Source organism: Pteropus medius, unplaced genomic scaffold, assembly GCF_902729225.1.
Source record: "Pteropus medius unplaced genomic scaffold, Ma_sr-lr_union100, whole genome shotgun sequence".
Classification (NCBI taxonomy): domain Eukaryota; kingdom Metazoa; phylum Chordata; class Mammalia; order Chiroptera; family Pteropodidae; genus Pteropus; species Pteropus medius.
In genome coordinates, this window is record NW_024352785.1 from 15,245,635 (window position 1) to 15,306,582 (window position 60,948).

At 36.4% G+C, this 60,948-nt stretch overlaps 3 pseudogenes; 1 reads left to right on the plus strand and 2 right to left on the minus strand.

The window, feature by feature from the left end:
- Positions 1-24,046: 24,046 nt before the first annotated feature.
- LOC120590866 (40S ribosomal protein S19-like) lies at positions 24,047-24,498 on the minus strand (annotated as a pseudogene).
- A 7,558-nt stretch (positions 24,499-32,056) lies between these two features.
- LOC120591029 (uncharacterized) lies at positions 32,057-32,175 on the plus strand (annotated as a pseudogene).
- Positions 32,176-52,151: 19,976 nt separating this feature from the next.
- On the minus strand, positions 52,152-52,270 carry LOC120591085 (uncharacterized; annotated as a pseudogene).
- Positions 52,271-60,948: the final 8,678 nt, after the last annotated feature.

Genomic DNA, 60,948 nt, shown 5'->3' on the forward strand with positions numbered 1-60,948 from the left:
TCTTATTCCTTTTTGTTCCAGTATCCAAACATTATGCAGAGAAATATGATCATGTATTATCTGAAGTGCAAAATAGAGAATACCTTTTTGTACGTGTATAAGAGAACCAAAGCATTTTCTGTACCACATGTCTTTTTAAATATGTTCCTTCCCAAAGGCGAGCATGGGGAAAATTACCTTTACTAAGAGAATGAAGTTCTATTCATTCAAGTAGCCGATAGTACACTTGACACAGGACCAAACAGTCTCAAGGTTAAGAGCCCACATACTTGCCTGTCTCTACCTTACTATATGATAGCCTAGAAGATAGAGACAGTGTTGAGAGAGGTACAGAAGGGCTCTAGTAGAAGGTCAACATCCCATCTCCAGAAACCAGGAACTCTTAATCACATAACAGACCAAAGCAGAGAAAGCAAGCCTCATGCTATTCCTCTCTGATGGAGCATGATTTTTGCCTCATCAGAAACACACAATGACAACTGCCTTTGAAAGCCTCTGAGCAATCAGTTCCCACCCGGTGAGTTCTAGCTGCTTCCCCTCTCTCAATTCTCACTTCCGTGTCCTTACATGAGTTATAAGAATAGCTTAGAAAACACAGTAAGATACTTTAAAAAAAAAAAAGGAGGCAAGTTAACTTTAAAATTTTAAATTCTTTTCAAATGGAGATTTTTTTCCTCAAAGAAACTGGAGACCTTTAGAACTTCAGTTAACAGAAATCCTCTCAGAAGGTGAAGTTTGTTTTTTCATGTTACCACAAGGTAGTTAATAAGCACTGACAAAAGTCCAGTGAGGAAAGGAAGATGCACGACAGTAAGAGGAAAGATTTGCATTTTTATTGCCATTCCTAAAGATTAAAAGCAAAAAAACTGACCCCTTCCCCCACCAAAAAAATTATTGTATAGGGCTGTCTGGCTATATAAGGTTATAATGCCTAAAACTGTGAAAAAAAAAAAAAAAAAAAGGAGAAAGAGAGTAGTTTCTTTTCTGTGATAGATTTCTCCTGCCACACCACCACTCTTTGGTCCACACCCACTGAATGCTTCCTGCATTTTAAGCACAGGGGCAAATGCTAAACTCTGGATTGATCTCATGTTATCGTCATCTGAAGTCAAAAAATAAGAAAGGTTGAACAGGAAAAACAAAGAGGGAAGAAGGAAAAGAGGAAGGAAAGTGGAAGGAAAGAAAAAAGGAAGAGAGCAGAACTGGAGGTAAGACATTCAGAGTATATAGAGCGCTTTCTACAACAAATAATAGAAAACCACAAGAGACGAGCCCTCCCGGGTGGATATATAAAGGTAGCAGAAACTTTCTATCTTCCCATTCTGCATCCTTGTCATATAGACCTTCATCTCCATGGGAGTGAGGTGGTCAATGTTCTTCTAGAAATCGCATCCATGTTCAAGGCAAAAGTAAGGTAAATAGACCTGAAGCCTTCTCTTTGAGAAGCTTTCTCCTTTTATTTGTGAAAAGAAGCCAGTCTCAGAATACTCCTCTACATCTCATTGGCAGAACTGTACCTAGTGACCACCGCTGGATGAAATGGGTCAGGGGAATTCCAGCTTTCCACTTCTGAGTTAGAGGAAAACAAGCAGAAAGGTGATGAGGAATAGGTGTGGACTCAGCCAACCCAACTTGGCAAAATGAGCTACAATAAATGGATTTGAAATGAAAGTAATTGAATTAAATTAGAAAACTTCCCAAATGTCCTGAGCTCTTTTAGAGCAATATCTGTGGTCGTAATGAAAACCTGAAGATTTGTTGTCAGGTCAAACAACACACTCATTTATTCTTTGAGAAGGGTAGGTACTATGGCTCTCTGAGAAACCTGTCTGAAAAAGAGGAATATTTATAATTATTAAATTCAATTGATTAAGCTATATTTCAATTTTTGTTTTACTCTGTGGCTTAGAAGTTAAGAACATGGAGTTTGGGGCCAAACAGGCCTAGGTTCAAATTCTGACTCTGTCACTTACAAACCATATAACCTTAGATAAGCAATTAGCCTCTGAGCCTTGATTACCCTTTCTATAAAATATTAGTTCAGAGTAGTAATTAAAGCATATAATTATGTAAAATGTCATGGAAGAATCTACCAACTGTAGATTCCTTTCTTTTATGATGGTAGAGACTGAGAAATAGCTGTGAAGACAGAGACTCTATTTCCCAGTCCCCTTTGCAGCTAGGTATGGTCATGTGACTAAGCCCCAACCAATGGATTGTAAGCAAAATGACATTTCCTAGACCATAAACCTTGTACACACAATCCTCTACACTGAAATTCTACTTCTCACTTGCTGGAACGGCATCAGAGGGATCTTGGAAGGCCACGCAGACTACAGTGAGCCTGAGTCCCTGAAAGGCCGAAGCAACTAGCCCAGACTCTTACCTGAGAAACATATAAAGTTCGACATTCTTTAAGCCACTAATTTGTTGTTTGGTCTCTTTACAGTAATTTAACCTACCTTAATGTTGGTCCTGGCACACAATAAACTCTCAATAAATCTCAGCTACTCTTTAAATAGGAAGAAGGAAATGTCATTATGTACTTCTTTTGCAATGAAATCATGATATTGATACAAATTAGCTACTGAATTCCTTTGTTTCCCAGTTCTATAATTAATGAAGTTATCATTTTACAAAGACTATGGCCTATTGGTTAAATTAATGTTTTCAAAGAGGGTTGAGAACCTAAGATTGAAGTCTATGTCTATTAATTTAGTGAAAAATAGTAATAAGCACAATTACCATGTTACTCTTACATAAGAATTCTTAAGCAAAGACTGTTGTTACTGAGGAAACAATAAGAATACACTAATCTAAAAGGAATAAAACCCCCAGGGGTGTTCTAATCAGATAGTTTCAAATAAAACTCTAGTAATTCGATCAGAGCCATACTGACTTTAAGAAAACAGTAATTTAAGTAATCGCGACTGAGTTCCATTTAAGTAAAAATATTTAACATGCTCAAGGGTCAGATATTTTAAATCATAAAAATAAATTACCCGCTACACAATGATATGAGAATTCGAGGTTTTATATATATTGTTAGTTTTTTAAATTCCTCAAGCCTTTCCTTTCAGTAGAAGAATTTATGTAAAGCATACCTCCTTCATTTTGCTCTCACAACAAAGTAAGAAAGAGCTTTATAGAAAATGAGTCATTTACATATGTATACATAATCTTTTTTTCCCTCTTGATTTATAAATCGAAATTTAGTCTCCTGCTCCAGTTTTGGGGAGCATTTTAAAGCAATCCTAAAAGAACTAACTCATTTAAAACAGAGTATCATGGATTCTTTTGGTCTGTAGACATATTTGATTTAAAAAACAAAAAGACAGTATATATGCCTTAAATAATCAATATAGGAGTCTAAGAAAATAAAAGAAGTACCTAACAAACAACTTATTGTCTCAAGTCCAGGACATACTTTTCTTTTAAAAAATTTAATCACTAATTTCTTACTTTAAAGAAGTATAATAGTTTTCTAAAAACGATCACCAATGTATTTTTTTCCCTTCAATCCCTAGAAATCTCTGTTTTCTGCCTTTAACATTTAGGATGAATACCTAAATTCATAAGTACGTTCTTTTAGTGTGACAAATTACCTCAAGCTCTGACTTTTTCATTTTACGTACACTTTTGAGAAATTTATAAACATATATTTAAATTTGGGGTACATTTCATTACTGTGAAAATTAAATAAACTACGATATAATCAAATACTTTTTTAGCATCTACTAAATATGCAGCACAGTGGAAAGCTCCCCCAGATCCCTCAAAACAAAAAGAACCACAAAGTAGAGCAATGGGCAAGAACTTTGAAAGCTCTTGCTCAACCACCTCTCTTCTGAGGAAGGAGAAAAAGCTGGAAGCAATTTGTCTTATATCTAGGATGACAAACTCAAGTCACAAAAGCCCAGCTCCTCTCAATCCCAGCTCAATGCTCTTTGTGCCCAAACTATATCATTTATTTAGTCAATGAAAATACTTAACAGATATCAACTATTTGCTATTCTAAATGCTAAGCACTCAGGACATGAACAAAACAAGGTGAGAAATTTTTTAATTACTTTAGTAGCTGTCCTCAAAATATTTCTCAGAGAGAGAAATGGTCTTTGTTTAGAAATATGGCTTGACAGAGGCTTAGGGGTAAATAGTAACACTTTAGGAGACTTAGAATTGGCTGTGTCAAAGCTTCAGAAAAAGCAAATCTCTTTAAGATTCTGTTCAGACTTAACGGTTGTGAGAAGGCATACAATTCATTGCAATATTCTTTGTAAATGAAATGGAAACGACCTAAATACCCATTAAAATTAGAATAGAAAATGAATTTGTAATAGCTATTCCTTGAAGTAGTAAGGAGCAGCTTAAAATAATGAAGTTGATTGATTACATGTAGTAATATGGAAAACTCAAGATAGTACCAAGTGAAGAAGCAAGCTATGGAATAACACAGCTACTTTATACCACTTATGTTTAACATACTCCAAAATACTCTATATTCTCCAAAGGAAATACACACACACACACACACACACACACACACACACACATACACATATACACACATATATACATACATATATATATGTGTGGGTGTACATGCAAATAGCACTTGTCTGGAAGGATATGCACTGAGCAGATAGCAGTGCTCACGTTATCTGGGAAGGCGAGCTAGATTCTAGATGCTAGTCAAAAAGGACTTTATCCATATTGTTAAAGTTTTAATTTTTACAAAGAAAATGTACCTACTTATTGCTTGTATAATTAAACTTTAAATATTTTTAAATAATTTGAAAATTAAAACAACTAAAAGAACATATTTACAAATCTAAATATTCTAAGTTTAAATATTTAAATAAATTGAACTTTAAATACATTAACACCTTTAAAGTAAAATATAAAGGACACTGACATACTAATTAGATTTTTAGATCTATAATAAATAAGCAAGAATTTTTAATAATGTCTATTAAACGGGATATGTTTAATATTCTTAAATTATCTTAAAATACTGTTTCATAAAATTACTTTCATATTTTGACTTATTAATATCTTCTGAAAGAATATTTACAACCTAAAATGTCTTTTATCATAAAAAGTATCAGCTACTGTAGACTAAATTTTTTGTAGTAGCATGAAATAATACTAGGGCATTGAATACTAGTCTATTTTTAGCTTTAAGAAAGAGCAATGAACAGAAGAAGATGACATAATATGCAACTCAGTGTGGATCAAGAAATTTTACTTTATAGAAATCCTTGTGTCTTGGCATGACTATATTAAAACATGATTTTAATGGGAATTTTTGAAGCTATTTGATTTCCTCTTGATAATCAAGACTACAACTGCAAGTCCCTTCTTCCTACATAACAAATATTTGACTCCAAAATCCTGAAAGTTTCTGCTCACTTCAACACCACTTCTCAAACTATGAGTTTTACCTACATATTATATATATGAGATTATCTTGATTCCAGTGTTAAGAATGTTGGATTTAAAATTCTGAGACAGTCATTTTCATAGATTACCTGTCACAATGAGAAACATGGGAGACTAGATCAAGCCCGTTGAGATTCAAACTTGTTTTTCCAGGATAAGCAAATCTGAACTTAACAATTATCCACATGAGTAAGTGGGAGCAGCCAAAAGTCATTTCTATTTTAATGCAGAAGGTATTAGATAATTTCTGAAGAAAATTTGCCTCCTTAACTGTGTTTGTTTACACTGATTCTAAAATGAGTGTGGTTTGCATTCCTGGACATGTATGGATTGATTTTCAGAGAAGGTGCTCAGAAATGAGACAGGAATACACATGGTTTTAATAATGACCATGGATACCCTACAAAGTACGTAATCCACATAAGGATAATAAAAGACCTTTTAGTTCACTTAATTATCTGGTTAGATAAATATAAACTCTAGCTGGCTTCCCTTGACCACTTAGCACACTTCTGGGGGGCCTCCTTCCAGGTCAGTGGATATAGGCTCCAGGAATACATATGCATTGTTATTCTAGGTAAAACATTTTTTACAATCAGTGAATCATTAAACTCAGTGAAGGTCACTCACACTGTTAACATTTTATGGCAGAATGTTCTTACACAAGGCCCCACAGTAGATAGGCAAGAATTCAGTCTATGTGAGTTTAGGTCAATTACAAGTCCTCAGAACCAAAGCTTCTCTGTCCACTCTGCTTTCATTAGGGTCTTTTCTTTCATCCAGGCCTAAAGTATTTTCCACAAGGAGCCAGGTCAGATGCTAGTTCTCCTAGGATATGACCTGTTGGTTTCTCAAGGAAAAATCCTTCCAAAGTTTTTTAAGGCCAAGAGAGAGAGAGAGAGAGACAGAGACACAGAGAGACAGCCACCCATGGCAGGGCGGGGGTGAAGGAGCAGAGAGAAAGGGAGGGAGGGAGGACAAAACTAAAGGCACCGAGAAACTACCTTCTCCTTTAGACATTAATTCAAATTCAGATTATTCACAAAGGCTCAAAGTCAAATAAAATTATATACAGTTAGAGCAGGAAGAGAACCTGGCAATCATCTGGTTCAGAACACTAATTTACAGATGGGAAATGGAGTCCCAGAGAGAATGGGTGATTTGTCTAAATGCACATTATGAGTTGATGGCCAAGTTTAGACTAGAACCCTGGCCACCTGGAGCCAAGGCCTTGACACTTTGGTGGAAGCCCTGACAAAAATAAATAAATAAAATTAAGAAGTTAAATCTCCTTTAGAAAATATTGTATATTTCAATATAAACCCTGAGACAATTAGCTTGAGGATTATGTCTGATTTGGATTTTTCTATAGTTCAACTGTTTTCTATTGTGTCAAAAGACAATTTGGCATTGAAAATAATTAAAACTTTTTTTCTTAATTATGAACATCTATTTATCTGCATGACCTAGTCTCTTATTTTTACAGGATATTTAAACTGAGCGTGCGAATCTTTGCAAAAGTATTATTTCTCGACCTATTTTTCTGGGCTCTGTTAGAGATCCCGCTGTGAGAACTATTTGAGCTAGAATATGATAATAAGAAATGGAACTCTTTCCATTAGTAATGTGGTTTCCATTAGAGAGTAGTCTACATTTATAGTTGAAAACCTTATTAGTCGAGTAACTATTGTATGATCAGAAATACTTCACATTTACAAAAAGAAAAACACATTATAGTGTAAGGTCAGTTTGACAAAAGTGTGATATTTGCAGAGAGCCAAGGATTATCCATATAAAAGGCCAAGCTAAATAAGACACAATTAGATCTCATTTGGCCTCCTACCTCACAGGATTCATAAACTCACTTTTCACTGATCTTGAGGGACTGAATTTCTCCTTAATTGTATCTTGTTTCCCTTGGCTCATCTGCATTACTCAGACTCTGACAGGCGCTTTCAGCAAATATCACACATCTTTGTGTCTTACTGACCTTTTTTTCAAACTGCCTTTTCCTTATTAAATGTTTCTGAACAGATATCAGATTTTATTTTGTTTAGAAAGATAAAATAAAGGGCGAGAATTTATTCATCTACATGGCTGTAGGAAGAAAATAGATATCGCCAACAGAATTTTTAGAAAAACATACTCCCAACCAGTTCTGAAGATGCAGACTTTTCTACCAAGATGTTCTAAACCTGTGGTCTCCTGCTCTACAGTGTGATCTCAAAAGATGAAAAAAAAAATTCAGAAAAAGATACCTAATGAGCCAAGACTGCACAATGTAAAAATTCAGACTAACGGTGTAAATTTCAAAGGCACTTAAGTGTAAACTGACTTGAAGTGATATAACTTATTGCTACACTTTGAGAGGACCCGAAGATGCCAGGACTCACCTCCAGCATTTCTCACCCACCTAGCCATTAGCTAACATCAGTCCCCACCTCTGGGTGCCCATCATCATCTATTTTTCCTTCCCTCAAGTTGCCAAGACTCACACGAGAAAGGCACAACGTGTGCCAGTGGGGCCTGCCTGCTACAGGTTCATTCTTCTCTACCACTGGGAAGGAGAAACACACAGGCTTTGGTGACAGGCACTCATCTCTACCCTCTCTGCGGTCTTCCTGTTCTCACAGCCTCAACTGTCATCTCTCCGCACTGGAAAATCCTCCAAATTTCATGACACCTGAATTTCCATATAAGTTATGCCACTTAGCTGAGGAACCATGAGCAAATTACTTAAATTCTCTGCTTCTCATTTTCCTCCTCAGTTAAGTCAGAGTGATCATCTTTACCATGCAAAGCTACTGTGAAGAAAGGTATATAATATACTCAGGATAATGTCTGGTACGTAATTGGGCCATCATAATAATAATGCTTTAATGTGACCCAGCAATTTTTTCCTCTCTTTCAGTTTGACTTCTTATTGCATTCCTCACAGAGGCTACTCCGGACAGCTTCCACAGCCCTAAGGTTCCCAGTCTTCCTTCTCACTCTCAGCCAACTTGATCTATATGCAATGAGAAAAAGTCATCCTGCCAGTGGTTCATAGCCTCCTCCCTCTACAGCCGTCCTACACCTATTCAAGCTCAGAATTCCTGACAGCTTCACCCAGACCTTGGGGCTGCCTCACAGGGAAAGGCATCTCAGCCCCTAACCCGGGTTTACCTCTTCTCTTTGGTCTTGTCTCCTGCCTGCTGCTTCTATCACCTCTTATTCCCTTTCTATCTTGTGTGTTAGTGTTAAATAAATGTTTATTAAAGATAGGTTGTCTTCCCTGGGTCCTGTTCGCCTCTGATTTTTCACCAGGCCCTCACCCACCACGGCAGCATCTAGGGACTTAGGATCCAGCCTGCCTCTCCCCACTACTAGCTGTGTGTTGTCCTCGGACAAATGCCTGAACCAGTCTGAACCTCAGTCTGTATCTGCAAGTAAGGGAGGAAATAGAGTTGTTTTAAGGATTCAATGAGTTAATTCATCTAAAGCATTTAAAACAGTGCTTGGTACATAGTAAATGTTAAACCTCCTCACTCGCCGCCTTCTTTTTCCTTCATCTCCAGACTATCAAAGGCTTGAAATTTATTTCTTAAATGTAATAATGGCCTCGTAATCTCTGAATGAAGTGCTATTGCTCATTTTCCACCTCATTCTTTTTAAACTTTGTGCAGCTTTGCAAGGATGACACCCTTCCTGCTGGAATATCCTTTGTCTTGGGATAAGGGAGAAATTGACATGTTTTTCCTGACTCTTTTCTACCCAAGCTATGACCTGACACTGCTCCAAGAGGCAGGATGGAACAGCCAGAAAGGAACTAGGGACAGACACTATAATATCTGGAACTTCAGTCAAAAGTTTTGGCAGGAAGGCATGTGATTCCCCACCCGTTGCCTGAATTGAGATCTCGGAGTTGGGGAGAGGCGGAGATCTAGAGAGAGAGACAAGATGGTTAGGTGCAGCACCCTTTGAAAGAAGACATGGAACATGTGTCCCACCTACAGCCGTCAAGGCTGAATCTACAGCCAGTGGTAAAGTGGAAATGAAGCCACAGGAGGCAGACGCAGCCCCCCAGCAAAGTTTCCCTTGGGCCCCAGAGTGATGCAATAAAGCAACAGGAATGCTCACCATTCCTGTTCCCCCAGAGAGATGAGTAAGTTCTGAGAGAAGATCATAAGATCCAAAGGGGTGTCATGGTCATGTTGAAAGGACTCAACTGTGGAGGCCAGCATGGATCGTGGGACTGGAAACCCAGTGAGATCACAAACATTTCAGAGGACACTAGTGAGGATGGAAGCCAGCAACTAAAATCACGACGGGAGATAATATAGCCACCCCTGATCCCCAGATTGTCAGCTCCCTGGGAACAGAGACTGTCCTATAGTTCTTTGTTTACCTCAATTCTATACACACATTGACAGATAAATTTCTATTGAATCGAGTCAATGGATTACCTCATTTCCTTTTGTGCCAAGTGAAATGGCTCAAAAGTTATTTCCCCATCTTTTTCATTCACCCTCACCTTAAACGATGTATTAAAAACCAATAATAATTCTGGATAGACAAAAAGGCTGTAAGAGAACAAAATTAAGCATCAGTACATAACAGCTAGAAAGTCGGTCTGAATGTTCATTAAGTATTTTAAATAGCTAGAACCACTAGAGGGAGCGTGTACAGGTATTGAATAAAGGATAAAAATTGCATGATGTTTAATTGGCAACTGTGAATCCTATGACCAGGCACAATTCTCTCTCTGTGAAAAAAAAAAAAATACACACACTTAACAAAAAGAGGCTGTGTAGAATATTTACATATTTAGTTGCCTCTCATGACACAAAAGCAAAGTTCAAACACTAGTTTATGCAGATGCTGTAAATTTTTAAAAGTATAAAATGTTGGAATTTGCAGTTCTATTTAGCGTTGGATCTCAACTTAATGAGTTAACAGCCCAAAACTGATGTTATATTTTAGAACAATCCAATCAAAAATCAGATATTAAATACATCTCTCTTCTCACTTTAAAATTATAGAATGAACTTTAGTGATCCATCATTTTATAGTGATCATCATTTTGAACAAAAAGAGACCTAGAGTGCTTCATCAATTATCCAAGGTCACATATCAAGCTAGCAGATAAACTCAAGCTAAAAACTTCGGATCTAAACAGATAGAAAAACATTTTAATAATTTGGAAGGAGAGTCTCTCTGCAGATTCTCTATTTAAGATCCCAAGTAACAAAGTTTTCTTGGAGCTTAGTGCATCCAAAAAAATGCAAAATAAAATAATTCCATTTCTTGCCACGTAAGCTAAAAGATTTGGAATTTTTAAATGATAACATACAGTTTTGGCAAAGATACAGGGAAATTATTTTGGTAGAAGCACAAACTGGTACAGTATTTTTGGAATATATTTTAGCAAGAAATATTTAAAAAATTTAAATATACAAAGTCACACATTTATATTCACTCATGTTCATTGCTACATTATAATAATGAAGTAATAGAAAATGTCTAATTGTCCAACAATCAGAGAATATTTTATGTAGTATGCATCCAAATGATGGCTTTCTTATACATCCATGAAAAGTCATTATTCTACAAGCTGTTTAATAATATAGGGTAATATTTTTAGTAAAAATATATTACTTGTATAGAAATACAAGTATGTGTGTAGAATGTAAGAAAGAGTTATATTTAGCAACGAAATTTTGAGTAATTTTCTCTAATAGTGTTCTGGGTGACTGCGAGCAAGCTACTTAAAAATCTTTGATTCTCAGGGAAGGTAACAGGAGTGGCTGCCACCTGACTACTTCCTACTAATCTCACTGAAATCTTGAACAATCTTCCCCATCTATGTCTAGAGAACATGGCTAGCACCTTCAGCACTAACGACTGGTGGTCACTGTACGGCAAAGCTGGGGGGTGGGGTTAACACTGGTTCATTTTTCGAATAAATAGATGGATAAAGAATGAATTAACAAATGGATATTATAGCTCTTTAAATTTTCCTTTACCAAAGAACCATCCTTAGAGCAAATGATTCATAACTGACAACATATAAGCCGATCCAGACCACACATTTTAGTATGTGCAATATTTTATTTAAAAAATTTTATTTAGAAATAATTTCAAGTCACAAGATGTTGCAAAAAGCAGTATAGTGAATTTACACGTACCCATAACCCAGTTTCCCTAAATAACATCTTACATAGTCCCCACAATATTTTACATCGGAACATGCCTATATTTAAAAACCAGGAAGTTAGACACAAAAACATGGATTTATAACTTCTGCTTAAAAACCAGTAGATTTGTGACACTGGGCCCACCTTCCTGCCCGCAACAATCACCGGGGCTGACCATGGTTGACCCTTCAGGCAGGGCACGTGCAGTCCTCTTTGCTGAAAAAATAACTCCACGTAGACTTGGGCAGGGTTCTCATAGTTACAGAAACTTTAATTCAGTAACACAGCTACTACCTCAAGTATGAGTCAACTCCCAAGGGTACTGGGTGGGCCAGGTCCAGGGTTTACCAACCTCTCCCTTCATCATTCCCCAAATGAGCTCCATACCCAGCCAGTTCTGTCTGTTTTAAACATGTAGTAGTTTATTCCAGTGGCTTTGCTACCTTTTCTTACAACTGGATTGAGGACTACCTCAATCCATCCCCACAGGTTTCCCTAACTTAAGCCTTAGGCATAAAAAGGCTAAGGTCTTGATACCTCCCCTCTCAGAAAGCCTCTAAACTCCTTAGGCACAGTAGTACTCTCCTTCTATATGGTTTATATTTCAGTATTATTAGGAGGAAGAGACTCTCAGAAAAAATTATCTCATAGACTTTCGGTAGAGCGATGCAAACATCTTGATTTACTACTAATAAATAAGAACGATCATTTAAATGATTCATACCTTATAACAAAAATTACTTTATAGTGACTTGCTGTCTTCATTTAAAACACAGCAAATGTCAGACATATTAAGTTTTAGCTCCCCAAACACTGCACTGTATATCGATAGAAGATGAGCCTAATTTTATGTACCACATATTCTAAAGAAAGGGTATATGTATATATCTGTTTGGAAGGCTTTTGGCTGCAAGTAATGAATACCCAATGACACTACTTAAACAAATTGAGGTTTATTTTTCCCATGTAACATGAATTCATTAAATAGGTTTTTCTGGGCTTGGTTCAGTGGCTGAGTGACGTCATCAAGGATGCAGACTTTTTGCTAGCCTTAGTATGTTGGCATACCTCTGTTTTCCTTAGAATGTTGGCTTTTCATCCTTAGGCTTCCCCAGAGGCCCCCGAACACCTTATCTTATGTCTTACTGTCAGAACAATGTCATATGGCCACTCTATCTGCAAGCAAAGGAGAATAGAATTGCTATAGTTATCTTAGACCCAGGGCAAGGAAAAATGACCACAATTTTTGTATTGTGCACAACCTGTGTAAGTAAGTGTACATGGTCCCACCTAGAACAGCTACTATTCATCCACTGAGGCTGCCCTGAGCAAAATGATGTCTCTCTAGTGAAGGAAAAGGGAAGACTAACTGCTGAGTGAGCAGTTAACAACATCTACCACAGCTTATTTCTAGTAATTCACTTTTTAGGTTCTCTCACAGCTGTTGGATGTGGGTTTTAAATATGTTTGATAACACATTTCTGATTTCTGTCTCTGATGAGTGAAGAAAATCATTAGTTCCTAGGAAAGAGTAAAATTCTTGGTAATTAAGACATTTGCAGTTTAGTTTTGTCTATGAAAACCTTGACATGATATCCTCAACATTAAAAAATATATTTCAGCTTTAAAGTGATCAATTCAGGCTAGTCAAGATATTTAAATACTGCTGAGATACATCACATAAGCAAACCACTCAAAATCAAAGAAATGATCTTACTTACCTGAAAAAAAGTTTTATACCTTCCCTCACTTAAAAGGTGTGTGAGCATCTTTCCCTGAAAAGCAGTCTCATTACCCATTTCTCTGTACACTTCTGAAAGTACATAATCTCAGTAGTCACAGTTTAGTTATGATAAAAATTTTTCACAATTTTTCCCAACATTAAATGAACCACCGACTACATTCTGTGACAAATGCAATGTGTGGATTGGTACTCAATGTGGCTTCTTTTATTCATTTTGTGATGCTCTTCCCTGATGAACATAAAGTTTTGTCAGTTGTAAACCAACGAACCTTTTCCATTCCATATGCTCTTAAAGTCATTGTTATTTAAGTTAAAAAAAAAAAAATTCTCTGAAGCTTAATGTTTTAGCATAAACAAACCAAGCAGACCTCAAACAACCTCTCCCTTCTTTTATGTCCCTCACATATACTGAAGGAAATTTCACACAATGATAAAGTAAAATATCTGCTAACATGTTCTCAACAGTAATTGTTCTTCCATATTGTATGCTTCCAATATTACACAATATCCAGCCTTGTTATTTGAACAGGAATTCTGTCAAATCTTTTTGCCTTACCTCTAATCATAACAAGTATCTCACTTTCATAGCTATCTTTATGACTTTCTAACACTAGTATAATCTTTATTGTTTTTTTCTGTAATGGGTGAAATTTGAATAAAGCCTTCGTATATCTGTCTTCTTCTTAAACTCTAGCAATTTTATCCTGGAAAGCATTACTTTATAGTTGTTTCTGAAAAATCCCATTGGTTTACCAGCGAAATCACTCTGCTTTGCTTGAAAATTGCACAAATGCTTCAAAGGCTTCATGCTATATATAAAAGTTGCATAACTGACAGTGAACCAGAGATTAGGGGCAAACTGACTGCCAGTTTAACTAATCCAATATTCAGGTATTTATTTTTTTACTTCTGATTCACCCTTTTGTATTCCAGCTGCCTGTGTAAAATCTTCAGAGTACTAATTCTTTTGTCTCAGATCATGAAAATAACATTTTATAGTGACACAGAGTTGGAGCCTTTGTGTGGCTGTTTATCACTTTGATCTATTAATTCATTTTTGTGAACTGGAATTTGCAATATGTAATAATAACTTCAAAAGGCAAATTTAACACATGGAAATAACAAGCAATGTATGTATAAATATGTCACTCTAGATGAGCTGAGCAAAACAAGCCTTGTCATACAGGCACACTTTTAAAAATATCATACTTAGTAAGGTAGAAAGGACTCCTGTGAAAATAGTAAATTATGTTGAGTTTCAAAATTTGTTATATTTGTATAAACAAAATTGTTCCATCATTCCTCCTGAAGCCTTCACACTCTGGACCATTTATTAGGCCACCGAGGTCCCCAGTGGTCTATGAGAACTTGGGGAACATTGCCAAATGCTTGGGGTACATACAGTTCCTCCAACCACAGAATGAAAAACTTGAATTCCAAATCCAAGGTCATTTCTGACTTGAAAGTTCTTTACCTCTCATTTAATTTCATCTAGCGGAAAACAGTCCTATAGCAAACAGCAAAGAGTGTTATTAGAGTAATGAACCTAATTTTACAGTTTATCTCTGCTAAATTCTTCTATTTCGACTTACTTATTGCCCAAGGACACAATCTCAAGGTCCTACTCATCTTTAATCCTTGAAAGCTCAAAAAGGTATCAAAACTTCTTTTGCAAAATCTGTAGAAGTTTAGACTGTATTAGTTCATCTTGTCTAGAGTTTATCACAAATGTTCTAGACTAGAAAACAGAAGACCAATGGGTTGAAGTGAAAAAGATATGTGTTTTTCAACTATATGTTTTTTGTTTTCATGGAGAAGTAATAGGGGATTTATGGAGTTAGCAACAGCTAGAGCTCTCCAGGAATAACAAGGAGTTTCTAGAAAAAAAGGAGTCCTTTTAGGAAGTAGACAGTGAAATCATCAAGGGTAATCTGCCTAGGACTCCATAAAAGAGATTCTGTATTGAGGAGGAAGGTGAGGTGATTTTTAAAACCTTTCTCAATTCTAAGATTCTATTATAAGCCAAAAACAAAACAGATCTTTGTTGTAGCACTGGACTCTAGATAAAGTTTCCAGAATAAAATTATCATAATAGAACTGATTGCAATCAAACCATTAACATTTCTATCTAATGGATAATTTTAAAAGTATTGATCCAAAAACATTAACACTGTATGTATTCAAATAAAATCCTAACCATATATAACATCACAATATTATTCTTAGCCCCAAAGGCTGTGGCAACTGAATGATCTCTTAAAAATAAACAGATCACCTTAATTATTAACCTCTAGCAATAAAAATATGAGAGGAGCAAATTAATCTTTTCTTTCCAACTGTTAGATCTATTTCTCTAAAGAATGGCTGAAATCATCTACGTAATATCAAAATTGGCGAAATCCTAAAGCGAAGTTAGCAAATTTTAAGGTAAATGTAAATTTTTTTCTTTTGGGCCCAGTCATTTTTTGGTTTGTTTTGCTTTAGATATTCTCTTTATATTTCATAGTTTAAGTTGTGGGAGTAAATAATAGTAGAACACAGGGAAAGTGTTTCATGGTATTCTTTCTCCCCAAAGACCTAAGATACTCTAACTCCTAAGTACTGTAACTTCAGCTCTAATAATCCAGTTAAATTTTTTCCCAGCACTTTTGGTTTTAACAAATTTTAGAAACCAAGCAAAGGCAGAAAGAATCAAGTACATGGCGAATAATGAATACAACAGTAGTAACAGTTAACACAAACTTCCTTTTGGTAACATGTTACCAAACAATAAATTACTTGGATAAAGACAAAATATCTGAAGTTTCAGAGTCAGTGCTATAGGTGTGAGATAGCATGGATTTGTTGCTGTATACAAACACTGTTTACTTCTCACATGATTAAGTGGTGTTCAGTAACGTGGGTGAGGAGCACATGGATGGGTTCCCAAAGACCTCTTGCTAGACACGCCTCACAAAATTGATGGACATAATTTCCCTTTCTCGCTCCATAGAGGAAGTATATAATTCCAGTTTCTTGCCATGGATTAAAAAATTCGAACAGAGAAAATAGACATTTTAAAAGAAAAATGTATAAGCATGTACTCTATTGCACGATCATATTGTACTGTTTAAAATCATATTGTATTGCTTAAAATGTGAAACGATGATTATGTTGCTAATCAGTCAACTTCTAGAGTTAGTTTTTCTGCCCCAGATTAGCTCGAGATCCCTTTTTAACTTAAGCGCTATAAAAGTTTCCTGTGTGGAATTCAGAGAGATTAAATAAAACAGAAAGACACTAAATGAAAACTGGCAGACAATTATTTTAAATAAATAAGTTCATAAGTATCTATGTTCTATGTGGCATAGTAACTAAAAGTACAGGGATGGAAAGCAGTATATCTTGATAGAAATGTTTTATCCTTGTAGGTAAATTTACTTAAGTCTCTAATTCCTTACATTATCAGACCAACTTAATAGAAGCCAAAACTTATGTTAAAATTAGGTGTATGAGAAGCAAAAAAATATTAATTTGTAATTTAAAGTAACTTGAAGTTTGGTCTCTAATAAGTTAAAATTTTGTCATTTGCAGGTATTATGTAAAGATGGAATAAGTATTACTTAATGGATGCCAGGGAGGATATACTTTTGTTAAAATGAGATCTAGAAGTAGAGATATAAAAATAAGTATATACCCAAGGCACAAAGTAATTCCGAAGGGCTTGACTGAAAATTAGGCCATAGACCTAATGGAAATAAATCAATTATCCTTAAAAAAAAAAGTGGGGGGCTACTGAGTATACTTTATTCTTGTTTTGTTTCCTTTTGATAGGTTTGCAAAGAAATCTGATTCTAGAGGAAGCAAAACCTCTCTGTAGCTTGCCAGAAGTAAATATTTATGCTACTTAAATGCATCAGAAAGTAAAAGCCAGCTAGAATCTATTAGAGATCCCCTGGGATTCCCTGAATATTTGGGGATTATGGCATTCTGGAATAATCACAAACTATAAATTTTGTTGACAAAATTCAAAGTGATGTTTTTCTAGTGTTGTGAACCTCAGTTTTCTCATCTGAAAAAAAAAAAGGATATACTAATGTCTCAAAAGATTAAAAGTATTTATGTAAAAGGTATAGCATGTAGTGGCCACTGTACTATGTGTGAATGGAAAAAAAGGAGGTAATAGAAAAGCTACTGATGGAGACAGCAAAATCCTCATCCCCGAACCGTTCTGAAGTCTAGGACGAGTCAATTAAATGGTAAATGGGTTACATGAAATTCTAGTCCTATTTGGTCATGTTAGTGTATCTTAGGGATGACAAATACCCATCAATTTTGAAAAACTTTAAGGAATGATTTATTAATGGCAGAAACAACTGTTATGGCCAAAGAATGGTAAAGAAAGGTAATACAACTTTAAAAGATCTTACTGGTTCATTTTTAAACTTCTAAGAAAGACCGCAGAGAAGATATACCTTATGAAACTTAACATTTAAACTAAGCAATCCAATAGAATTATTGAATATATTTGACTGAAAGTAAAAAAACATAATTTTGTTACTGAAAGCCATTGCCGAGTATGGTAACAGAGCTGCTGAAGAAATAAGTAACATGGAGAAAAGATCTATTTTATTTGTCCTCCAATATACAATATTCTCCTTGTTGTCATGATCTCTTATTCCTCGGCCGGATCCTGTGGTTCTCCCCTGGGACTCTCTAGCTCTCAGCTTCTGATCTATGGGAGAGTGACTCCCCACACTTCTGTGTTACATTGTTGCAAGAACTCCAATGTCATAGCAAGGCTCCAATGCCAGCGTTAAGTATGTATGCCATGATTCAGTAGGCAGATCTTAACTGTTTTATCAAAAATCTCTTCGCTCTGCATTGGGCTTTGATGGCAAATACTGACAACACCACGTGGTATTCAGATTTGCCCCATTCCACCACCATCAGCCCCATGCCCAACTAAGACTTGTTTCCTGGGTCATGCTTACGTGCTTGGAGGCCTCATATACAGGAACTCTTTCCTGGGAGAATCTCCATGGAATTTTACAATTTATAGTCTTCCATAAGATTGCTCCATCATACTGTCAAAAATGCTTAGATTTGTCTGAACTCACATGTAAAGACTCTCATGAGTTTGTTTCCAGGAAGCTCTTCAACCTTCATGCAAATAAGGTTCCAATGTAGCCATCCCAGCATTGACAAGCATGTCTGAGCATGCTGGATTCAAGCATTTCCTGCACTGCAAAGGCACTGTAAGACTCTGGTAATGCTCAGAAAAGTAGAAAACAAAAAAGCAAAAGAAAAATTCATGTAAACTGGGATAATCCATTGGGGGGAAGGAGGTGAGAGACAGATAATCCAAGTCCTGTCTAACAAAAGTGTATATTTCGATTCTGTCATATCTGGAGGTTGGATCTTAAAGTCACATTTCCAGACCTCTAAAAGCATAGACCCAGCATGGTGCTGCAGCCAAAGTGAAATAAGATGTCAGGCCTTGCCAGGAAAGGATATTGGATGCAAAACAGTATCTCATCCCAATATTGCCATATCTGGAATCCTGCATAGAGTTCTGGTTGCTAAACTATAATACAGAGTCAAGAAAAATAAAGATCTAGAGAAAGGTGAATAAAAAATTTGTGATACACGGTATAGATTTTGCTTAAAACAGAATACCAGAATGCTTTAAAAGTTCAACTTGATTACCTTTGAGGGAAAGAAGAATCTATTCGACACCTGTGATAACCTCCCAAGACTTATTACCATTTTCTTCCTTTAAAAAAATTTTATTTTGAAATAATTTCAGACTTAGAAAACAGTTACAAAAACAGTGCAAATACTTTCACCCAACTTCCCCAAATGTTATCATCTTGCATAACCATAGTATATTATCAAAACCAGGAAATTAACATTGATGTTATACTATTAGCTAATATAGTCCTTTTTCAAATGTCACCAATAATCTCACTAATTACTTTTTCTAGATCAAATCCAGTATCTCACATTGCATTTAGTAGTCATATCTCTTTTTTCACCTCTAATCTGGACAGTTCTGTAGCCTTTCCTTGTCTTCCTTGACCTTGACGTTTTCGAGGAGTATTGGTTAATTATTTGTACAATGCCTCTTAATTTTGTTTTGTCTGATGTTTTCTCATGATGAAATTCAGTTTATGATTTTTTGGCAAGAATACCTCAGAAGTTCTGTTGTGACCTCAGTGCACCTTGTGTAGAGGAATATGATGTAATATGGCTCATTACTGATGGTTTTCACTTTCTCTTTGTTAAGGTCAGATCTACCAAGTTTTCTCACTGTAGCTAATAAGTATTTCATAGAGAGATACTTTTAGCCTCTGCAAATATCCTGTTTCTTATCAAAATTACACCCACTAATTTTAGCATCCACTAATGATTCATGCTCATAGTAACTATTACTGAGGTGTTTGTCAAATGGTGATTCTCCATATCCCTCATTGCTTCCACATTTATTAATTAGAATTATACTATAAGGAAGAACTGTCTACTCTCTCCTATTTGCTTACCTGATTATTTATTTATATCATCCCAAACTCAGACTTACAAATATTCATTGTATCTTAGGGTTATAATAATTATTATTATTGTTCAACTATATGAGATTTGGCCATTAGGTACTCCTTCCAGTTGGTTCCTCTGTCCTTTTGATATGACTCCACATCACTTTTTGACCACTTTCTTATTTTCTGACACCACAAAATATTTCAAGTTAATTTTGCACTTTCCTTGCTCCAGCTCTGGAATCAGCCACTTCTCCAAATAACCATTCTCTTCGCTGAAAGGGAAAGATTGAAACAGACTACTTCTAACTCTAGAGTCAATCCTGGGCTTTTTCTTTTATTTAAGTCTCTTTGTGCTTGTAATACTTAGAGATTGTGATGACTAATTTTATGTGTCAACTCAGCTGGGCTAAGGGATGAGCAGAGAGCTGAAAAGACATTCTTTCTGGGTGTGTCATTGAGGGTGTTTCTGGAAGAAATTGACATTTGAATCAGCAGATGAGTAAAAGATCACTCTCATCAATGTGGGTGGACATTGTCCCACCTGTTTGAGGCAAGACTAGAACAAAAAGGCAGAGGAAGGATGAATTTGTTCTCTTGCCTGGAACGAGAACATCCATTTTATCCTGCCCTTGGACATCAGCACTCTTAATTCTCAGGCCTTCAGACTTTGACAGAATTATATCACCACTTGCCTGATTCTCCAATTCTCAGATGACAGATTGTAGGACTTCTCCATCTCCACAGCTGTGTGAGCCAATTCTTTATTTTATATATTATATATTATAATGTGTTATATATGTTATAAAAATATATAATATATATTTACATTTACATATAATTTATATTATATGTGTTATATGTGTGCATGCGTGTGTGTGTGTGTGTATATGTAAGTATATATCATATTGATTCTATTTCTCTGGAAAACCCTGACTAATACAGAAACATTTGCCAGAAAGTAATTTATTTAAAAAAAAATTTTTTTTTAAGCCTTACAGGACCATTTTAAACTTTGGCTGACGCAAACTTGGTTGTAATTTCCCCAGCTCAGTTCTGGCCTTCTTGTTATTATATTTCCCCGTACATCAAGAAACAAAGTTCCCTTGGAAACTGGAGAATTCCATCTACCATTTCAACAGAATATTGAATTATGTGTTTCTTGGTAGAAAGTAACAAAAGCCCTCTTTCTAAGGGATTATTTTGAGCATTCAGGCAATTTTAAAGGGCTAGCTACATCTCTAGTCTGAGTATTTGGGGAGATAAAATATTTGAGACCTACCGAAGAAAACTGAGGAAGCAACTTAACTCGTTGTAGAGTTACAGATATCAGACTTTTGAAAGAACGATGTTTTAGATTAATGTGTGAAAAATTTCTAACTCTTTCTAACATTTATTCTCCTTTCTTAATTGGTGGAGCTCCAAAATTTTAGCTGGGCACATAGCCACCCAGAGTAAAGCTATACTTTCCAAGCTCCTTTAAATCTAGGTGTGACAGTGTCACCAAATTGTGGCCAATGGGTTATGATTGAAAGTAACATTTACAGCTCCCCAGTTATATTGAAAAAGAAATAGTCATGTTTTCCACTTCCCCTTTTGCTTCTTCCTGATGGCTGGGACATGGACATTCTGTTAAGAGCTAGAGAAGCCATCTTAGGCAAAAACATGGAAGTCATATGTTAAAGAAGTCACACATTAAAGGCAACAAGATAAAAGGGACCTAGACCTTTTTCATTATTTCTGGGGGTTTTATATATAGCTGTGTTCGATTTGAAATATTTTGCTGAGAATTTTGTTTGTTGTGGTGAGGACTTTGTATCTGTATTCGTGGTGGGTATTATTTGTTTTTGTACTGTCTTTTTCTGGTTTTGGTATCAGGATGTTACTGGCCTTTCAAGATGAATTGAAAGGTGTTCCTTTGTATTTCTGGTAGAAAATGTGTAGAATTGTGCTATTTCTTCTAGCATCTTTTTTATTGCTATTCCTTCACTTATAATGTTTCAAGTTTCCCTCTGGAATCAGTTCCCTTTTTTCTGTAGAATTTCCTTTGGCAATTCTTTTAGTTCATGTATGCTGTCTGCAGATTCTCTTAGTTTTCTTTAATTTCTGAAGGAGATAGTCTCTCAGTAAAGAATTCTCATTGACAGTCTTTTCCTTCTTCAAATAACACTTTAAAAATACTCCACTGTTTTCTCAATTCCATAGATTCTAGTGAGAAATCCACAGTAACTTGTGTCATTGTTCCCTCTAGCAGGAGTTGGCAAACTATGGTCTGTGGACTGCCTGTTTATTTTCTAATTAAATTTTAACACCACCACGCCCATTTGTCTACATATTGTCTATGGCTGCTTTTACACTACAATAGCAATGTTGAGTAGTTGTGACAGACACCATATAGCCTGCAAACCTAAAATATTTACCCTTTAGCCCTTTAAGAAAAAAATTGTTGACCCTTGCCCTACAGGGAATGTGCTCTTTTACTCTGGCTTCTTTTAAGAGTTTTTGTTTTTAATTGTCATCAATTTGATTACAGCATGTCCATTATAATGGATTTCTTTGGCTTTAACTTGTTTGAGGTTTGTTCACTTTCTTGAATTTGTAGGTGCATGTATCTCACCAAAGTTGGTAATTTTTCACCCATTATGTTTTTATGTATTGTTTTCATACCACATCACCACACTCTCTCTTTTCTCCTCTGGGATTCTGATGGTATGATGAATGTTAGACCTTTTTGTGTTTGTCAGCCAAGTCTCTGAGGCTTTCTTCCTTTTTTAAAAAAAGTATTTTTTCTGTCATTCAGATTGCATAAATCTGTTTGCTCTATCTTAAAGTTTATTGAGACTTTCCTCTGTCATCTGCGTTCTACTGTTGAGTCCATCCAGTGAATTTCCCCCCTCAGTTATTATATATTTCAGTTATAACATTTTCATTTGGTTTTTCTTTACATATTTTTTCTCTGCTGACACTTAATATTTTAACTTTTGTTTCTAGAGTGTTCGTGATTGCTCACTTGAGCATTTTTATAACAGCTGCTTTAAAGTCTGTCAGATTACTCCAACATCTGTGTCATCTTGTCATTGGCATCTGATATTATATTTTCCCTTATGAGTTAAGATTTTCACAGTTCTTTGCTTTAATTTTATGTTGTTTTGTGGGCATCTCGAGCAAGATGTTTTAAGACCTTGGGTCGTCTTTAAATTTTATGAAGAATATTGATATTTTTGTTTTAACAGGCACTTGACTTGGTTAGGTTTAGTCTACACGTTTCTATCCACTGGCTGGGGTTCTAATGTCAGTTCCGTTTTCAAATTTTTCTCAGTGTAATTCAGGCCTGCGCAACATGTGTGCCTCCCACCAATCAGTCTGGAGCCTAGATGGAGGACTCCGTTAGTTTAGTTTATGATGGTACGTTAATTAAGATCAGATTCCTGAATGTGCAGGTTGGAGAGGATCCCAGTATTTCATAAATAGCTATATGAGGTTTCTTTCCTCAGCTGACACCCTGGTACTTTCTGCCTATTCTTAGCTCTTCTTTTCTGGCCAGAAACTTCATTCTGCCATTGCTCTACAATGGCAGAAGGATAGAGAGAGAAAAAAATATATATCAATGGGGCCCCTCTTGGAGAAGCCAAATGAACAGAGAGGAAATTACTTTTCTTCGCATTTTTGACTCCTGTAGTTTCCCAGACCAGCTGCTTTTGCTGCCTCTGCCGCTAGTGCCACAGCCTCCAGCACAGCATTGCCAGCTGACTGGGGTGGGAGAAAATAAAGAAAAAGAAAACAATGAAAAAGACCTAGGAAATTTCTTCTCCTCTCTCTGGGAGCTAGTTCTTTCTTTTTCCTTTGAGAAGAACTAGAGGGTTTTGAGGATTTCTCTGTGTGTATACCACAGTGCTCGGTCTGAGGGTTCATATTGTTTTGAGTACAAGCCAGGTGATACTAGAGGGGAAAAACTGGTAAACTCACCTCCTGTTCAGTGGTACTCTGAATTTTTTATTCTTTCCAATCCATCTGCTGATATTTACTTTTCACAGACCTCGAATAATTCCAGCATACATTCTAGGCAGGTTTAAAGTTGTATTCAATGGGAGAGGAAGGCATTGTTTGTTTGCTTCCTTGCTTTGTTTGTTTGTTTGTTTTTACAAACGAGGCAATTTATTAACCCAGCATCATTTATTCTAATGCTTCTTGTTGGCAGCTGCCACCTGTCTAGAGATTCTGTCCAGATCTCTCGGTCCCTGAGATGTCAGTTTGCAGCTCCTATCCTGGTTCTTTTCCACCATTTTCACCATTTTTCAGTCTAAGACTTGGAAGACCCGGTGGGCCACGCTCTCAGTGCCCCTGCTGAAGTGGCTGAGCATGACAGCGTTTCTCTGACATCCCCCATAGATCTTCCTCATGAAGCCAGCCCCAGTGCTGCCCCAGAGGTACAGGTGTGGTGCTGTAGACACAGCTCATGTGTAGAACTGGTTCGCATTGCAGGGGGCAAGCTCTTATGCTTGGCCAGCTTGACAGCGTCCACCCATTCAGGGACTTTCCACTTCCCAAATGTTTTGAGGAAGGCTGCCTGAGCTCTGATGAACTCCTGCTGGTTCATGTCTTTTATAGTAGAGGCCTCCATGCTGCCAGCCAGGCATGGGCTCACTCTATCTTACCAGGATCAGGACCTGAGCCTTGACGTCATGGAGCTACCATATTAAGTATGGTCAGCTTAAATCAGCTGCAACATGAGAAAGAAATAAGCTGCTGTCTTTCTTAAGCCACTGTTATTTAGGGATCTTTGCTATACCAGTTGAACTTATATCTAACTCATATAGACTTACTATCTGGAAGTGGGAATACTGTAACAAAAGACGTATGGGATCTTAGCTTATCATTTCAGCAGAGAGCAGCAATTACCCAGATAATCCAGGGTGAAAAGCTGGTGATTCTTGTTATGCCAGGATAAGAATTTGGTTAAACCGTTAACCTGCCATACATTAGGAGATAAGCCACAAACTGTCAGAGCCTATAAATATAAGGGAACTTATCTGGAAAAACTCAGGATCTTTGTGCATATTGGCTGCTTCTTGCCACTTTAAACAAAGTCTTACAAAAAGTAATTAAGTAATTAAGTTTTCTTTAAGAGAGAAGAAACCAGTTTTGTTAAAAGAGACTCTGTCTCATCTGAAATCTAAACTCAGTAAGAGGACAGTAACGTGGACCCTCAAAGCACTGGAAAAGCCAGCTCTTCTGTATCAAACCCTGAAGCAGCATTAGATGGTAGTTCTAAAGAGCACCTAGAAGAAACAACTGTTAAGCATTTCTGATAAACAAATTCCTGGCAGACAATGGGAGCCAACTCAGTCCAAATATCATATAATGTCTGTGGACCACCCAATAAGTCCTCAAGATGGCCTGCAGAAAATTGAGAGGGCAAAAGGACAGAGCACAGAGTCCAGTAAATAAAATTCAGATACTTCAGTCTCAAAAAATATGTCAAGGTGAGATCTGTGTTTGTAATTACTTGTACCTAAAACTTATATGAAGTCAGTAAACTAGAAAACTAATGTGTAGGGGAATTTCATTTCCAAGGAAACCATAAGCCCGTTGTTGTTGTTGTTTGGTTTCTGTTCCCTGTATTGGTTAGGGTTCATTGGAAAATATTCAAATTGTGTAAATTAAGGGGAATTTAATAAGGAAAATATTTTAAAATTATGTAAAGAAGTAAAGGAGAGTAGGTCATCTATTTGGCTAGAAACAGGGGTGTTGTTACCGCATTTAAACCTCAGGTGTGGAGATAAAGCAGCTACTGAAACTAGGACACAAGAAGAGCTGCCTGATAGAAGCTTTGGCCTTTGCTCGAGGGAAACCACCAGCCTATGGCAAGCCTGCAAGGAGAGAGGCAGGGGAAGAAATACTCCAACTTCTCTCTCTCTTCTCTTCCTCTTACATTCCTCTGGGATTCCCTACACTGGCTGAAACTAATTAGAAACAAAGCAGAGAAAGTTCTATTAATGAAATCCACACAGATCACTCTTGCAGGAAATAGATCATGATGCAGAAAGAAAAGTGTGAGTGACCTAGAGGAACAACTGAAGACTATCCTACATGTCCCTAAACCTACTTCCACAGAAAATGGGCTTCAAAAGCTATGCCGGCTTCATGAAAGGTTTATTCTCTAATCCTGACTCCAGACGAGGCCACAGAGGACAGTGGACAGAGCATTCCTCCCAGAAAATCGAACAAGGAGCTGCCACGTGGCCTCAGTGAGGAACTGCATCCATTCCCAGGGAGGGAGTCCTCACAGTTCCTGCTTGTCTGGACTGGTAACAGCCTCCTTTCCTTTCTAAACGGGAGCTCTAATGGTGGTTATTATGTTGTAGCGAAGAGATTACTGGTCTTTTTTAGTTTATAAGTTGCTGGGCCACAAGGAACCACATCCAGGCATAATGAGAGGACTACACATCGTCCAGGAATCCTACACTTTGTTTAAGATACAGTGATTAGATGGGACTTTTGAGTTATCTCCCATGTGGAAAAGAAATAAATATGCTTTATTTGTGAGAAAAAGCATTTGCACAGATACTTGGGTGGTTAGAGGGGAGGACTGTGGCAGAGATTATTAACCATCCTCTAATATCTGCTCTCCACATCTTCCCTCAGCAATAAAATCTCCAACTTACAGCTCAGAACATGGCCATCTGTCTCCTCTGCACTTGGCTTTGGCCGTTTGACTAAGTTCTGGCCAATAACATATAAGCAAAAGTGAAGCCGAAATTCATTATTGTTCCCTTAAAGTAAAGGAAATGATCTCTGTTTCCCTCTTTTGTTCCTCCCGCCGGCTACAATGCGGAAATGATGGCAAGAACTAGAGTAACCATTTTGGGCTATGGGTAGAAGCCACCTGTTGAAAATGGCAGAGCAAAATGTTGCACAGAATAAAGCTTCTCAATACTAGTGAAACCACCATATCATCCCTGGACTGTGTATTCTTGGATAGTATGCGAGAATTAAAAAAAAATAGTATCTTAGTATTTGTTATTTTGAGTATATGTTGCAGAAGCCAAATTTTCATATTAAATCCCTAAACAGGAACACACTTAACCAAGAGAAGAATAGGAAATGCAGTCACCCTGAAGAGAACCAAGAGAAAAAAACCTACTCATGGGGTCAGAGATCACCTTCTCTCATACCCACACCCAGGTCAATCTCTGAGTTCATAACCTTTTGGAAAAAATATAAAATATGTATCAATAGCAGAAAGCTATGCATTTTCTCACTGGAACTGAATGTGAAAAGTACCTATCTGACACTAAGTCATATACTTAGCATTTTTTTCTTCTGTCCCCAAGCTGACCCTATGTAAAAAGCACCCAATCTGGCCTTAAAATCAAGAATTACTTGGGCAGTGGGATGACAAGATGGCAAAGTAGGAGACCCCAGGCTCCATCTCCTCTCAAAGAACAATTAGACAGCTATCCACAAACAAAAACTGCTCTGGGAGAGCTCAAGAGTCCACTTCAGAAACTCCAGCAACACAATGAACCAAAAAAATCTGAGAATAATCTCACAAAAATGGAAGGAAGAACTTCATTTTGCCTGCGTCAACCCACTCCCCAGGCCAGCACTTATCAGTGCCAAGAGGGATTCTCAGTTAGAAAGAATTCCCCTCACCAGGAAAGGAAGAGCGAGATGAGTAACCAGCTTCCTCAGCCTTTCGTGACACTGTACAAAGGACCTGATTCAGTTTCACTGCATTCAGAGACCCACAAAACTAAGATATATAGAGAAAGCTCAGAACAAGGAGGAAGAACAGGATATACCAATATCAGCACACAGTGGAAGCCACCACAGTTCCCACTGACATGCTTTATAGATGACCCCAGTAGCTTTCACCACTGAAGAAGCCAACAGCCAGCACAACTACATTCGGCCCCTTGGAGATTTCACTGGTTTTTGCATCATGGGAATTCGTGCTCGTTTTATGAGGCCAGCATTACCTGATACCAAAGTCAGATAAGGGTACTACAAGAAAAGAAACTGCCATTTAAAATTCCTGATGCATATAGATGCAGAAATTCTTAATAAAATACTAGCAAAACAAATTCAATAGCATGTTAAAAGGACAATACACCATGGTCAACTGGGATTTACAGCCTGCTATTGTAACTCTATGTGCCAAACTTTTATACTACTGGCAGCACAGTAGATTTGTTTATACCAGCATCACCACAAAACCATGAATAATACATTGTGCTACAACATTACAATGACTGTGATGTCACTAGGTAATAGAATTTTTCCGCTCCATTATAATCTTAGGTGACCAATGTAATATATGCGGTCCATCTTTGACCAAAATGTCATTATGCAGCACATGACTATATATAGACAATCATAAAGACTCTATCAAAAAATGTAGAAGTAATAAACAAATTTAGAAAAGTTTTAGGATACAAAGTCAACATATAAAAATCAGTTGTGTTTCTAAACACTAATAATGAACTATCTGAAAAATAAATAAAGAAAACAATATCATTTAAATAGTATCACCATAAAATGCTTAGGAATAAATTTAACAGGAGGTTAAAGAGCTATACACTGAAAACTATAAGATTTTAATGAAAGAAATGGAAGAAGACACAAAAGTAAAGACATCTCATGTTCATGGACTAGAAGAAGTATTATTGTTAAAATGCCCATACTACCCAAAGCCATGTATAGATTCAATACAATTCCTATCAAAATTTCAATGATATCTCTCATAGAAATAGAAAAAACAATGTATAAACATAATAGAATAATAAATGATAGATAATAAATAATAATTAGAATAATAATAGAAAAATTAATTTAGAACCACAAAAGACACTAAATAGCCAAAAACAGTCTTGAGAAAAAACAAAGCCAAAAGCATCACACTTCCTGATTTCAAACTGTATCACAAAATTTTATTAATCAAAACAATATGGTACCGACATAAAAACAGATACATAGACCAATGGAACAGAAGCAAAAGCCCAGGAATAAATCAACACATTATGTTCAACTAATATTTGACAAGGGAGACAAGAAGAGTCAATGGGGAAAGGATATTCTCTTCAATTAATAGTGCTGGGAAAACTGTGCACATGCTAAAGAATGAAATTGAACCCAAATCCTACACCACTCACAAAAGTCAATTCAAAATGGATTAAAATATAAGTATATAAATATAAGACCTAAAACTGTTAACTCCTGGAAGAAAGTATAGGAAAGAAGCTTTTTAACATCAATCTTAGCAGTGATTTTTTTGGATGTGACATCAAAAGCAAAAGCAACTGAAGCAAAAATCAACAAGTGAGACTACATTAAACTAAAAAGATGACAGCAAAAGGAGCATTCAACAGAATGAAAAGGCAACCTATGGAGTGGGAGAAAATATTTGTAAACCACCTATCTGATAAGGAATTAATATTAAAAGTTTATTAAAAAAAAAAACTCATACAACTCAATAGCTTAAAGATATCCAATTTAAAAATGATCAGAAGACACAGACATTTCTCCAAAGGAGACATGCAAATGGCCAACAAGTACATGAAAAACTGCTCAACATTGCTAATCATCAGGGAAATGCAAATTAAAACCTCAATGAGATGTTACCTCATACCCGTTAGAACGGCTATTATCAAAAAAGACAAGAGAGAACAAGTGTTGGAGAGGATATAAAGAAAAGAGAACCTTGATACACTATCGATGGGAATGTAAATTGGTACAGACAGCTATAGAAAACAATATGGAGTTTCTTGAAACAATTAAAAATAAAACTATCATATAATTTAGCAATCCCATTTCTGGGTATACATCTAAAGGAAATGAAAGCACTATCCTGGAGAGATTTTTGCACTCTCATGTTCATGTCAGCATTTTTCACTATAGCCAAAACATAGAAACAACCTAGGTGTCCATCAATGGCCAGATAAAAATGATGCAGTATTATATACAATGTAATATTATTCAGCCATAAACAAAGAAGGACATCCTGCCATTTGCAACGACCTTAGCATTATGTTAAGTCAGAGAAAGACAAATACTGTATGAGCTCACTTATATATGGAATTTAAAATCATTAAACTCATAGAAACAAAATAGAATAGAGACTGCAGGGGCTAAGAGGTAGGGGGAATAGGGAGATGTTTGTCAAAAAGTACAACATGGTCTATGGCCATGCCACCCTAAACAAGCCTGATCTCATCTGATCTTGGACTAAGCAGGGTCGGGCCTGGTTAGTACTTGGACGAGAGACCACCTAGGAAGACCAAGTACTGTAGGTGTAAAAAATAAAAAAAGAGATTGCAAGCTGACAAGATCCTTGCAGTCTGTGAGGTCAACCAAGGGTTGGTTGCCTTGCCTAAAAAAAAAAAAAAGTACAACATCCTGTTATAAGATGAATACATTCAGAGGAGCTCATGTACAGCATGGTGACTATAGCTAATAATATGTATAGTGTATTTTAAGGTTGCTGTGACAGTAGTGCTTCAATGTTCTCACTGTTTAACAACAACGACTAAATGGTAATTCTGTGAGGTGAAGGATGTGTTAACTAATTTTATTGCGGTAAACATTTTGCAATATATACCAGTACCAAATTATTACACTGTATACCTTAAACTTATATATGTCATATGTCAATAAAGCTGGAGTAAATAAAGAATTACTTGGGCAAACAATAAATTCTCTCTTTGAGGAGGCAGAAAGTAAAAAAAAAAAAAATTATGGTTTAAGAAGAGCATAAAGATAGAAAAAAATTTACATGGAAACGAGGAAGACTACTTGATAAGATTAGAGAAAATAGTGTGAAACCTTGCTTCAAGAAAAGGATCTGCAAAATGTGAATAGGGAAAGAGGGAAGGGAGTAAAAGGGAAGCAAGACTATTACTGAGAGAGAGTTGTTGGTGAGAGCTGATTAAGAGAGCTCAGCCAAACATATAATTGAAACCAGAAGTGGTTGGGACGAAAGTAGAAGTTTAAAAAGTGAGATCATAAAACCAGTTCCGGATAGGGACAGTGTTTATACACAGAGATGGAATAGGTCCTGAGAGACTCCAGAGATCTCTTACTTGTTTTCTGAGCAAGACAACTATAACACCATCCGGGCGATCACATTCCCATTTGATAGTCCTTTTGGATGGGAAATTCCTGTTTACTTTATATATGTTGAAGCTTTCTATTGAAATGCAACAATAGAAATGAAATTAAAGTTAGGGACAGATATTAAAAGTCTTGCAATAGAAACCTTAAGTTCTACTAGACCAGGGAATTTCTTTAAATAATGTGATTTGTATTTATTTTAAATACTCATGAAGTAAGATGGTCCCCTCATGGACTCAGAGCCTGTCAACTGTTCACAAACTGAACTAAAACTAGATATTCACTGTATTGGTAAATATTCCTTTCTTCTTATTCCCTTGATAAATCTTTACCCACTCAACAGAGTCTATTACTCATTTTAAAGAATACTCTTATTTCTGATTTCCTAATTATTATTTAAAGATGAACAGGGGCAATAAATAAAAAGAATGGTTAGAAAATAAAATTTTAACCAGATTTTAACAATGTAAAATGAAACAATCTATGCAAATATTATATACTGATTTTTAAAAATATCTTCTTCCAAATGTACCTTTCTCATAAGTTTCAGGGTAATTTTCTCTATGTATAGTAACTTAGAAATTAATACTGTGAATTTAAGTAATGCAATATGAAATTTAAAAATAATCATCATAATTAGGTCAGAGGTCTGGTCTTGTTATTTGTAACTAAGAAATTAATTCTTTATAACATCACTTCCTATCTATATGACCTGTACAAGCCACTTAACCTCTCTGTTTTATCACCTTTAAAATGAGAATAAAAATATCTTTTTTATCTATACATAGGATTTTGGGAAGCACAACAATATTTGTGAAACTGTATCGTAAACGTTTAAGTGTGGGTGAACTCCAGGCTTTCATTTTAGGTAAAGCTGCTTCTAGAGTTCAGATCTCCAAATCTTATTGCTCAGTCTTATTCTCATAATGCCAGGCTCCTTTCTTGCCTTCCGTGAAAGAAACAAAACTCAACTGAGTAAATGTGAAGATCTAATTGGCACTATTATGTAATTCATGAATTGGGCAGTAGTCCACCTATCAGGGATGCTCCCAGGGGTTGTACCAAATGTCTACAGCCATGCCACCCTAAACAAGCCTGATCCCTTCTGATCTTGGAAACGAAGCAGGGTCAGGCCCAGTTAGTTCTTGGATGGGAGACCACCTAGGAAGACCAGGTGCTGTAGAAATAAAAAAATAAAAAAAAAGACTTTTATAGGAAGGAAGGTGGGGCAGGGATCTTTTAATAAAACCAAAGGCTATTTTAGACCAGGACATCTTTTTTTGGGAGGGGTTGGGGGTGGGGTGGAGTGGCAAAGGACCAGCAAGTGTTTTATCATGTAGATTGCCTCTTCTTCCTATGGGGGGAAGGGAGATGGAGAGGACCCATGTGACAGATGACCTCATTGGTGTTGACCAGAAAATTCCAGACAGTTTGATTAAGGTTATGTTTCTGGGGGAAGTTGAAACAGCAATTAGGTCAGCTATTAAATCTGGGTTTGGCATTATGGGCTTTAGCACAAGTGATGACATTTGGGGCCTGTGGTTTTGTCTTTAACACTTCTGAGTTCTTACATTCTCCTTACCCCCACTCTGTAAAAATGGGGATTATATTATCTACCTTTTGGAACTGGTATAAAGACAATCTGGAAAGCCGTTGAAGCATATGGTAGACTCAGGAAACGGGAACAGAGATGGACAAGGACATCAGAGACCGTCTACTTCACTTATCTCTTTTGCACAGGAGCAAATCGGAGTCCAGAGAAGTAAGGAAATTGCCCAGAGTTACTATTAGCAAAACAAAAACTGTTGGCTGTAATAAAGAATAAAAAGCATTTATCTGAGCAAAGGCGGGATTGCAATCTGCAGCACAGATTCAGAGAGCAACTTAAATTGTTTTCCGAAGGGAACAAAGGCAGGGTTTATAAAGGGCAAAACCATAAGAGTTGTTCTCATTTAGGTCCTCCATGTAAATGAAGGGTATTGGCTAGATCAGTTGGGACTGGTCAGGCCTATTATGTAAATAGAGGATGTTGGTTATTGAAATAGATTGATTCCTTTCAAGGAGAAGAATGCAAATGGTCTGGTCACCATAATAAGAGGAAATAAAGTTCACATAGTCCATGTGGCAATCACAGATCCAGGATGTTTGTTGTTTGGCTTTGAGCCGAGTATAACAACAGGTCAGCAACTTAACCATAGTTCTAAAGACTGAGACATGCAACATGTATAGACCCCACTTCCTCAGTGGACCTCCCAACTCTGTTTTCAGTGACTTCTAACAATGTGCATTCCATTTTATTTTCCCCATTATCATTATACACTGAACATCGGATTTAGATTCAATCTCAGGTTTCTGGACTCTCAGAGCACTTTCCACAGCAGCAAGTCCCTGCAGACTGTGGCAAGTAAAGGACAAGGGGGCAATCAGCCAGGCAAATTTCCTAAGAGAGTCTTCCAGTGAAATTAGTATCAGAATGAATCAGGGAAGGGGAAAGACATGAAATAATCCTTTCGAAAGTGTTCAGTGAACTATCACAGCCCCCCTCCTATACAAATGTTCTAATTAAGCATTTTATTTTTTGGTAAAATATATTTTAAGACACACATATAGTGGAATATTATCCAGCCATTAAAAAGAGGTTAAGCAACAAGCACTAGCATAGAAACATGGGCCTGATATATTTAGGGAAGAAAGTAAACAGCTGCATGGTAATTACATTTTGGTCTCATTTTTATTTTATGTGGATATAAACATGGTAATAAGTCTGGAAGGACATCTCCCAGACCATTAGCAGTGGTTATCTTTCTACTCCCATTATAAAGACCTTTTCTTTTTTATTTTATGTCTATGTTGTTTAAATTCTCAGGAGTATCTATGACTTTTATTATTAGGGGGAAATAAAGCTTTTTTAAAAAATAAAAATACTATTTAAACAATTAGTGATTAATAGCATAAAAATGCAATTCTGTATGTATATAGGAAGCCAGAGTGGAAATGGAAAAAAAAAAAAAATGTACAATGAAAGATGAAGAGCTTTGACAAGAATAATGAAAATGTTCTGCCCCTTTCTTTCTTAAAGATAATTGCTATCTAATAACATTTCTTTTATATGAGCAGAAAAAATTAAACAGACTAGGGCGCTTTTTATACTTTAGTGGAACATCTTTTCCCTACATCTCTAATGATGAAAAAAGCAAAGCAAATACTCTTGGAAGCAGATATAAAAACTCCCTGACCCCAGATCTAAAAAGAAAATAAATCCAAATTTTGCCCCACAGCACATGCATAATAAGCACAGTGCAGTGTTTTCATCTACTGTTACTCTATGTCTTTGTGCTGAGGATCTGTAGGGGTTCAGAACAGGCCTCTCCAAAACATATCACTTCGGCATGTGAATTATTTTGAGCCGAAGGCAATCAAATCCCTGCAGGCTCATGAGAAACTTTTATTTCTCAAAGACTTTAAATGAGCCCATAAGAAGAGTTATTACCATAAAATAACTTTTTAAATCTAGTTCCTAATTACTAAACATCTTCTCTTCTTCTTGTCCTGTAATGTCCTTCTTCCTCTCTGAAACCCCAAGACACCTTACCTCATCCTTAGCTCAGAATGTCCTGTATACTTTATTGTCCCTTTATGTCTTTGAACATCTCCTGTATGTAGGGTCTCTGACTCCCTCATATACGTGGAGTTCCTATGCATATGTATGTAATTAAATTTGGTTATTTTGTCTTGTTAATCTGTTTCCTGTTAGTTTAATTATCAGACCAGCAGAAAGAACCCAAGAGAGTAGCAGAAAGTTTCTTCCTCCTGCACAGATCTCTAGCTCGTCTGGAAATCCCCTGACATGATCAACTAGAGTGTGCATGTGTACATATTTCTGGGGAGAAAGATCATAACCTTCATCAGATTTGCAAAGTAATCTTCATGCAAATCCACACCTACAAATATTAAGAACACACAGCATCCATGTATTCATATATATCCCAATAGTCAACAAACGTTTAAGACTTTTTTCCTTCTATTTATTGTTATGCATGTAATAGGAATGTAATTAGCTACCTTACAGGCATCATTTTATAGCAATACTACACGTAAAGATTACCTCTATTTTACCAATGAGGAAAATGGAGAATTAAAGGTGGTCACAAATTCTTTGACACTCCTCCCACTGAGAGTTGGGGGTCAATGCCCATGCCCCATGAATCTAAATAGGCACTGTAACTACTTTGACCAATTGTATATGATAGAAGTGACACTATCAATTTCCAGGCCCAAGTCTTAAGAAAGAGCAGTTCCCATTTCCTGTCTTTCGGAATAATCTCTCTTATAAACCAGCCATCACATAGTGAAGAAGGCAGCACAGACCCATGGGGATGCCCACATAGAAAGGAACTGAGCAGCTAGCTTGACGTCAACACCAACCTGTCAGCTACATGAGTGAGCTGCCATGCGAGTGGATCTTTCAGACCCAGTCCAACTGCCCCAGCTAATGCTGTGTGGAGCTGAGATTAGCCATCATCTCCATTGAGCCTATAGTAGGCAGAATAATGGAAACATGTCCCCATCCTAATCCCCCAAACCTGTGAATACGTTACCTTGTATGGCAAAGGGGAATTAAGGTTGCAGATGGAATTAAATTGCTAATCAGCTGACCTTAACTAGGGAGATTTATCCTGGATTATCTAGGTGGGTGCAGTGTAATCATCAGAATCCTTAAAAATGAGAATAAGAGGCAATAGGGAGAGTCAAAGTGATTCAAGGGGAGAATAACTTGACCTAATATTGCTGGCTTTGAAGATAAAGGAAGGGGTCATGAGCCAAGAAATGCAGGCAGGCTCTAGAAGCTGGAAAAGGCAAGGAAACATTCCCTCCTAGAGCTTCCAAACAGTCCTGTGACACCTTGATATTATCTCAGTGAGAACGGTGTTACATTTCTAACCTACAGAATAAAAAGATAATAAATTTGTGTTGTTTTAAGCCACTAAATTTTGTGGTGATTTGTTACAGCAGCAATAGAACACTAATACAGAACCCCTCCCAAATGGCATATTTGTGAGCAAAATAAATAATTGTTGTTTAAACCACTACATTTTGGGGCTGCTTTGTTCCTCAGCAAAACATAATTGGAACAAGAAAAGTAAGGCTAGAGTCATTAAATAATCTCTCCAAGTGACCCAAAAAGTTTAATTACCTGGCCCTGGTATTACATTTTTTGCTATGCAAATTCTAAACACCTCCCAGCCAAAATTTCACCAGTTATTTCCTTCTCCAGATCCCCTAGACATCGCTTCTCTCCTTGCCATCTCTGCACCTGCTCTCCCAGAGGTCACAAGTGCTCCCCTTGTGCCAAATCCAGTGTGGCCTTTTCTCTGTCCTCATTCTCAGTGTTGACATTGCTGACCGCCACTTCTCTTTCTCTCTCTTTCTTACACCTGTTGCTTAAAAGTCAACATTTAAATCCAAACATATCATTTCTTTTAAAATGATGACTATTTAAAAAGTTAATAGTACATAAGAGAAAAACTGATGACTTTTTAGACTGTTGAATGATTTTATGAATGCCTACACTTTTTTTTTTTATCTATTTGAAGATTCTTTATTTAATTTTCTATGTTTAGTGGAGCTGGAAATGCCCTTTTAAATTAGTGGTAGTAAAAATAGTTATCCTAGAGATAATTATATTTAGTGATCAAGTTTTACAGATTAAATAATACTTTTTACTGGCCATTTATAATACCATATTAAAGACTTAATGTTTGCAGACAGGGATGAGACCGCTTACATTGTTCTAAACGAACTTTCAAGTAAATCTTCCCGCAAAAATGTCCAAAGTAAAGTGAGAATTACTGAGAAATAAGACAATTTTTCTTTATTCCTCTTCATTTAGGACCATCTCTTGATGTTTTTAAAGACCCTTGGTATTTGATTTAAATAAAATCAACTTTTCCTGAGTGAAACCAGTGAGAACAGTTTCAGGTCCCAGAGAAACTCACTCCGGCCTGCCAATCCAAATACAGATCTGGTGGACCCATTGACAACTTTAGGGTACAATGAACCAAGCAGACTTTTACTCATACCTTCAAATCCCTGTGATTCTCACAGAAGTTGGCCTGTCATTCAGAAGAGATGGTGGGTGAAATATAATGGGACACATGGTACTATTTGTTAAAAACATAAAAGTGTTTTTAAATGTTTATAACATTACTCAAATATGGAGCAAATATGAACACATTTCACAGCAAACTGAGTCTCAGTTGAACTTTTTTATTCTGATTGCAATTTTAGTAAATGAGAATTGACACACGATCATAGAAAATCAAACAAAAAGAGAATTTGAAACTAGGCTTTAAAACAGTGATGCTATAAATCATTTTATATGTTAGGACTCTTTCTGTTGCACATAATGGAAAATTGACTCCAATTGATTAATTAATAAAAGGAATTTGTTGGTTTATATATCTTCAGGCTCAAGGACTACTCTAGCTTCAGGCATGACTTGCTCTGGGGGTTACGTAATGTTCTATGGCCTCAGTTCATTTCTAAATCTCCACACTGTCTTCCTCTGTGTTTTTGCTTCATCCTGAGGCTGTCTCCCATTCTGATACCAAGATGGATGAAGCATTGTCAAGCCTCACGTCACCAAATTCTGTAGACATGTGAATACTCTTCTTTCTCAAAAGCCTAGCCAATGTCTCTATGTCTCCTTGGCTCTAATTGGGTTAGATGCCCATCATTGACCCTATTACTAGGCCAGAGAAATGGGATGTTTCCCCCGGAATAGGAGAAACCATCACTCCAATATAAACATGGCTAAACTGAGGGGAGTGGTTTCCCAAAAGAAACTTAAGATACTAGAAAGAGTCTGTTGAGCAGCAGTAAGTGACCACTATGACAGTAATGTTATAATGTTAGTAAGAGACATTTTGAGTATTGTTTTTATTTTTAAAATAAATAAAATCACTGAGGCTCACAAGCACTTATGGTCTGATATATAAGTATATAACATACTGAGCCCATCCGCTTTGATACTTAATGAGATTTTTTTCCCTCTTGAAGTCACTTTATGTTCTTTCCAACCTTGTCTCCCACAACATCTGTCTGTCCAAACTTTGTTCCAGCCTCACCTATTAGCTGTTCTGGATTGCCTACATCTACATCTTGATCTTCCAGGTTCCTCTCTTTTTCTCTTCATTGTCTGGTATCTAAATTCTTCTTTTCTAAAGCCTAACTCATTGTTACTTCCTCTATGAAGCAGTTGAGAAATAATGATCCTTTTGCCTACATTTTCTCATCATTTTTTAGTTAAAATTTTCTATCTTACTACCAATTCTCACTCTAGCCCACGGAAGATATCACTTTGATGGTAGCAGTCTTGCCTGCTGACCTTGAATGTGACCCTAAATTTTTTTCTCCACATTGCACCCCTGAAAGATTCTAATAACCAATCAAAATTTGCTTATAAAATGAAAGTTACTGGCCATTTTGGATGAACACTGGGCACTATATTTTCACTCTATCACATTTGTAACCCCAATAGCCCACATCTTATTAGCATAAAGCTTTGCCTCTAGAACTTAATTTGAATGGAAGGCAAAACCCAAAAGCAAGTTAACTAGAGGTAACTAGTTAAAGCTAATTATAAATTAAAGTTATACACTTCCAACATAAACATTTAAAATGTGACAACACAAAGTTTCCTTTCCTCAAAAAGTATTTCACAAAATATGAAATAAAATTTACCGCATATAAAAACTTTCCCTGAGGAAATGATTGAAAATCATTTAAAGCAAAATACTGGCATTTGATCCCTAGAACTAAAATATTTTAATAGATTCATTATTTAGAAAATAATATGTGGTACATGATATTTTTGAAGAGGGAGCATGAGGAATCCATCCTCATAACCAGACCTAGTTGGGGAATAATTTCTAGAATTATGGACATTATTTTCTATATTTTAGCCATAATTTTAGATGACCTTATAGCATTGGGAATTGTACTATTTTATAGACTAGAAGTGGTTACATAAAATCATGTTAAAGCGATTATAATAAGAAGTACACAATGGGTAATGTTTGCTGCTTTGCAAAACACTTAGCCCAGGAGACTTCTTAAAGCTGAGTGAAACAGAAAATGCTGGTAGTCATATTAGACCTGTCCTTTCAGTAAAGTCAGCTCTCACTGGCAACCACGACCAGCACCATTTGCTCTGAATCTCACACCTTATTCACTCCTTGACATCAAAGTTGCCAGTCACATCCTTGAAAAACAACAGATTAGTTATTTAGCATCATGTCATAAATTCCCCCTCATCTCACCCTTGTCATTTTAATTTAAAATGTTCTGATTTGAAGGCACTGATTTTTAATTCATGTAGGCTGATCAATAAAGGGGATATAAAAACAATCTAAAACTTAAAAAAAAAAATTCGAGTGTCTCTTGGCTTAGCCTACATGAAACTTCCAAGTTTTGAGCACTTTTTAATATCAAATAATTAGTTCTTTGGTAATTTTTGTACATTCTTCACTAAAAAGTTCTAAACAGGGTATTTATCATGCTTTTTCTTTACAAATAGTATTTCAGTGATTCCAATAGTTGATAAAGAAATGGTGTTCTTTATAGAAGAATTCCAATTAATAAATGTAGAAGAAATTATATGCAACCCCTAATAAAATAATAAATCTAGTCAGGGAACATCAATGGCTCTTAATAGCATTAAATGAAATGTTCATGGAGAACTATATAATAGATAAGTTGGATTGACAACACCTGAACCCACTGATCAATCTTAGCATCGTTAAAAGTATGTCAGACAAATAGTTTATGATACACTGGTATTTTTTTTCTATTTCTGCTTAATGTATTATTCCAAAGCTTAGTGGCTTAAAACAACAGTAAACATTTATCATCTCACATAGTTTCTCTGACCAGGAATTCAGGAGTGGTTTAGCTGGGCAGTACTAGCTCAAGGAATCTTGAGGTTGTAGTCAAGATGTCACCTAAGGTAACGGTCACCTTGAGGGCTTGAGTGGGGCTGGAGGATCCATTTCCAAGATGGTGCACTCGCATGGCTCTTTGGGGTTAGTTACAACAGCAGGTGTTACCTAGAGGTACCCAAAGGGGCAATGCAGGATTTTCAGCTGAATTGGAAGGCATGGGTGAGTCTGTGCTTGTGGTTCTATGCTCCTATGACCTCGGAGTCTGTGGCAGGACAGGAGATGGACTGGGATGAAAGGGAAGGGTGGGATAGGGATGGCAATTCTGAGTCAGTGCAAAAGCCTGCACTTAATGGTGCTAATGGTTTCTTCTAGGGAAGTGACAGTAAAACTAGAAAGGAAGGAAAAATCCTGTACTGGTGAGTGACCACATCCTCCGATAATCTGCAGTTGCTTCCTGTCCAACAGCCACTATTTCCTGTGTCACTTCCCTCCCTGGGGTAATGCTTTATTTTTGTCCAAAGTAAATCTCTTATCATTTCAACTCAAATTTCCCTAGCCTTCATGGAAGTTTTTGTTCTGATTACAATTTAAGACTTGTTTTCAAGGTGAGAAGATAATAGTTGCTTTTACACTTCCTTTCAACCTATATCTCTCAGAGGAATATCGTGACAATATTTTTAAGTACGTGATCCATATTGAGAAACTTGGAAAAAGCCACTATGTAAATATCAAGTGATAATTATCATGTGGATAAATTGTATGTCACAAAAGAAGACTAAGAAAGACTTTAATTTCTTATAAGTATGTTTAATCCTCCCATTTAAAAAGTATTTCTATTGGACTTGAATGAAAGGGCTCAGTTAGAGCCAGTTTTAGAAGGCTGTTTAAAGTATGTCTTTTCCAGTCTCTCATGGATGAAAACATTAGCAATTAGAAAATTCGAAATTCGTAAGAAAGAATAAAACATTGTCCAAGGGAGTAAAAAGCCTCAGATTCCAATCATCTGAAATGGTTTTTATCAAAACCTTGCTACTAAAAGATTATATTTTAACCCAAAATAGAATGGTGTTCCCTAGCTATTCATGGCTCAGAAAAAGAATCATCTTGTTGGTCCACCTAGATATGCTTTATCATTGCAACTGGTGGTTAAGAAAGAGGAAAGGTAGTCAATTATATCTTAATAATTGGGGAGGTGAGAGAGAAAGAGGAAAGGTTTTCATAACTGAAATAAAGTTAATTACATGACAGTCTGTTCTTTTTTAAAAAAATATTTCACTGTGTATAGAGTCTTTTCTTTGGGGAATTTGTTTAATTTATTTCTATACACTCTGCGGAGGGATATCACAATGATTTCAAATAAAGGAGTCAAAACCTGGATCTCTAAAGAAAAATAAAACACATTAGTTGTGAAATTTAAAATTCTGTCAAACTGATCACTTGGGGTTATGTAGAACTATAAAATCTGATTTAATTAAAACATGATATCCAATAAGGAATAATTCAGTGAAAGAACATGTTTTCTTACAGAAGAGGCCCTGTTTCCTAACCCATTAATGAGCTCGAATATGTGTGTTCATGCAAGACCGCTATCTTTATCTGGGTTTTCTCTGGGCCAGAGGGTAGAGTCACCACATGAAGCAAATATTGCATCTCCTCTCTAGTCTCTTGATAATTCCAGTGAGGTTCCTAGATCAGTATTTTCTATACCAACTGAGCAGCCTGTTACATATGTGGACTTTCAGGCCCCACTCTACACATACTGAATCAGAAACTGTATTTTAACAAGATCCCCAGGTGATTTTTGAGAAATACTTCTGTAGAACATGTAAAGTACTTCTCTAGAATATGTAAGAATGATTCAGATTCCTGTGGTCACTTTTCAGTCCAAATCTTACCACTCATTTCCATCTCAGTCTCTGAGATGTTTCCTCCCCATATCTGGCCCAGGTTTTCAAGAAATCAGATGTAGCATCCTGACCCAGTCCCTAGCACCTCAAGTTGTAAGTCCCTTGAGGGCAAAGAAAAGGTCCAAAACCATGTCTACATCCATTTCAGTTCTTGCCATATAGTAGCAAGAACTTCAAGTACTATTTGAAGAATGAATAAAATGAATGGTTAACATGGCCTTTGATATCCAATAAAGGTAAGTACGAAGCCTGACTTCTCTGCTTACTAGCTGTATGACCTTGAATAGATTACTTAATTTCTCTGAGTCTCACTAAAGTAGGAATTATGGTTCCTATCTCAAAGAATTCTGAGGATTAAATGAAACTCAGCGTAGCTAGCATATTATACATATTCCATTCTCAGGGTTCTGGGGTTTTTTTTCCATGTATTAATAAAAAAGATACTATTTTTTTGTTTCAATTTTTAGCTGCTTTTACTGCCATAATAAAATACCATAGACTAGGGTGGCTTAAACAACCAACATTTATTTTCTCACAGTTCTGGAGGCTGAAAAGTCCAAGAGCAAGTTTCCAGCAGGGTTTTGTTTCTGGTGAGAACTCCCTTCCTGGCTTGCAGGCAGCTGCCTTCACACTGTGTCCTCACATGTTGGAAAGAGAGAGTACTCTGGTGTCTCTTCCTTCTTTTATAAGAATACCAGTCCCATCAGATAAGGAACCTACTCGAATGACTTCATTTCACCTTAATTGTCTCATAAAGAATGTTTCACCAAATACAGATACATTAGGGTTTAGGAATTCAGCATATGAATTATGGAGGGACATAATTTAGTCCATAGCATCCCCAATACATGGCATTGCAATATACACAGTTATAACAAATATTTTCTGTTAGACACATCTACATTGATTATAGCAAAATTATTTCTATTTGTTCATCCCTGTCATGTCTTAATGTTCCCCTCATTCCAATTTTTTGTGTTTCCTTGGCGTTCTCTATCCATTGTACTTATAGAGTCTCATTTGGATCTTTCCTCTAATAATTATCATTTTTTCTAGGTTCTTCAGGATTCTAATAACACAATTCAGCTATTTTTATGCTTCTTAAAATTTTAAATCTTGGATTAAGTAAATAAGCTACCAGAAATGCAAACATTTATATTTTCCAATATTACATCAAGATAAGAATAGGGTAAATATATGATTAAGAAAATCTAAAAATTTACTTTTGAAAAGATTATTCAAACTAGCATCCCTACTTTGCTTTCTGAATTCATTTCTGATTATTCTTCTGCTCCTTTATTCTGATCTTTAAAAGCATGTAATTCTTTTAAAAGAGCCATTACCTACTTTCCACCCGTGCCTGACAACATTTATTTTTTAAATGGACAGGCTTTTCACCTAATCCCTAGATTCTGATGTATTCTTTGACTGCTGTTATGACATGAAAACCATGCCAGTTGAACTCTCAAATATTTCCAAAAACTGTATACAAATAGACAATGCATTTAACACAGAGAAACTCTTAATAAAAGATAGTTATTATTCAATAAGTATCTATTTCATGATTGCACTTGGCAAGACTAGAAAGATGAGAAAAACAGATTCTTCTCTCTGGGAGTTGGTTGGCTAGTGGGAAAGGCACATATATGAACAAAGATAAAATGTCATCCTTGATTCTCCAATGAAAGTGTCTATAAGATACAAATGATTGGTGGTGTTTTAAGTATACTTTGACCATGGTTATAAAGCAATATTGAGGACAGGAAAATTCAAGAGCATTGTCTAGGTTTGCTGTCTTCAATTCTTCATCTCCCATTTTCTCATGAATACATACCAGCTAGGCCTTGATCCCTATGACTCCACTGAAACAGCCCTTGTCAAGATCACCAACTCCCTAGGTAATCTCAGTCTCTCCCATGGTTTCAAGTCCATTGAAACATCTCACACATTTCTTTCTCTAGCCTGGATATTCATCATCTGAACTCCAGACCATCCACTTGAATGCAAAATAGATGTTTCAAAATTATCATTTTTAGAACTGAATTCTCAATTTTCTCCCACAAACTTTCCTCCGTGACTATTCTCTCATCTTATATTCACCTAGCTGCTCAAGCCAAAAACCCTAAGTTATCCCTAATTCTTCTCTTTACATTCTTCATAAAAATTCTCCAGTTAATCCTATTGACTCCACCTTCAAATAACACCAAAATCCAACATGTCTCTCATTTCCACCAATGCTTGCACTGCTCCAAACAATCATTGTCTCTTGCTCAAATACTGCCGTGGCCTCTTAACTGGTCTCCTTGCTTCCACTATTTCTCCTTTACAGTTGATTCTTCACACACCTGCCAGGGGCATCCTACTAAAATTTTAGCCAAATCATGTCACCCCTTGCTCGAAAATCTTCCAACAGATCCCTATCTTACTCAAAGTGAAAGCCAATGCATTCAATGGCCTACAAGGCCCTACACAGTCTGGCATTGCCTCATACCCTCACCTTTCCCTCTCTGAACTCATCTCCAGCTCCTCTTTCCCACCCTATTGCAGTCCTGCCTCACCGGCTCCTTGCTGTTCCTCAGTTACACCAGGCAGTCTCCTGCTTTAGAACCTTTGCCTTTGCTATTCTCTCTGCCTAGAATGCTCTTATGTCAGATATCTATCTGCATAGCTTGCTCCCTTACCTCCTTTAGGTCTTTGCTCAGAAATCTCCTATTCATTTAGGCCTTCTCTTTCAAACAGGGTTCAATAAGAGAAGCAGAATCACTTGGAACTAGATAGATAAATAGGTAGGTAGGTAGGTAGGTAGGTAGGTAGGTAGATAGATAGATAGATAGATAGACAGACAGACAGACAGACAGACAGACAAATATATTGCATAAAGTCAAACCCTGTAACAAACTAATCTACATATAGAGAGAGAGATAAATTGATTTATGTATAATATATAGGTTTATGTATAATTATATATAAATTTATGTATGTATTTATGTATGTAAATACATGTATGCATGTATTTATTCATTTAGAGAGATTGAGAGATTGACTGACTTACAGAGAGTTGACTCTATGCAATTGTGGGAGCTTGTTAAGTAGTCTTTGTAAGGCTGTTTTCTTTACATCTGAGGCTGGATCTTGAAGTCCACAGATGAGAGGGTAGGAAGGAAAGATGAATATAAGATTGAGAACAAGCTGAAATCGAACAGAATTCATTATATCAATGAAGTGGGACAGCAGATAAGTTACAACATACATGAAATACAATAAACTATCCTGACCTTTCAAGCATAAAAAAAAATGGTGGCTGCTTTGCCTCTTCCCTCCAAATACTACACAAGAAACATACATGGAAGGGAAACATAATTCAGACCCATCAGGTTATACATGACAAAGCCACCAGCCCTTCCAGCAGTACTAGTCAAAAATCATGATCCTGCCTCCAACACTCAGTATGCATCTCTTGTGCTATTTTTCACTGTGGCACTAACATTCTATATATTTTACTTATTTGTTTACTTGCTAGTAAACAAATGCCCCATTTAAATGTGAACTCCATGAGGACATGGTTTTTTTGTTGTTATTCACAGTTCTATGTCCAGGGCCTAGAAGAGTACCTGGCACACAGTAGGACCTCTGTAAATATTTGTTGAATAAATGAATTATGTAAGCATTCTGATGAACATTTTAAATAGATGTGTAATTATGATTCTTTGTCTCTGGGACAATCACATACAGATTTTCTAACTGAAGCAAATGAGGATTAGAGGTGAATTCACAATCTGGGAAATAGTGAGAGAGCTAAATAACTAATGGGCTGTAACTTATTCCCTATCTTTTAGGAATTGGGAACAAATTTATAGAAAATAGTAAAAGAGCAAAAAGGTGTTTTGTAACATCTTTCAAGTAATATATGGAATAGTGAAGATAAGAGTTTGTTAATGTAGAAAAAAATGCTTATCTCTAGATTTTGTGCATTAAATTAGGCACTTGGTAAATGTATTTGGCTGCTACTGATGACTATCTTTAACCTTTTCTCTTATCTTTCACTCTTTTTTCAAAATGTGCACAGTGGGTGGAGACCTGCGCTCAAACATGATCATGATGAATACACATGCTTCATTTTTCCTGGCACCTTGCTCAAACCCTGTTCCTCAAAGAAAATTCCTCCATCACTCAATGGTAGCATGAATTACTCCCTTTTATGGAATCCTATTATATGGTTTGTCTGCAACACAGTTTAACTCTTTATGAATATCTCTATGTGTGTCTTTCAAGTCCAGTATAATAGGATCCTAACACAAAACAGATGACACACACACATTGAGATAATTTGCAATGAACATGTTACATGGGTCTGAGCAGGATGTACAGGAACACAAGAGCTAGTCTAGGGATCTAGACAACCTAAGAGGTGCTGTCATCACTACAAAGGGAGGCACAAAGGAAGGAAGTGGTTACCAGAGGAGAGAGAGTCGTGGACAGTGGGCCTCCTTGAGAAGAGCTGAGTTTTTTCATAATAGCCAACTTAAGGTGACTTTGCTGGGAGGTCACCATGATCATAAATACCGTGATTTCATTCTCTTCCTTTCCTCTAATTTCTTGTCAAGACAACCCATTGGCTAACTCCAATCTGAAGCCAGGAACCACAGGTACTCATTGATGGAATTCCTACCAGTCAGCTTCCTAGGGAAGAGAGCAGGTTGGAGAAAAATATGGAATAAGCCTGGAATGGCACATGGAAGTTATCCAGCTTTCACCCAGTGAAAGCAGGGACTGGGTCTCCTACTTTTCTTTATTCCCCAGAGCACCTTTCACAAATCACCTGGTGTATACATTGTATACTCACAACATATACCTGCAAGGTCTACTACCTATCTCAAAACAGTTGGGCAGAACATGAGATAGATACCAGTCACGTCTGTAGAAGGGGATCATAGTTTTACAGTAACGTGCCACTTAACAATGGGGATATGTTCCAAAAAATGTGTCATTAGGTGATTCAGTTGCTGTGTGAGCATCACAAGATGTACTTACAAAAACATAGATGGCACAGCCTACTATATACACTGAGGCTACATAGTATAGCCTGTTGCTCCTATGCTACAAGCCTGTACAGCATGTTACTGTACTGAATACTGTAAGCAATTTGTAATACAATGGTATTTGTGTACCTAAACATATCTAAATATAGAAATAGTACAGTAAAAATAAGATAAAAGATAAAAAATGGTACACCTGTATAGGGCACTTTTCATGAATGGAGCTTGCAGAACTAGAAGTTGCTCTGGGTGAGTCAGTGAGTGAGTGGTGAGGGAGTGTGAAGCCCTAGGACATCACTGGATACTGCTGTAGACTTTATCAACACTGTTCGCTTAGGCTACACAAAATTTATAAAACAACACGAGATTAAAGAAAGCACCAAAAAAATGATGCAATCAAGAAATGCCATAAACATGAGATGTATGAGGCTGCTGCCAGGGTAACACGACATACTGTTTCATAGCAAACTTTTTTTTATCAGTAGAAAGAATATACTCTAAAATAACAATAAAAAATAGTCTAATAATTACATAAACCAGAACACAGCCGTTTACAATCATTATCAAGTATATAATATATACAATTGTATTGCTATACTTTTACAGCAGGTTGGTTTACACTGGCATCACCACAAACGCCTTAGCAACGTGTTGCACTTCGATGTTACGACTACAACGTCACTGGGTGACAGAAACTTTTCAGCTGTATGATAATCTCGTGGAACCACCATGGAACATGTGGTTCATCGTTGAGCACAACATCGTTATGCGGCATAAGATTGTGCCATGATGACTGCAGTGAGTCCTGAGATTATCTCTGAAGGACCAGGAACCAGCCTGAAAGGCAAGAATATTCCACTGAGAGTTATTTGTGACATCAGCAGAGGCAAGATTGAAGAGTAAGGCCCTGAAATTCCTTCTGAAATACTTTCGGTCAGGTGGTATGGTGATCTGAAGGTGCCCATATAGTCCCGTAGGTGGGAGGAATGGGAATGGTGCAATGAACTCTAAGAGCGGTAAACTACTCATTCCCTATAACAGCATGCCTTGTGGTAGAATGCTAGGGGCCATGAATTCATGGGCTGGCCTCACAGTGTCATATAAGTCACTAGAAAACAACTCCCTCATATAAGTAGGATTTTAACCTGGGTCTCACAGGTTTATCATACTACTTGTTATATTACTCTTTTAGCCATATAACTTTATCTGTGTGATTTATGTGTTGTGTTAACATGTTGGTCAGTGACAGATGTAAAGGAAGATCAATAAAGGAAGGAGAAAGGTGCCTAAGAACTTTGGAAATTAATTTTTAGATGTCAAGCTAAGGACATCAGAGGGGCAACTAGGAACATGGCATATATCTTAAAGACTAATTGGCATTCTTTTATTAAATAAATACCTTTTATTGAAAATATACATCCTTTAACTAGTTGTATTGCTTTCAACATCCTAATAACGTGGAAAGTAGTAAAACTAAATGCCTACCTTATTGATTAGCTGTCAAAAATATTACAATATTTTATCTTTCTCATAAAATATGTGCTAAAAATTTACTAAGACATTAATATACAAATTCACCTCTCTGGTGAGATGTGCTATGGGTCCAAAACAATATGCTTCTTTTGATCTTTTCGAAGGCAGCATTCCTGTACAGACTGGAGAAAACATACATATATATAGCAATTCTCAAAATGAAGGATTTTTCCTTGAACCTTTGGCATATATTTTAGTTCTCTTCCCAGAAATTTAAAGTAGCATAATTTCTTTATGGATCACTTTGAAGATCTCAAAGAAAGAAATAAACTCCATAAACACGTTAAACAAAGTTCATTTTTCAATTCCTGAAAATATGATAAAAATAAATATTAGGGAAACAATCATGTTTTTCCCCCCAAAGGAAAAGGCCCTGTTTTACTTTCCTTTGGGTTCCCAATGCTGAAGTTAATGCCTGTCATGTTATAAGAGTTTTATAAATGTTTCAACCAACTATATAGCATATATACAAAGTATATAGCTGTATGCTTCTATTGTCATTAAAACCCACATTCTAAGACTTATCAGGTGACTGTAAGTGTACCACAAACTTAGCTTACTCCAAAATATTTGGAATGATGCCTGTGGTATATTTTATTAACTAGAATGCTTTCAACCTCTGGGAACAGAAAGCCTGTCTTAATGGTTCAAAACAATAGGAAACTGATTCTCCCTTGATAAGAAGTCATGAGGCAAGGTGGGTTCATGGATTGTAAAATTAGCAGCTCAATGACATTTCCAAGGACCCTGATTTTTACTATCTTTCTGTTTTGCCCCCTCAGCATATCAGCCTCATTTTCAAACTTGTTCCCTGTCCCCACCATGGATAATTCCAGAAATTAATACAATGTTCAGAGGCAGAAGTAAAAAGACCTTTTTCTTCCGAGTCTCTTTATCCACACGTTACACATCTAACAGGCTTCCTCTCAAGCCTCATGCCAGAAGTGTGTGTGTGTGTGTGTGTGTGTGTGTTAAGGAGACTACAACATAGTCATTTTTCATAAATAATTGTCTTCCTACATTCTAATAGAGCAATCGAGAATATTGCTACAAATTTAATCGTAAGTAACTTCTTCATTATAATTCAAGATTTAGGAAAACTGTTTTTATTTGTGTAGCAGATACTGTTTTCTTCTCCCAATAAATACCCTGTAAAAGAATAGAATTTTATATACAGGAAATAATATATCTTTAAGAAAACTGAAAAAAAAGATTAATTGCTAGCAGAGAAATATTTACAATTCCCCATAAGAAAGAGAGCAGACTGTAAAATTTGAAGTATGTCCATCCTGAAACATGTGCAAAAGAAGACAATTTAGAAAAGTGAGTATGGTTTTCAATCACACTAACTCCAGAGGCAAGGAATACAAAATGAAAGAGGAAGCACCAGCCACCAGAGCAACCTCCGCAATGAGTGGTTAGAGACCCTTGTTCAGATCTACTGGGTAAGAAATGCCACCCTTCAACTCTGAGGTATTTGCCCGAGGCCAGAGTACTACGTGCTCAATGCAGAGCCCTGGACACCTACGGGAAGTAATAGCTTTCAACTGTGGTTGATCCCTGGGTGCCTCTACATTCTTTGTTGGTTCCCTTAGCCCTGCCTACACCTCTGTAAATTGCCCCTTTGTTAAATTATTTTCAAAATTTCAGCCAAGCTTGCCTTCTGTTTCCTGCCAGAACATTTCTAATATAATTACACTTACTGAAATTCTAATCTAAGTGCTAATAAGCTACCTCTTTTGTAAGAAAAGTACGGGCCAAAAGAACATGGGTAGTAAATTGGCATGGTCTAATAAATAATGAAGTCTATGCTAGAAAGCTGAAGGAAAGAAATTAGATTGAAGAACACATATCGCAAATCAAAAGTTTGATAGGAAAATGAGAAAAAGATAATTATTCCTCTTATTTTTAAAACTAAAGATAGAATTGCAAGTCTAGTGAAAAATCTAGATATAATGCACACTTTGTATTTATTGTGTTTGTTATTTAACCAAATTAACAATTATCTTATCCATGTAAACAGTTTCCAAATATGTTCATGGGACGAGAGATACAGTCCAGCAATGCTATTCACTTTAACAAAACGTGTCAGCAATTCGCATGTTTAAAATGGTCGTAAACAATGACTTCAAGTCTAAATACTATTAGCACAGGTCACTTGATTTACGAACAGTATGATAAATAAATGAGCTTTTAGTAAACACTAACTATGGGCCAGGCCCAGTGCTGACATGTTCACATATATCATCTCCATTTATTTTCTTAAAAACTGTGTTGGAATGTGTGGTTGTCAGCTTGATTTATTTGAGAGCTCTCTTTCTCAAAATCCCCTTCTCTCTATTGTTCCAAGTTAGAGTTGAACAACGAATAACCTCTTGGGAGGTTGTCAGACACAATAACAGAAACATGCAGAGGTGCCCAGCAGGTTTCAGCTTATCGTCACTGTCCTCCATGCTGAGTTCTACTCATCTTTCCAACTGTTGACCTTGCTGACCATTGTAGCCCCAGGGTCACCACATGATGCTTGGCTGTGGACTAAACTAACACTGCCCAAATCTCAAATGAGAAACATTTTCCCTTCTTGCACTACCTCACTCAAGAATCAGATTCCACAGAGGTAGAAGTCAGGGATCCAGTCAGTTTGTCTTGGATTACTTGCCTGCTCATGAGGACAAGCACCTAGATAGTTCCACCAAGGATACTGTGCATTGGAAAACTGGTAACTTCTCAAAAAGGAAATAAAAATTTGGGAAGAAAGAATGGACATTGAATGGCCAAAAATAAGAACAGGAACATCAGATATCCACTATATGCATTTACCCAGAATGTTCTATCATTGACCAGCTAGTGACAATAAATTACATTTATTCTCTGTGCCATAACTCAGTCATTTACATGTACTATTGTATTTCATCCTTACAGAAGTCCTAGGAGGCAAATGTTTTCCTTTCTCTATTTTACAGTGAAGAAAACAGATGAAGTAGACATTTTGCCAGCTTCCATTCTGTAAAATATAACTAGCCAGAGCTGGAATTGGTTAAAGGTGTTAACTCTAATTTCAGAACTACTAGATTTTTGATCTTAATTTTGCTGGAATTTTGTTAATCCATTGTTCAGTGATCTCAGTACTGCTAATTTATATTGTAATGACTAATTATAACAATAAATCTTATCTTCTTCTTTCCATAGGAAAGTCCTATGCATCAATGAAGTATGATAATTTTTATTATTCTTCAGTTTATTAAGATTACATTTTAAAAACCTACTTTTACCTTAAGCTTTAATTATAATTTATAAATTCTATTTAGCAAATTATAACAATTATTTTTAAGGAAGCTTTTACAATTTAGTTATCCTAATGCTTTTAAATATTCTTACACCGAACTTCTAAGTATACTATATTTTATTTTTCAGTATTACAATGAACTCACAAACAAACCTCAAGAACTCAAATAATTTTTTAACAGCTTTATTGATATATGATTCACATGTCATACAATTCATCCATTTAAAATGTATGATTAAAGTATACAATTTAAAGTGTATTTAAATGGTCCCTGATTTACGATTTTTTGACTTTATGATGTGCAAAAGCACTATGCATTCAGTAGGAACTGTACTTCGAATTTTGATCTTTTCCTAGGCTAGTGAAATGCAGTATGATATACTCGCAGTACGTTGGGCAGAGGCAGAGAGATAATTTTGCCCAGCCGGAAGCTAAAGTAAGTGTTCTTTTATTTTTTAAGCCTACAGCACCTGGTCTTCCTAGGTGGTCTCCCAACCAAGTACTAGCCAGGCCCGACCCTGCTTACCTTCCAAGATCAGACAGGATCGGACATGTTCAAGATGGCATGGCCATAGACTCTATAAGTATTCTAAGCACATTTAAAGTAGGCTAGATTAAACTATGATGTCCGGTAAGTTAAGTGTATTAAATGCATTTCAACTTAATGATATTTTTCAGCTTACGATGGGTTTATTGGGATGTAATCCCATTGTAAGTTGAGGAGCATCTCTAATTCAGTGGCTGTAGCATATTCACAGAGTTGTGCAACTGCCATCACAATCAATTTTAGAACATTTGCATCACCCTGCAAAGAAACCCCACACTCTTTAATCAAGTGATTCTTATAAATCAGATAAGTTCAATTTATAGATAAGATGAATTTTAAGTTTTCTTAATTATTCTAAGTGTACTCTTTACAGACTTAGATTTTTATTAAAATCACAAATATAAAACAGTTATTCAATTACTCACTTTACATTGGAATCATGAGGTTCTTCTAAGAGGCCAAATTATCTAAACATTATAAATATCTAAATCTGGATTATTTCTTAACTTCCTTAATAAAATATAAATTAATAATATCAATTATCTCTTTATCATTTCTATATTTAATTCAAAATCTTCCCAAGGCTAAAAAATACATCTGCCCACTAAAGAAAAATTGTCATACAAACAATTTGGTATTTGCTTTATAGAATAAGCTTGGGGAAAAATTTTTGCAGCTAGATGACATTGCATATCAACAAAATATTTTGGCCAGCATTTGAGGTCTAGAATCAGACACCCAAAACAACTTTTCTCATAACCGTATGACAAGCTAAGCCTACTTTCATAAATGCTGTGTCAAGAGAATTGGCTGCTGGTGCCTTAGTGGCAGCTAAAGGAGGGGACTTGAGGTAACCCAGCAGAGAGAAAGACTGGAGCGATATGGTGGCAGACGGAGGCTGGAGAGAAAGTTGTAGAAGAAGAGATTTCATATTGTGAAAGTAGCTGGGGAATTCTAGGACAGGAATGTTTAATATCCTGAGCTGTAATTACCCTCTGTTGTCTGAACCTTCAGCACAAGTCTAATAGTGTTATATTCGAAATATTAAAGTAGAACAACTGGGATATCCATGAATTATGTAAGGAATCAGGAGGCTCTGTAGAAGAGAGCAATGGGAGCAGATGCAGAAGCAACCAGGAGGATTTATTAGGTCTCTGGACTGCAGGAAGTGGGATGGGCTTGGGCCATGTTATTTAGATATTAAAGGAAAAGGTGATTCCAGGATAGAAGTCCAGAGAAGCCCCAGGCAGCAGAGACTTAAGTTAAAGGAGGATGTACCCACATGCTTTTTAAAGAACACTCTACTCACAAGAAAAAGATGATGGGTTATTTCCTATCATTGTTCTTAAGAAGACCAAATCATTCAATATCTCATTTGTGCTGAGTTACAGAATTCTACACAGTTATATTCAGCTACTCAGCACCTCAGCAGCCAAAGCAGGCTTTCCAGATCCTCTTTTTTAACCAGTGAAAGAAGATGTTGGCCTCTCGTATCATTAGGGAGGAAATGAAACATTTGATTGTACAGGCACTGAGTGCTCTTGAATTGTCTCAGTAACTCCAAGAATTTTGAATTTTGGTCTTTCTAAATAAGTAGAATATTTTGCTATTTTTTTCATCAGGGTTTTTTGTTTATCTTCATAATCCTTTGATTTGATTTTATTAAAAGATTTAAAAATAGTGTTTAACGTGCGACTGTGCTCATATGTTCCCAAACAATTGGTCTGTTTTATGAAGTCAGTCAAATTACTGGCTAATAGGAAAAAGGCAACAGTTAAACTGGCTGTTGCCATCATAAAGATTCAAACATTGGACTTTAGTATCTAATTCAAGACATTTGGGTTTGGCACTTTGAGCCCCCAAGTGTATATAAACAGAGTTTTGAGAATTAGTGTTTCGAAACTGCCTTTATTTTCCCCTCGCCCAGGTGTATAATTTGTAAAGGGATGAGAAAGAGAAAGGGTGTGTCATGCTTCATGCCATTGTGCCCTGGCTGCTGGGACATCTTTCATTCAAAGCACCAGGCCTGTCCTGGCTGTCCCTGGCAAGAATCCCCAGACAGAAGGGCCCTCATGCCATCTCAGAGAAGTTAGCAAACTCTTTGGTGAGAGAAGTTGAAAAAACATGAACGGCAGCTAGAACTCTTCCACTTAACCTCAGTAAACAGTTAAATTTATCGCAATTTAAACTTTGGTGACGTTTTAAAGGGAAACAAAAGAAAAAATAAACAATTGAGACTACATTAAACTAAAAAGTTTTGCACAGCAAAGGAAACTATCAACCAAATGAAAAGACAACCGACTGAATGGGAGAAGATATTCGCTTATAATACATCTGATATGGAGTTAATATACAAAATATATAAAGAACACATACAACTCAACAACAACAAAAATAAACAATCCAATTAAAAAATGGGCACAAGACCTGAACAGATAATTCTCCAAAGAGGAAATACAGATGGCTAACAGACGTATGAAAAGATGCTCAAGGTCACTTAATCAGAGAAATGTAAATTAAAACCACAATGAGATATCACCTCCCACCTGTCAGAGTGGCTATCATCAATAAATCAAAGACCAACAAGTATTGGTGAGGATGTGGAAGAAAGGGAACCCTCATACACTATTGGTGGGATTGCAAATTGGTACAGCCACTATGGAAAACAGTCTCAAGATGCCTCAAAAAATTAAAAATGGTTATACCTTTTGACCCAGCAGTTGCACTACTTAGCCAAAGAAAACCAAAATAATAATTTGTAAAGATCTATGCACCCCCATGTTCATGGCAGCACCATTTACAATAGCTAAGATATGGAAGAAGAGTAATCAGGGGAGTTGTTTCATAAGCTATATAAATGTCCAATGAATGTACTGTATACTTGAAGCAAAAAAAAGAAAAAACTTCGGTGACATTTTATAGCTTGCTCTGTAAGGGTATTCCTGTTACTGACAGACTAGGCAGCCCACTGAATATGTATGTAGCTTCACAACTGCTTTGGGAATAGGGAAGGTAGGTGGACAATTACATCAAAGGGAAAATATTTTTCTGCCCATGAGAGAAGAAACATTCACAAAAGATTAAGCAGAGCTATCATAACAAGTTTGCTTCTTTTGTCAAGGAACACAGCATCCTCTGCATTGCACCTTCTCAAATGAAAAAGCTTTTCTCCACAGAATGGAGAAATCCTTTGGGGGCTTAGTATAGACCACGTCAGCTGCACGGTAAAAACCAAGAATGTGGCATTCTTTGCATAAAAAGGAAATTTATTTTAATATTGCATCTCAACTCTCCTATAAAATATACTCAATTTTTTCAAAAACAATGGTAAGTTTTCTACTTGAAAATATTTTGAATGAATTTTTTCCTATCTTCATGTAATTGCGAAATGCATGTGAAACCAACTAAGTAAATGTGGTGTTATGAGTTGAATTTCGTGTGCCCTCGAAATTAACATGTTGAAATCCAAAGGCCTGGTTCCTCAAACGTGACCTGGTTTGTAGATAGGGTCTTTATAGAGATGATCAAGTTAAAGTCAACTTATTAAGGTAGGCCCTACTTCAGTATCACTGGTGTCCTTATAAAAGAGGGGAATTTGGACACAGTGGTACACATCGAGAGAATGCCACGTGAAATGAAGATGGCCATCTACAAGCCAGAGAGAGAGGCCTAAAACAGATCCTTCCCTCATAGCCTTCAGAAGGAACCAGCCCTGTCAACACCTTGATTTCAGACTTCTAGCCCCCAGAACCGTGAGACAATAAATTTCTAAGTTACTTAGTTTGTTGTATTTTTTCTAGCAGTGCTAATAAACTAATACATATGGCAAAACAATAAGCTTTCCTCCACCCCAACTAAGACAGGCCATAATTTGGGTTTCTGCTCTGGAATCACAAGCTCAAATGCCAGAAGTGTCCTAGCAGGTAAGCTAAAGCAGTGAATCTTGTTGAATGGACTGAGATTGTTAAAGCGCCTTGAGGCAAACTGGCAAGTAGACAGTATCCAGCTCTAGCCAATTGTTACTATGCAGAAATAGAGGCCTAGCATTGCCAAATAATCTTTCTTTTTTTTTTTTTGAGAGAGAAACACAAAATGTAGATTTTTTTAAATGTAAAAACCTCCCTATTTTAAAATATTGACAACTAATTGAAACAAATTTAAATATTGTCCTGACCAACACTACATGGACCAGATAAAAATCATGTGAGGCCCAATTCAGCCCACAATCTAATGGCATTTAAGGAGAGATCACACAGGTTGCTCACAAAATCTGAGAAGAAGGAATCTGGGGACTTCATTTCAGCCAAGGACTTCATTCCCAAGTCTCCTTACACATAGGTGGAGCCATGTAACTAGTTCTGACCAATGGAATGTCACCAATGGAAATGAAGTACACATCACTGCTATGCTGGAATTAGCAAATATCTGAGATGCCTTCCTTTTATTGTCATCCCTTTCCAGAACAAACTTGGAGGTACATACGTACCTTGGTAATTTAATAGGTCATATTTAATCTGACAAGGACAAGGACCTGGACTGTGAAGAAAATTACAAGCTATACGTGTGTGGGATACTTCTCCCTGACTCTGACCCTAAAAGAGAGAACAAGAAAGGAGATAGAGGGGGAAAGTTGCCTTGTATTAAGGTAGAGAATCAGGGTGCACAGTTCCAACCTCCTCTCCTCAATCTTGAGGAACGGGAAGAATGTGTGTTAAGATCAAATTCCCAGCTCCATCTGTGAATGGGCACAGAATAAGCCGTGGTGGGAAGTGACAATTATCTCTTGCCCGGAAACATCTAGAAAGAATTTGCTACCCTTTACTGCATTCATTTCCCACAGGAAGTCCACTCAGAAGTATGCAGCACATGTGTTAATGACTAAAGTGTGCCTTTGCCTTTTGCCCATTCCTTTTTCCCACAAGAGATGGAGTGGGACAATGGCTACTAAGTAAAATTCGTGCTTCTTTTTTTTACTCCAGAATTATACCATCAGCATAATCATTGTAAAATTCTGACTGAATTATCAGACATAGTTGTACTTCTAACACCTAGTCGGTTATAGAATTTAATAAATAGTGACATTATTACAAGTGTAACATATTTCATGGGTATTAGAGAATGCCATGGAAAGACTGGGACCCCTTCTTTGGCTTTCGTAACTTGCCCTTTGGGCTCTTTCAAAATTCCTATTCTTATCTAGATATAAACCCCTGGGTCTTGTGACTCTTAGATGAATACATATTAACTTGTCTTTGCCTGCTTATCTACTTTTATTGCTCACATGGGTTTATGTCCATACTTCCTCTCTCTGTCACCCTAAAGGCTTTGCTGACTACTCCCTCCCACACCTCATCATTTCTTCTCCCAAAACCTTCCTGCACAAACTCATCTCATTAAGTTGACTTTTCAGGACTTCCAACATTTTCATACTTCTGCTGAAGTCTTTACATTTTGTAAATTCCTCGACTTCTGCTGAAGTCTTCACATTTTGTAAATTCCTCAAGGGCAAGAACCATTTTATTTATTGGTTTACTCTAAATATCTACTACCTACTATATACCCTTTTGTATTTAATTGATTGCACCTATATCATTTTAAATTAATTATATGTAAATATAATAATTTATCATGATACTTTCCACATTTCTACATATCATAAATGAACCCTTTGTTAGGAAATAAACAAGCTCATTTAAAGACTGGCATATATAAACACAGAAACTGGATCTACCTTTTGTGTCACTATCTGTTGGTTGATTTTGATTTTTTATTATAATATCTGACAAACCTAATGGCATTAGGAAATTATATTGTCCGGACCTTTAACCATATGAGTGTTTACCTCATATGTTTACACTTGAGAACCAGTTATTGTAAAGTCATATAAGCAAGTAGATGTTATCTACAGAAAGCCTCCACTTAGAATACAGGATATTACAGGAACAGAAGATGAGTACTTATTATTATTGTAGACTTTCCTCACTCAGCTGAAAATTTTCCCTTGTCATTTAAACATTAACTTGAATAGACTGAATTTTATATAAACATAAATATGTTTCTCTTCCTCTCTGATACAATTCAAGAATGTTGTGTTTCATAGGTCACCATACCATTCGCAATACTTCCGAATAGATACTCTGGTCAAAAACTGAACATAGTAACATAGTAACCTGGTAGCTTCTATTTGTTGTGTGACACTTCGCTGATCTGATATATCTCATGTTTTTGCTCTTCTTTGTATTTTTGAGTTTCTAAATTTTTGCTCCTAGTATTATTTCCTAATTGGTATTTATCAGGCAATTTAGGCACAGTCTCTTGATCCATTTAGCAAAATGTCCTGGAGTGGATTGGGAGTGGTTGAAGAGATTTGAAAGCAGGTAATGGGGAAGCTAATGGAAGGTTAGGGAGTAAAGTGTCTGATTTAGGATCAGATAAGAGGCACATCTTCAGAAGTTTGCAGTGGGAGTGCTGGAAGGTCATACAGAGCCAGGAAAGTCAGTGAAAAAATACACTAAGTAAAAAAGAGAGATTGGGGCTCAGTCCCCGGAAATGGCTGGCAAGAATGATAAAGAAAGCTGGTGTCATGTAAAAATTGACCAAACGTGTAGAAAATTTTTATAAGACTTTATCTGAGCCAAACTGACTATATATGCCAGGGAGCAAGATCTCAAATGCTCTATAAAATAACAGTTTTGCAGTTTCTTTTATGTATTTGAAATTGAGAAGGGACTATAAGAGATTATATGAAAATGAGAGAAAGTGAGGAATGGATTACTAACTAATTAAGATTATGTGCTTTCACACTTTAGAAGAAAGGGTCTGAAAGGGTGGTAATGTATTAGAAGGAGGGATCTCGAAGGAGACATTTCAAAGGTGTGTTCACCTAGATGCACCTGAATAATAGACAGGGCTTGTTTAAGGCAAAGATAAGCCTTCTAGTAAAGAAGTTATATGCCTGGGGTGTGACTACTCACCATTCCATGAGAAATTTCAGATCAGATCACCCTGTGAGGTTATTTTCCATAGAACCCCTTTTTCTTTCACATCAGCTAGGACAGGTTCAAGGTGACTTCCCTCTTTGGAGAAAGGTGAAGGACAAACATGAGCCCTAGAGTCCTGGGCATAAGAAGGCCAAGAGATCTTTCTGCCATCTCCCCAGAAGTAATTAAGGGGCCTGACAACATGGCTGACAGCCAAGAATAGCACAAAGCGCTCAGGGCTTCAAAACTACATTGAGTAGCAACTGGGGCAACTTTTCAAATTTCTTTTTAGCAGGGAAAAATCTAAAGCCTAATCATCTTTGCCTACTGGCAAGCAACAAAGCAATTTGCAAATGACAGTGTACTTAGAGCAAACAGCCAGGATAGAGTTAGAAGTAGGACAGAAAACTGGTATTTCTCATACAAGTGCTTACCTGAGTAAAAATGTATAGCATGCTTTCTCACTCAAAGACTTTAACACAAATTCATTAAAATTAGAAAGCATTATTTTTAAATAAGATTATTTTAAAATACTAAACATGAATACGAGCAATACACACACTCCTAGAAACAATTAGGTGCCTCACTCACTATAACTATCTTAAATAAGTGCTTACTTTAAATCTATTTTAATTGACAAGTTTGAGAAGGACACGCTTTTAAAAAAAATAAAATGACCTCAAGGCTTTTGACTAGGTTTATTCACAAACTTCCATTCAAGCTATTGCCATTTTTTCCTTTGAACTTACCTTTGGCAAGGGAGATTTGACTACTTTCTGCTTTCTGCTTTTTTCTTTCTTTTTATTTATTTATTTTTAGGTTGGCCTCACAGATTGCAAGGAACTTATCAGTTTATAATCTCTTATTTTTTATTTTTTACACCTACAGCACCTGGTCTTCCTCACAGATTGCAAGGAACTTGTCAGTTCATAATCCCTTATTTTTTATTTTTTACACCTACAGCACCTGGTGACTTTCTGCTTTTTTTAAATCATTAAAATATACTTGACATATAACACCGTGTAAATTTAAGGCATACAACACTAATTTCATACATTTATATATTGTAATATGATTGTCATTGGAATGATAATAACATCTCTATCACGGTGCATAATCACCATTTCTTTTTAGTGGAATAATGAAGCTCTAGTCTCTCAGCAAGTTTGATAATTCTAATACAATGTATTGATAAGCTCTAGTCTCTCAGCAAGTTTGATAATTCTAATACAATGTATTATATATTCACTATAGGTACATTAGATTTCTAGGGCTTATTTATTATTCTTTGCAAATTTATACCCTTAAACAATATCTGTCCTATCCCTGTACCCCCCAACCCCTGGTAACCACCACTTTACTCTTTATTCTTATGAGTTCGACTTTTTGAGATTCCACATGTAAGTGATACATACAGTACTTGTCTTTCTTATTCTGGCTTTCTGATTTAGCATAATGTGCTCAAGGTCCACCCATGTTGTCACAAATGGCAGGATGTACTTCCTCATGACTGAATAATATTTCAGTGTGTGTGTGTCTGTATCTTTATCCAGTCATCTGTCGATGGGCATTTAGGTAGCTTCCATATCTTGGCTATTGTGAAAATGCTGCAATAAACATGAGAGTGCAAATATCTCTTAATACTCTGTTTTCATTTCCTTTGGGTATATAGCCATAGGTAATTGCTAGATCATATAGTAGGTCTATTTTTAATTTTTTTGAGGAACC